The sequence below is a fragment of the Magnolia sinica genome, chromosome 2 (genome assembly GCF_029962835.1).
Source record: "Magnolia sinica isolate HGM2019 chromosome 2, MsV1, whole genome shotgun sequence".
In the NCBI taxonomy this organism is placed as follows: domain Eukaryota; kingdom Viridiplantae; phylum Streptophyta; class Magnoliopsida; order Magnoliales; family Magnoliaceae; genus Magnolia; species Magnolia sinica.
This window is the reverse complement of record NC_080574.1, coordinates 122,875,607-122,947,095: the sequence shown is the minus strand read 5'-3', so window position 1 is coordinate 122,947,095 and position 71,489 is coordinate 122,875,607. Positions and strand designations below refer to the sequence as shown.

Below are 71,489 nucleotides of genomic sequence, written 5' to 3'. Positions count from 1 at the left end.
ACAATAGAGCTTACAGATGTACTGGACCATATGTTTGAAGGGCTTTGGGTGGTGGGTTCGACAGAAGAAGCTTTCAGGCGGCCGCAAGGGATGGACAAAGACACGATGTCATTTGATGCTCTGATTTAAATAAATCCCTAAACTCCCTCAAGACGTCAGATGAGATTAAAAGGCCAGGAGTGAATCTTGTTGTTTGGTTTTTAAAAACAAACGACTAAAGGAGTGTGGTTTCGGTTGCTGGTTTTCTACGAAAACCCTAATCCCAATGAATGAAAAGAGTGGTTAGGATCTTTCGGATTAGAGGGTTGAGATTTAGGGAGCTAGGCTCACGTGGATTGTTAGCTTGGCAATCTGAAACCGATTTCCATTTTTGGAAATTACCGTGTGTAACTCTAGTTTTGTAACGCCCTGGTTTCCAAAACCCGAGTATAGACTCGTCTCCCAAAAACCTGAGTGTTAATGATCAAATAATTGGCAACATTGCAAAATTAGAGTGCAATAGCATAACCAAGCATAAATAATATTATGTAACCAAATGACAAGATCCTGGCCCACCCAGTTGGGGGACTTAATTACAAAATTCATAAGTTCAAAACGTGCCAAGATAAAACTAGGAAAAAAACACCGCAACTACTGATTGAATCTATAGTATGTCATTGCCTCCTGATGCGACTCTTCTTCGTAGTGTCTCTCCTCTGATCCTTCTGCCACAGCCTCAGGGTCCACATTGTAGTCGCCCTCGTCTAAACCTGTATACTCTATACGGTTGAACATTTGACGGATGAATGGCCAACTCAGTGTGAACTCTCCTTAAGATTACACACCGCCGCCTTAGACAAGTATAGTTTAAAAGCATAACATGGCATACAGAACAATACAAAGATGTAGTCTTAATTAATACATGGATGTATGAGTGCACATCAACTGGGATGCTCATCTAGTTATCTTTTGGGTGAAACCCATGCATATGGCCGGTCACCAGCGAAAGTACATAGTATATGCGTAGTGTCAAACTCACCGAAAGTGATCTGATAGTTGATGGTCTGGGAGCTAGAAAAACGATACCATGACTAAGGGCATATGTTATAGTATCCATAATTAGCCACCTGTCATTGCCCGAATGCTATGAATGCATGATTAGCCCAACCGTTATTAATCCATTTACAACCAGCCGGTTTACTGAAGCTCAAGGTCACTACGGGGGGTTTGTCACCTAGCATAAGCCGATGGCTCGGGCACAGTGTCCTATGACCACCATCGCCAGGCCATAAGTCTACCACCTTAGGATGCTTTAATAAAACCCATCAACAAGTGGTCAATCAATTTTGATACAGGGAAGGTTTATCACCACATGGTTGGTGGGTATGAGCTGTCGAAGCCGCAAGGGTAAATACCAAATCTTGGGTTAAGGGTAAATCGGTGTGAAAAATGATGTACGTTATAAATGCTAAGTTGGGATGGTGGGCCACATTAAATCTAGTCGGTACCCATGGATGGTAAATCCCATTAAATAATTCACCACTAAAATAACCTCCAAGTTGAGGGTCTATTCTTAACAAAACCAGTCTTGTTACACCCTCAGTGTGGACTCTCACATATAGGTGAAAATTTTCCTATTTATGTAGAGATTTTGATTCTATGAGTGTCTTGCAAGCAAATCCATGATATGTGGAGGTGTGTGGGTATAACATAGCATGTATGTGTTGTTTAATAAATTTGAACTATCACGAAGGACTATGAAATCAAGGCATAATCTAACAGTTAAAGCAAAATTCAAAATGTTCATTCAACTATCATCACATGTGAACATAATTTACAAGTGCCAATTAAAATGAAGTTTAGCATGTATAACTTAATATGATCATAGTTTGCAAATTCTCAATCACGGTCAATGTAAGCCAACTAACGTGATTCAACATTTTAGTGTAAGTAGTCATAGTCATACGCCATTAATCATAATTGAAAACCATCTTGAACTAACTTGGAGGTTGGAAGCTTAAGCGGCAAGATCATCGCCATATAGATCAATTGTCTTCATGTAGGTTGAGGACCTTGTAACTCTTGCTTATTTTCCCTGGGTAAGCTAGCTTGGAGGTATAATGGTCCAGCCCTAGTAAAATGGATTAGTTCCCTTAGAGATTGACCGACACAATCTATATCTTTTTTTTTCTTTTCGTAGCCCTAGGGACTCTTATATCTAGGAGAATGCGGATCCTACGTTTACACCAGATAGCAACCCCATAGCTGTTACAATCAACTAGACTGTGTGATTGTATGATGCATTTACTGGCTGAGATGGACCAATCATCATCACAACAAGGGAGGGACTGAAAGGTCTCGGTTTTGGCAACCAGAGGATCCGAATTCATCAGAAAGTGGCCTGACCAAAACAGGGTGTCAACCACTAAGTCGACTCAGTTGGTCGAAACTCGGTTGGAGGTGATTACGTGAGGGGTGGCCCACATGCTACGATTTGATCTGGAATGCTCACATGGCTGACTAATCAGCTGAGTATGTTCCTAGAACAAATAGCACTCAATTTTTGTGACCCGAAGTGAGTCAACTCAGCAACCTAGACTCAGTGAAAGAATCACCCGTGATCGTGTGTGGCTGACCAAGACAGTTGAGGTGGTTCAACAACCATGAATCAGTCCCAGTAGCGAGTATTGTTTGCCACGCCACAGGAAGACTGACCCAATGCTTCCTTCTCCTTCGACTCTACCTAGACGCATAAAGACTGACCCAATGATTCCTTCTCCTTCAACTCTTTCAAGACGCATAGGAAACTAGCATCGCCCTGCTGGAATTTGGACTGGACCGAGTTGAGGCTCGACTCAGTGGTCCGGAAGGCTGACCCAACCCAAGTAACAGTTGTGAACGAGTCAACCCAGACGGTTGCTCTCCCAGCGAATCGGGCGACGTAGTGGCCTCGAGTTAACTGTATCTGCTCGATATAACAGTGCTCTCTCTCTCTTTCCCTTTCTGATTTCCCTCTCCCTTCCTCCTCGTCCTAAATCTGCTTCTAGCCTGCACTGACCCAACTCGGTCCAAATCGAATGGGTCGAGCTGGTGGAGTGCAGCACCAAGTCTGCAAAATACTACTCCCTCCTTCCCTAGTCTCTCTTCTCTCCCTGTCACTTTCTCTCTCTCCTATAGTGGTGACGCTGGTCTACACTGAGCCAACTCGACTTGAGTTAGATGGGTCGACTTGGTGCAGTGTAGCATCGAGCTTGTCGTTCCTACACTTTCTCTCTCTTTAGCTGGTGTGAATCTGGAGGCGTACGCCATGCTTTTATAGCCAAGAGGGGCGCTTGCACGGTTCATCCAACGTTCAGGATAGGTGGCTGTATTCTTGCATTTTCCCTTGGTTTCTGTACGCATGGGGTCCATCCATCACAAGGGATGGATTTCCACAGCCGTGGCCCACTGGAAAAGCACTTTTGATCAGCCAGTGAGGCCCATGCCATCCCAGTGGGTTTTCGGTTTAATGAGGAAGATGATGTCATCGTTAATGACTGATTTTTCTCTGTGGGATATTAGGATGATCTAGTCCGTCTAAGTGGTTCGGATGGGACCCTTAGTCACTATAGGGGCCACTAATCCGACCATTCATCAATGCTTCTACATTTATCACGAGATTCTCCGACTATCGTTATCTTCTCATGAGACGAGAAGTTCCTGGCTTCTGAGCAGTTGCTGCCCTAAGGGGGATGGCTGGAATTAGTCTACGTGGCTCAGGGAGAGGCTCAGATCGTGCCAGCGGTACTTTCCCAAACTGGGAATGTCTCCCACGCCTTTCTTTGCTACAGGCAGGTGCCTGCCCATTCTTGGCAGTGAAGGGAAGGCGTGGATTAAGGCTTGGAAGGACGGCTGGGATGGAGGGAGAGAGGTTGACGCAGATCGCCCACGTGGAAGTCTCTAAAATATCCTGTTTTTTGAAAAATGTTACTGCCTATCCCTGACTATCCACGGCTCGTGCACATGCACGTTTACATGGGATGGTTTAGACGACGTGGATCCAGTCGTCCAGGGCCTCCTCACCCAAAGACGGTTTAGATTTCTCGGACGGTGGTCCAAGGTGGGCCATGACTCGTCCAAAATGAACGTCGTCTGTCCAAATGTGCTGCAACGGGAAAATGTGGAAGAAAATCCACTTTTTCCTCCATCCGTTGGGTCAGCCTATTTTTAACTGACTGGGCAGTCTGGTGTGTTACATTTACTCCACCTATGGTGCACGTGCACGCTAGTGTGGGTCCCATCACAATGGAATCCTGCAATCCACACCATTCATTCCCCTAGGTGGTCCCATTTCAAGACGATCCAATACTCGGGTGGTTCATCAATCATGATCGAAGCGCCCTCTTATGGATTTTTACTGTTCTGAGGGTCAGATCCCCATGTGCTCCGGTATCAATGGCCCAAAGGGTCCCAGAGTAATGGGTATGTCTAGGCCTAACCAATTTGCCTGTTAAGCATACCTAAAACTATGTTTTCCGTGAGCCCTTACTATATATGTATGCCTAAACACCTAACCATTTGTTGACTTATTTATAGGGTCCACCTCTGATTAGATCCATTGGTGTGGTTTGTCTGTACAACTCCAAGTATGTCTGCTCTTTGATTAGTTAGTAGTTAGTAGTTGGATCCCATAACTCAATGGTTGTGATGGGGAGACTGATTGTTAGGTTAATCCTTGGGGCTAGTGAACGCTTTGTCTAGTTTCCTAGAAGGTCTTCGTGACATGTCCATGTGTCAATGAGCCATCTCAATGAACAGTTGGAGTTCATTCTCATGATATGGGTTCAGGTTAGAATCGTCTATTAATTAACAATTTTATCAACAAAGGTTTTTAATGGTAACACTCGCATACCAGAGGTGCGGGGTGTTACAGTCTACCCCCCCTTTAAAAAATTCATCCTCAAAATTACCTGGGTCATGTCGTTGAATAGACGAGGGTATTTCTCCTTCACTTATGCCTCCCTTTCCCAGGTCGCTTCTTCTTCTCTGTGATGGGACCAGAGGACCTTGACCAGCGGTATCATCATTGTGTGTAGGATTTTCTCTTTGCAATCCAAGATGTGGATAGGTTCCTTGGTGTAGGAAGTATCATCTGTAAGTTCAACCTGCTCCCAGTTAACGATGTGCAACTCATCTGGCGTGTACTTCGTCAACATGGATACATGGAAACATGGTAACCCAAAATGCTAAGTACTGCGGATGCAATGTAATATGCGGTGTGAATGAAATGACCAAGTTGGAGTGAAGTCGGGATGATAGTTGTAATGACCCGGGAATTTTGTGCTAATCTTTCCTTAGTAGTTGTTTTTGGGGTAATTAGCGCTATACTCGATTGCTTGTGAAATTTGCATCAATCACTTTAAATTGGATCCGCATGACTCAAAACTTGTAGATTAGTTAGCGCTATGTTACTCGAAATGGGATTCATCGCTATATCCAGTTGTTCTGGGAATTTTTAGAATCTTCGGATCGGACCTGGACCGCGCGTCGAAAGTCCGATAGCGATGATCTTAGTCATTGCGGTCACCATGTTGGGTTTGACCATCACCTCGAAAATCAAGTCCATGTGATGTTCTGGGTCGATTTGATTGAGTCCGGAGTGAAGAGTGTGAGAACGGTTGGAAAGTAAATGTGATTTTATGAAATTTGAGTCTCGCTTTTGCGACGATTTTAAACAATCTGACCGTTGGATTCTGACCCAATTTCACCCTCTGATCAAGGAAGGTGGCCCAGGCATGTCCTTGTGCTTGTGGACCTGATCGAGATTCTATGACCGTTGAATTGTGTGTGGTTCGCCACGGTTGATCTGAAGATCTGGTTGGTACGAAAACTCAGCTTGACCTAGATCCATGGTCAGTGAGCTTAAGTCCGACCTTTCGTGGCATTCGGCCCACCAGAAGTGCTTCGTTGGATCGCGAGAGGCAGGTTTTGGTTATACCCTAAGTATACCTTGGCCCTGGGATTATTTTCATCAATGTTAGACCTATTTATAGTCCTTGAAACCCTAGCTCTCTTTTCCATACGAATTTTCTCTAACCCTAGCTAAGAAAGAGAGAGGAAAAGAGAGAGAAAGTGAGAGAGAAGTTGGTGAATCATCCTAGATTCTTTCTTGTTCTTCTTCATCCTTGAACCTTCACTTTGAATCATTATTCTGACGATTCTGAGTTCATCTTTAGGTAAGTTAACCTAACCCTAATCTGTGTTAGAGCTTAGAATAGTCTTGGTGTTGTTGTATCTCATTTCTATTCTTGCTTTAGGGTATTCTATCGCCGTTGACGAAGACAACTCGTATGAAATCAGTTCGGTGTTCTTTTCTGGCTTAAGGTGCGGACTTTAAGTGTATAGGTTATGGTTTTCAAGGCTTTCAATGCCAGTGAATGATTTATTCTTGTTATGGATGAGATTTCACATGTTGTGTTTACTTTGCATTCCCGATATGCATGTGTTATATTGAGACTTGTGTATTCTATGTGTATGTATAAAGTACCGTATACATATAAAATATACACTTGTGTTTGCCATGATTATTTGTCCTGTATGTATGACAACTCCTTGGTAAAAGGAATTGTCCAAATGTGTGTATTTCAACATACGTCATATATGTTGTAATATGTATTCTAAGTGTTTGTAGAAATGTCTGAATGATCTAAAGTGTGATGTTTCCACCTAGTATGGGCGTTGAGGAGCGATTCTCAACTCTCCCACTAGCGTGTATGATTTCCTTCTTGCTAGTTACATTCCTTGTTGTTTAAGTTCAAGCATCACTTATGCTTACATTTATGTTAAGTTGATATTCTTCAAATGCTTGAGTACCACATGATTGAAGTTGTTGTTCCTTTACTGTTCTACATTCAATACAAATATCTATCGTAGTGTAATGTGTTTGGGACTATGCATTAGTCCAGGAAATCGGTAATCGGCCTTAAGATCGTGGCTGAGGTTGCTTTCGCCACGTAGGATGTATTAGACAAACCCGAGCCGTATTAGAGTTGGCGGCAGTGGTTTGGCCACGCGGAGTGTTTGCGCACTCTATGTCGTTCAACCCAACGTGCGCTCATGCTAGTCGAGTCGTCAAGTAACCCGATTGTCCGATGTATGTTCATCATGTATGGACACTACTGCTTGAATCTAGGGTACCAAACTTACCGTTGAAATCCTATTAACCATGGTACCTTGATCTACTAAGACTCATGAGCAGGACACGGTGGTATGGGACACCGTGGTCGAGCTGTCGGCCTACGCTGGGGTGACGAGCCTCCCCGTAGTGACCAGTGAGCAACCAAACTCGTGAGCCGATTATGGTGGTATGGGACACTATATTCGTGCTGTCGGCCTACATTGATTGGTGACGAGCCCTTTGTAGTGACCTCGAGCATGCCTGGATACCGCATTGAGGTGACGAGCCTTGGTGTAGTAACGAAGGTATGATAGGCGTGCATTGATTGGTGACGAGCCCTTTGCTACGACCTCAAACCATATGATCGTATGAGATGACTAGGACTGATGACCTTAGAATGGATCACTGTTTGGATGGTGATATGAGGAAAGTATTTTAGCTTCCCAATCCTGCTGTATGAAAAGGACTAATAACAACTTGGTAATCATATTCATGCACCGCATTTGCATGTGCTTTGTAGACGTGACGCACTTTGAGGTGGTGTCATGCGTAACGTAAGATGAAGACGCTGAGGGTGTACGCGTAAGGGCACGCATCATTCTGCATACATCCTTGCATTAACAAGAGTACTTAGGACTTGTTTACTTATTCTGCTTTATCATTACTACTTGATTGAACTGATAACATGTTAACAAGTGCCTTATTGTTCCACTGAATTGATCACTCACTCTCACGTTCTGGGGCGGTGTTAAACACCCACCAGACTCTGTCTTAGGTTCTGATGTTGTAGATGTTGATGCGACTTCTGAGGCAGAGCGGGAAATGGATGATGATGAGGCTGCTTTCTCTTATATGCAGTTTTTCTGACGGGTTCTAGTGAGCCTTGTTCGAATGCGTGGATTCTGGGATTATTTTGGGAATTAAATGATGCAATCTATTACTTGTAATTTTGATAAGTAACACTTTCATTACGACCTAGTATGTATATGTACTTTAGGGATTTGCACTTGTACACATATATTTCTATAAGTCTTCCGCTTGCTTTCTTCACGTATCCCTGAATTATATTTTCTATTTGGCTTAATCTATTCCATGTTTTATGCACTAATACGGACAACATACATCCATCATTAAATATGTTGCATAAGTGATGTTTTGGAACTTGGGAGCCGAGTTATGCTCGACCCCGAATTTCGGGGCGTTAAAACCACGCCTTTCATAGGCGAAACCTTCAGAATACATGGTCGCCTATTGTAAACTCCAAGTCGTGACGACGATTATCTACATAGCTCTTCTGCTTGCTCTGAGCAGCGTGTAGTCATTTTCGAATAACATCAATCACCTGAGTGGTAACTTGCACGAGTCCAGGCCCTATTAGGCTCCTTTCCCCTACTTCCACCCAACATTGAGGAGCTCGACAGGGGCGACCATAAAGAGCTTTGTAAGGAGCCATGCCTATGCTGCACTGGAAACTATTGTTGTAGGTGAACTCTATAAGAGCCAAATGATCATCCTAGTTTCCCTTGAGGTCAAGAACACATGCCCTCAGCATATCTTCCAGGATCCTATTCACCCTTTGTTGAGGGTCAAATATTGCATATCAGACCTATTTATTGCATAGATTTACACGCATGATACTGCTTAATGGCCTGATTAATCGTGTTTATAATGCAGAGTGTATGTACGAACCTGGACCAAAATGGGTGCTTAAAGCATGGACTTAACGCTCTTATGACACCAAAGCGTGGGACGGACTCCAGAGACCCAAGATCAACAGAATTACACATCAGGGACCCAAGAAAATCAAGGAATTGAAGCTCAAGTGGCCTGAAAAGTGTCCAGAATGCAAGATCATAGGGTTCCCACCATCTGATCAGTTCGAAACTTCATACGTGGCCTGAGGACCATAAATAAACCGTACACGTAAAATTTCAGCTCCTGGATCACTGTGGAAGTGGCCCAACGGACAGATCAGCCCCTTTAATCATTATGTGGGCCCCGCCTGATATCTGGATATACTCCAATTTTGGTCTCAACGCCTTAAACTACGTGTCAAAACAGATGGATGGAGCAGATTTCTTACAAACATCACCATGGGACCCGCACATGCAGTGCACGTGCAAGGTGCACAAGTGCACCGGACGAACATAAAAAAAATAAGGAAGTCGGTCAGCAGGCGCTGACCGACTCAAACTCAAATTTTTTTAATTACGCAACAGCGTAACACTGCCGACCGTCGGTTCTGCTTGTGGGCCCCACACATCATGTATAGCATCAATCGGGACCGTCCATTGTGTGCGTAGGTGGGGTATTTACCTCACCAAGGCGGCCTTTTGAGACCATGTAAAATGTTACAGAATCCTAACCGTTAAAGACATGATGAACGGCGGAGTAGAAGATATTGTGGGCCATATGGAATTTGGTCCAAAAGTAGTGCTTCCCACCTAATTTTTCGAGTAGAACGCAGTGGACGGCTCGGATTTTCCCAAAAGACAGTGAAGTGGGGCCCACCATCGTCACAGCGTCAATGACGCTACCCTGTTTTCGCAACCGGAAGCCGTCTGGTTTTTGCGGCGGATTGTACGCCCTTGGGCGCGGTCGGACAGCTGATCTGAACCGTTCATCATGTAGGACTGCACGAAAACTCCCAGAGGACGTTGTCCTTTTGAAAAAAAATAAAGAAGAAGAAGCGCGGAGACGTGGTATTTCGGATTGCGTGAGGTTCCTCGCAGCAGAGGGCAGGGCGTTTTTTGGCTGCGGAAGGACTGTTTCCGCAGCCTAATCCTTTCAGGACTCCGCAGCAGCTCTGGAGAGAGCTTTTCATCTTTAAAAAGGAAGGTGCGGGAGAGAGATGGGCATTCAATTTGGAAGGCTGGACGTGAGCAACAGGAGCTTGGACGAGGAGTGGAGTTTGGCATTCTTTTTCTGTTTATTTCTTTTTCTTTTTGTTTTATTTTACTTTGTTTTCTAGCCGCATCATGCCTGTGTGTGGCTAGTCCTCTTAGCTAGGGCTAAGAGGCGAAGCTTGTGGCGAGATGGGAGATACTATATTTCTGCTTTTCATTTAAATTCATGAACTGAAGTTGATTTGTATTAATGGAATTTTTTTTAGTCTTTAATGGTCTATTGTGACTGAAATTACAATGGGTCTGCAACGGCTTTGAATATCCCTTTTTCTTCCCCTTTTTATGTTTATGAAGCCAGGAAGCCCTGTTGTTCATCATTGTTCCATGGGCATGGTAGGATGACGGTACCCTTCCTGATCTTCATACATTGTTGATTAGTTGGTAATTAGTTTAATCCTGTTGTTTGCTTTGTCTCCTGGGCATGGTTAGATGATGGAATCCATTCTAATTCATATACTTTTCATCTCTTAAAAATCAGATCAAGTAAGTTCAGTTTGAATTCCATAATCCTTGCCGCAGGCATAAGATCTCCCTGATCTCTACAAGTGGATCCTCTGAATCCCTAGTTTCCTTCCTCTGAATTCCTTAAAGTTTTAGATAATTATTCCACAATTATTTCCTAAATTCTATTTGGTTTAGATCACATCTTAGTCTAGTTCTAGTTCTACTTGGTTTTAGATAACGTACAGTTACCAGTCCCTGTGGATTCGACCTCGGTCTTACCGAGTTTATTACTACATCACAACCCTATACTTGGGGAGTGAACAAGTTTTTGGCGCCATTGCTGGGGACTGACGGTTACGATTCTTTGAAATTAATTAGTTTTAGAATTAGTTTGAGATTAGGATTTTATTAACTTTAGTTTAGATTTTTATTTCTATTTGATTTTTAGAACTAACTTGTTTCCTGTTTTGTAGGATCCTGACATAAATTTCTAAATTGGTAATTCTTTCCTAAAATTCTCTACTTTTTCTGTTTTTAGAATTAGGGTTTAAATTTTAGAAATTTTCTAATTCTAATATCCTCTCATTTGTAGGAAATAGAAACTAGGTTATTTCTTAATTAATTTTCTACTTTTATTTTTAGTAACTTTCTAATTTTAGAATTTAATTTGTTTCCTAAATTATTTTCAGAATTTTTGTTTAGAAACTAACCTTCCTATTTTGTAGGCTTTTAAAATAGAAATTTCTAATTCGGTAAGCTCTTTCTCTACTTCCTATTTTTCAGTTCTCTTTTAGTAATTTACTTTCTAGTTTAGGACTTTCCTAATTCATTTTAGAAGTTTCCACTTTCTTTTAGAAATTAGTTTACTTCTACCTTTATTTTAAAGGATTGATCCTCTTCTTTGAGAATCTAACTTATTTTATTTTATTTTTTATTTTTTTGGTGTCCTTAACTTAGGACTCCAATTTGGTAATTTCTTTCCAACTCTCCCTTTCTTTCTAGATTTTCTTTTCCTTTCTTAGGATTAGGCTTTAAATTTAATTGAGGGTTGTGAGTGTTTTCATGCCCAAGTGGGCCCGTGACGACACTCGACGTCTCTTGATCAAGGAGGATTGGTTGAGGGTTGACTATCCATCACGGGACTAGACACCGCTCGAAATCCCCCGAGTTAATTGAAGTTACAAGACCAACCTCCTCTACTTCCACCGGGTGGAAGATACCCAAGATGAAAATGAGGTGCATCAGGCACCCCCGCCTCGTACTTTACGAGATTATCTACAACCGGCGGGAGTGAGTATGCCCTCATGCATGATTTTTCCTGAAAACACAGGACAAATGGACATCAAGCCAGGAGTTATCCAACTCCTTCCCAAATTCCATGGACTTGAATCAGAGAGTCCATATTTACATTTGAAAGAGTTCGATGAGATTATAGCTACATTATGTTTTCCTAATGTATCTGAGGATACAATTAGCTGAAACTCTTTCCTTTTTCCTTAAAAGAGAAAGCTAAAACGTGGTTACATTCACTGCGTCCTAGATCCATTGGCACATGGAACGACATGCAGAGGGAATTCATAAAAAAATTCTTCCCACATCATAAAACGATTACCCTCAGAAAAGCAATCATGAACTTTGCCTAAAAGGAAGATGAAACATTCTTCCAATGTTGGGAAAGATTCAAAGATTTGGTTAGTTCATGCCTACAACACGGATTTAAAACGTGGTGCATTACAATTTTTTTCTATGATGGACTGACATCTTCCATGCGCCAAATGGTTGAGACAATGTGTAATGGAGATTTCATTAATAAAGATGTTGACGAGGTATGGGATTATCTCGATAGTCTTGCTGAAAAAACACAATCATGGGACTATTACCCAATGGCGAACACCACATCTAGGCCGACTCAATTAAAGGAGAAAGGTAGATTATATCTCTTGAAAGAAGAGGATGATCTCAAGTATAAAGTGACACGCTCATAAGGAAAGTTGAGGCCATGGAAGGAAAGAAGGATAAGGTCAATGAAATTGTTTGCGGCATCTGTGATTGCAACATTCACACAACTGAAAACTGTCCTACAATACCTGCCTTTCGAGGAGTGTTGAATGAACAAGCCAATGCCGTAAATAATTATCAAAGACCTTTTACTGGACCTAACTCCAATACATACAACCCTGGCTGGAAAAATCATCCAAACTTTAGTTGGAGGAATGGACAGACGGCTACTCCTCCAGGTTTCTTCAATCAAAATCCAAATCAAGTAAAACCTCAAGAGGAACCGGTTCAAAATCCCATACAAGAGCTGGCTCAGGCAATGCGGGGAATCACAGATTTTATGCAAAAGATAGATTCTCGTATGACGGTTATAGAAAAGGGGATGCTTCCTGCACAACCTCTCCCCAATCCTAAACCGCAGTACGAGATTAATGATCCCAGCTCTTCAAATCAGATGGGGCATGCTAAATCCATCACCACTCTTAGGAGTGGGAAGATCATTGATAAAACTCTTCCGGTTAGGCCCGAAAAGCCTCAAGAACCAGAAGAGGACAACAATGATGGATCCAGTGATGCCCCACAAAAATTAGAACCGGAACTTCTAGAGAAGCCAGTTGCTCCATTCCCCCAACGGTTGGTTTCACCAAAACCTCTCTCTAACTCTCAGGATATCCTAGAGGTGTTGAACAGGTGAAAGTCAACATTCCTCTACTTGATGTCGTTAAACAGATACCTTCATATGCCAAATTTCTGAAAGACTTATGCACGACCAAAAGACGAAAAATTATTCAAAAGAAAATCTTCTTAACTGAGAAAGTGACTACCATCCTGAAGCAAGACGTGCCACAGAAATTCAAGGATCCCGGTAGCCCAACCATATCATGTGTAATCGGGAATTGATCACGCACTTCTTGACTTAGGAGTGAGCGTCAATCGATTCCCTATTCGGTATACAAACAGTTAGGTTTGGGTGAATTAAAACCCACCCTAACCACACTACAACTTGCTGATCGCTCTGTTCGTGTACCAAGAGGGATAATTGAGGATGTGTTAGTCCAGGTCGATAGATTTTACTACCCTGTAGATTTTATCATCCTGGACACCGAACCCATCAATAACATGAGCACTCAGATTCCCGTCATTCTTGGTCGCCCATTCCTTGCCACGTCAAATGCAATTATCAATTGCAGGAATGGTGTCATGACTATGTCTTTTGGAAATTTGACATTGGAGTCAAACATTTTTTTCAATAACGGCAGCAACTCAGAGGATGATGACGATTTCCATGACATTAACATGATTGACTCTTTCGTGGAAGATACGACACCACTGACCTTATCCTCTGAGCATCTGGAGACGTGCCTAGCCCACTCCCATGATTTTGATGATGACATGATTAGGGAGACGTGTGCCTTGCTTGATACTGCACCGGTACTTGAAGTTAACCGGTGGAGGCCACAATTTGAAGAATTGCCACAAACCGATGTAGTGCCTCTACCGTCTAACCTCAAGCCGCCGAAGCTTGACCTAAAACCTTTGCCCTCTGATTTGAAATATGCATATTTGGGTCAAGATGAGACATACCCGGTGGTGATCTCTGCCCACCTGGAGAAAGAACAGGAGAGTATGCTTATATCTACTCTCATTGAGCATAAAGGAGCCCTGGGATGGACGATAGCGGACCTCAAAGGAATCGATCCCTCGATTTGTACTCACCACATATATCTTGAGGATAATGCAAAAACCGCTCGGCAACCACAACGTAGACTAAATCCAAACATGAAGGAAGTGGTTAAGGCCGAGGTTCTTAAACTTTTGGACGTGGGTATCATATACCCTATATCTGATAGTCAATGGGTGAGTCCAACTCAAGTGGTCCCTAAGAAGTCCGGAATCACCATCGTAGCCAATGCTAATAATGAACTCGTGCCAACTAGAGTCACTACTGGTTGGAGAATGTGCATTGACTACAGGAAGTTGAATACCGTCACGAGGAAAGACCACTTTCCTTTACCATTCATTGATCGGATCCTATAAAGGTTAGCTGGTCATTCCTAATACGAGGCCCGTTAGTGCGGCCCATTGATGCAAGGCCTATTGTGACATGTATTGGGTCCATGACGCGTGACCCATTTGATGCGTATAAGACCCATGGGTAGGGCCCACATATTATGTATTTGAAGCCCATGAGCAGGGCCAACCTGAGGTTTATATATGGGCCCCATTAATGTGGCCCACTTGTATTTGAGGCTCACGGGTTGCAGCCGATGGGTCGTGGCCCATTGTGATATATACTCGGCCCATACGTCGTGGCCCATTGAGATATGTTTCCGACACATTTAGTGAGGCCATTGTAAAATATTCCTACTCATGTGATGAGGCCCATCGAGATGTATTTCTGGCTCATTGATGCGGCCCAATGATGTGACCCACCGTGATGTGCATATTAGGCTAATGGTGCGGCCCAATGTATCAACCCATGGTGATGCGTAGGCCCACGTGCTGCGTGTGTAAGGCCCACCTGTGATGACTATTTGAGGCCACCTGTCGGATATTTGGGCCCACCTTATGTTTGACTCTACATGGGCCACTACTTAGGAGCAATGTTGGTTAAATGTCCACTTTGATGGGCGATGATGGTTGAATGTTCATATTGTGACCTTCCCATAGGCCATGTTCGACCAATCAACGAGGCTGATTATTGATCGATTCTGATTGACGTGACTGATTTGCCGATTCTGATTATCGACTACCGATTATGATTGTTGTGGTCGATTGGCCGATTATCGATCAAGGCCAATCATCGTGGCCGATTGTGGATTCCGATTGTGATGTATATTCTGCCCGTAGGTTGAGGCCCACTATGATGTATAAAGGCCCATGGACGTGGCCCATTGTGATGTATATGTAGCCCATGTGATGCGTATTAGCCCCATGTGACGCGACCCATTATGATTGTACGAAGCCCATTGTGGTGTGTTTGAGGGCTAGGCTATGGAGCCATTGTGATGTATGTTAGGCCTATGTGAAAGGCCCATCGTGATATGTATTAAGCTCTTGAGTAAGGCCCATGGTGTTCTATATTAGGCCCTTATGTGAGGCCAAGGGTCCACTATATGATAGGCTTTACGTGGGCCATTCCTTGGTGGTAATGTTGGTTAAATGTCTACATTGTCGAGGCCGATTGTCAGTGCCGGTTATGATACCGATTATGAGTATGTGACAGCATAGCATTACGATACATGCCCATACGCATCATCTGCATGTTTGTTATGAGATGTGGTTGATCATTGCATATGTCATTGGACATGTTGTTATGAGACTCCCGATAAGCGGAGGTTATCTTACTTGAGCACGCAGATGCACAGGATTGATGCATGACTGGATTGTATGACTCATGCATCTCGCATTATGATTCTGTACACCCTAGCGACACCAGGGCCGTAGCCTCCACAGGGCTTATCGTGGATGGCCAAATGGGACACCGAAAATATTTTGTTTTAGCATACGGGCGTCATAGATGTCCCCGGGTGAAAATCCCTAAATCTCCGTGGCCGGAGACGCCCAACGTCCAGACCGAGTGGATACATGAGTGCCCGAGTGCCGAATACCAGGAGGCTGCGTCTCCCACTGTGTCGTGGTCGATTGGGAGGGGGTGTAGCCTTACCCGCCCGAGGGTAGCGGGCAATACTAGGCTGAGTTTGACCAGCTCGTGAATGGGTCCGCTATCGACATGCCGGATATTGGCGACTATTGGCCAGCAAATAGTGAGGTTTCTTACCCTCACTTGGACTGCGTGGCTAGAGCGGCAGTGCCATTTGGAGTGTACTAAACCCCGGTGATGATCCCAAAGATGAACCATACTGATATGTGGACTTAGTGAGTAGGAGTTACATACTCATTCATTCATTCATCATTCACTATCCACTCGGGCTGCGTAACTATTTGTTACGTGTACCTTTACAATGGCCAGGATTTCGGTTGGGGCTCGCGACTAACCTGAGATCAGGAGTTTACCACATTGGGTCTGACCATCCAAATTAGGTATGGGACTAGTTTGGATAGAAGTCCATTGTGATGGACCCCATAGCCTGTGATACTACGTACTACCATACCGACTTCACACTCCAGCATGGTCATTCCATTTGCACTGCATGTTGCATTACATCCGCAGCATATGGTATGGTTGACGCTATTCATTTTACTTATCAGGAATGTATATTGCATTGCATCCTCTGCATCTGATATTTGGCTCTCTACGACTCTTCATTTGCATACTGATTTGTATTGTGTATTTTAATATTGTATGATTTATGCACTTATCAATATTTCCGCTTACTCTGTTATCGTGTGATTTATGACTTTGTCAGTATTTCTGCTTACTCTGATAATTCATAATCTTGTCAGTATTTCTGTTTATTCTGATTATGTACGATTTATGGATTACTAGTATTTTCAGTATTGTATGATGATGGCATTGTATTGAATACTTGGCACTTACCTTATGCACATATTTTCACCACCCTCTAAGCTTTCTATAAGCTTATGCACAATAGATGCGTGCAGGTGTTATTAGGTTGCAGCAGCGTTGAGCTTGGAGCGTGCAGTTGTATTCTGAAGCTTTGATTTCGATATATGTATTTTCCCTTTCAGCATTCTACTCAAATGATTATATTAGTGGATATGTGATGATGATGTTGCCTTTGTGAATTGGGTAATCTTGTGGTTATGCTTATTATGAGTTAAATGTACGGGAAAAAAATTCTCCTTGTAAGATCCCAGGATCGGAATCTGGCGTATGGACGCTAGGAGCCGAGAATGGGGAACCGTGAAATCTGATATGTTCATCCTCTATGAAGCTCTCCTTTGAGATCTTGGGCTGTCGATCAGGATGACTCAAAGTCTAGATGGGCCATACTTCGGGATTTGTGTATCTAGTTGACAATTTCGTGCAATCTGGTGGTCCAACGGTTTCAAATCTGATCCACATCGACCATTTAATCCATTGGTCCATGTAAGGCCATGAGTCTAAGAATGAGGCTGTTCTAATTAACATTCAGGTGGGCCCTACAACTTGGCGTTTCATGTTCAATAAGTGGTTTATGGGACCCATAGAGGCATTTCAATAAATCCAATCCACCCATTCATTTAGCAAGGTTAGTTAGGTCAGGGAATTAGATGTGTGGCCGATCAAAAGGTTCAGATGGGCCATACTTTTAGGCCTTGGTGTTTGATTGTGAATTCTCGTCAATCAAATGGCCATATTGAATTTGAATCTGACCATCAATGGTTATTAGGGCTTCCGGTCTAATCTAAATGGATTCTTAAAGGTTATCATCGTAATCAGGTGGTCAAATTGCATGATTAGGTGATAATTTGATATATAAGGTGTGATGGACACGATGAACGGTGGATCTCGTGATCCGAGGTTCTAAATCTAAGATGGTTGGTTAGATTTGTCTATCAATGAAATTGAAATCCTAATAATAGGTTTTTCTAATGATGCAATGATCCACCGTGAATAGAAATAGGAAGATAATTCCCTAGTTCTCATTAATACTGGAATGGTTTCTAATCATTACTAGAACCTAAACACACCAATTGATCTACTAATAGGAATGGGGACTGAAACCTATACATAATCTGAAATTAAGTAGAACTAGAACTAGACTAAGATGAATTCTAAATCGAATGAATTTGAGGGAATAATGGTGAATTATTAAACTAAAACTTAAAGAATTCAGAGATAGGCAACTAGGGTGCCAAGGATCCACTTGTAGCAATTGGGAAGTTACCTAGCAATGATTCAATGACACAACTGGAATTAGAGTCATATCTTATCTAGTTGGTAAGAAGAGATTTGTCAAATCTCTGAACTTCTCATGGGTCTAATCATCAATAGATAAGAATAGCGAAGATTTGGAAGTGATTCCGTCACCTAACCATGCCCAGGAGACGATAGAAAACAACAGCAATTTACCAATCTCACAACCAATCATAAGAGAATTGTGAAGGTTAGGAAGGATTCTGTCACCCTACCATGCCCATGAGACAATGGTGAACAACATGTCTTACTAATTTCACAATCTCGATAATGGAAAGAACATACTTAAAGCTATCGCAGATCCATTGTAATTTAAGTCACAACAAACCATTAAAAACTAAAAGCATACCTTAATAATCAAACTAGAATCCATAAGGTTCAACAAGACATGAATCAAAACAAAGCAACCATCCTAATCACGCTACAAGCTTCACCTCTTACCCTAGCTAAGAGGTTTAGCTGTCATAGATATGCTAAAAACTCTTAAAAGCATTAAGGAAGAAAATTAAATGAGAAAAGGAAGAAAAACTCCTTGAAGATCGCCGCCTCCACGCTATCTCTCTCCCTCTCCTCTACTAACATGTCCATCCCTCTCCCTCTCTAGGATAGATCCCCAACATTTCCTTATCTCTCTCCTCTCTCTTTCTTATATAGTTGCTGGAGGTTGGTTGGGAGTGCGTAAGAGGTTACGCACTCCCTTTCGTAGTGGGAGAAAGCTCCTACTTACGCTGGATACTTGGTGGGGCCATGCTTGGTGTAACTTGACAAATCCAGTGTCCGTTCATTGGATTGTGCACGGAAAATTGGTCGGACATGACCGTTTTCCTCTGTTTTGGTGTGGCCCACCGGACTTTTGGGTCTGTTTCATTCTCTGTCAGACGGTTGAGATCATCCCAGCGGTTTTGCTCTCGGACTTTTGACACCTAGGCTTGGATGAGAGGGCCCTTGGACTCCTAATGGACGCTTCGATTGTACCTTTGATGCGTGATGGTCGCCCATAAAAATCATGCCGCAGTAATGTGAAACAAAGCCTACGCAGCAGACTGTGATGTCCGGTGGCCCACTAATTGATGTCAAGTGGAAAATCCATGCCGTCCATTCAAGTTGCAAACTCATTTTAGGGAAGTGGTGTACAAAAACATATAAATCTAGCCAGTGATTTTTGTGAGACAGCTTTCAATGGCTAGGATTTTCTCATAGATTGCATGGTGTCAAAAGATCACCTAGGTGAGGTTAATACCCCTCCTCTTGTACACAATGGACGGTCCAGATTGATGTTTTGATGAGGGTGGGCCCCATCGCAAAACCGGTGACGCTAGTGTGTCCGCTAGAAGTCCTTATATGAGAAGGAGTAAAAGAGACGGGTCAAGACCCGTTGACCATCTCTGGCGGTTCAGGTACGCTAGTGCACATGTACACACATATCCCCATGTGGGGTCCATCGTGATGTTCTTGAGAAATCTGCTCCATCCATCCTCTCTGACACTTCATTCAAGGGTTGAGACCAAAATTTAAGTATATCCAGATATCAGGTGTGCCCCAAATCAGGATTTTTGTGGCCGATCTGTTCATTGGGCTACTTCCACAAGGATCTAATGGATGTAATTTGATGTGTATGGTTAATTTAGTGTCCTCAGCCCATATATCAAGTCTCAAGCTGAACGGATGGTGGGAACCCTGTGATCTTGCATTTTGGATGATTTCCATGCCTCTTCATCATTGATCACGCGATTTTCTTGGATCTATAGCATGTAAATCCTTCGATCTTGGTCCCCTGGGCTCCTTCCCTTGCCTTGGTTACTTCAGAGCGTTAAGTTCATGCTTCTAGCACCCTTTTGTAGTTCAAGCATCTAAATACACCTTGCATCATAAACATGATTAAAGCAGGGCGTTAAACAGTATCATGTTCGTAAAATCAGGTAATAACTAGGGTTTGATATGCAATATTTGACCCTCAAAACAACCCCTAACCCACATCTTGCTAGTCCCGAGCAAAGTATGTGAAAAATACGTTTGAGAATTACAGGATGATTACTCTGAACCCAACTGATTTTTGAAAAATTATCTAGATCCTAGAATTCTAAGATGAATGAATGTTAGACATTACTTTCTCATGGACTCAAGTGCATGGTAAATTCTATAGTCAAGTTCAAAGTATTAATCCATCAATTAGAAAAATTCTAAACATTAAGTTCCATTGGTGTATAGTGTAATCCCGACTTACCATCAATAAGAGATCCAATATTGTCAATTTCCATGATAACATTGATGATTCAAAAAACATTCAGGACAACCAAAACCTAAACTAGAACTTGCCTTACAGTTCTTCTTTTCATTCTTCCATCTTTTGATTTTTCCATCGAGGGGGAGGGGAATCGAATCTGCACATGTAGGGACCAAACCTACGGTGAAGATCGTACACCCAACCCTTTTCTGATCACAACTGTTTTTTAGCCGAGTATTCTTTTTTTCTTTCATTTTTTCAAAAACTTCTTTTTCTTTTTCTATATTCTTCTTATTGAACATGATGGACAAATTCCCCAGGTTGGTTCCTTCCATGCTTAATGATCACCAAGTTACAATTCAATATTGAACTAAAACCTTAATGTGCAAGCGAGATGTGTCTTGTGAAATTGTAACTCAATCAATGTTTAAAACTTCTAATCATGGATTAACAATTCAAACTTAATTGTGAAATATAATATATAACTGAATCCAAAAGTCATAAATTCCAACATCACGTATCTTGAAATTCTAAGTCAAAGATGGCCATTAAAATCACTTCGAATTTACAAGAATTTTCAAAAAAAATTTTAAATTTTTCACAAATTTCGCTCAAGACCAAGAAAACATTGATTAGGTAACCTAATCTCCCACCCCCAACCTAAAATCTACATTGTCCTCAATGTAAAAGATATGAGCATGCAATGCATATGGGGCAACGAAGGTAAAGGAAAAGTGATGGGAAGATAGTACCTAAATGAAGGAATCGAGAGGCTTTTCCATAGAAATTGCAACATGAGAGCAGCTCAGCATAAGAGTGAAAATAACAAAATTAAACTATCTTAAAATAATTTAGGAAGTAAACTAGCCTAATGGCATAAAACTGTCTATCCTAGAATAGCATAAAGTAAACTACCCTAATCCTATGAAAGCGACAAACGTACTTATATCTCCATAAGGTTCCTCTTCCAGCCAATATCTTAATAAGTTTCTCAGTAAGTTTCTCAACAGGATCATCCAAAAGCCCTTTTTGTAATAGCTTGGATGCCCTGGAGCATGACTTTGTAGAGAAATTTATGTACCTCATAAGAAATTTTTCGTTGAATTGCTTAAGGTATCCAGAGTATATACGATTCACCTGTGACAGAAGAAGTTTCAATATTAGTATCCCATGGTGAATCGGAGACTACAAGTAGATAAAGTTTAAAAAACTTCTGAGGAAGTGATGTAGTCCCAACACATTCCAAAGTGTCAGACTTTGGTTCCATTGTTAGCTTCTCCTCCTTTAATGGTAGACGTTTAGGATTTGGGGAAGAAGGGGCTTTAGAATAAGGGTTCTCTCGATTAGTAATGACTACCAAGATGTTGTCTTGTAAGGCAGTCACTATGTCTCTTATTATGTGATCGTTTGAATCTACAAAGTATGCCAAGCAATCATCTAAAGCGTTGGAAAATTCATCTGAGAGTGATTCATTCTTCACATTGAAGTTTGTGATGTGCTGCGTAAGGAATTCATCGTCCTTAAAAGTAAATGGAGGTACACTCTCTTGCTCCAGCCCTACATAGATTGAAGGTCAGTAGACAAAGCATTGATGTGCGAACTCTGTTCATGGATACTACTCAGAAGAGGCATTGAATCGTCAAAAATCGACAGTTCAGATGGTGGCCTCAACTGGGTGGTTTCAAATTCCAGAGTCTTATCAAGCAACTCGTCTATCTCCTGAATCATATCATTACACAATTCAGGGGAATCATCCAAACATTTCTCATAAGAGATAGCACGGTCGGTTGTAAGGAGCTCATCCACTTTTAAATCAGATATCTCAGGTGAGTGGAGTAGCTCATTATGACCGCTCCCTTCGTGTACTTCTTAATCATTGACCTAGACCAAACTTGAGATTAATTCCAGGGGAACTGGGGTTGCACATTCATGATCGTCATCCCAATACTCATCATATTCTAGTTCAGTGCAGTGCACATTTGGGATGAGATCACTTTCCTCATATTCTATTTTCAGATTGGGTTGAGGTTCACATAAACCAACCTCTTCCTCATCATTGAAATCTAGTGTATCCTGTGAGTGAAGTGTGTCATCATCATTATATTTGAAAGACACTCACGTCTCTTCACTATTCTTTTGAACAATCATCGAGATCGACTCATTTGAAAATTGAACCGTATGGTCATTAATGAAATCCAACTCCTTATTCCAAATTCTAGAGTTCTCCACAATCGCATCATGTGAACTCCCCTATTGAATATTTTTTATAAGTTCTTGTATTCTTTGGAGTGTATTTTGTTGGATGAGCTCTAGAGTTTGGAAGGAATTTTGAATTGAATTCTCTTGAATTGTTTCTGGTTGGATCTCAATGGTAGGGTATCTAAGAGAATAATCATTATAACATGTTATTAGTTCATATTCCCAATTTTGATGTTTCCACTGGTTATAGTCATACAGATTATATGTGGGAGAATATGACGGTTGATAATAATCCTCATTCCCATAATTATGATCGCGTACGGACTTATTAACCGATGGAGCATAACGTTCTAGTCGGTGCTCAATGTCGGTTCTCGATGGAAAAAAATCTTGAGGTACAAGTTGAATTCCACAACCCTCAGGCATTCCCCAATATCTCTTATCCATCTCAGCATATACACGTACCCACGCTTCCATTGTGAACCCTAATTCTGATTCTAATCCTAGAAGAAAATAAAAGCAAAGTCCTACAACAATATAGAAAGTGAGGGGAGAAGTTAGAAAGATGTTACCAAATTAGAAGTTCCTATGTTAAGATCCTGTAAAAGAAAACAAAAGAAGTTAGTTTCTAGAAAATAGGACCTAATTTAAAGAATAGAGAAAGTAAAGAAATTAAGATGAAGTTTCCACTTTAGAAGATCTATCAAAATCCTACAAATCAGGAAAGCAGGTTAGTTTCTACAAATAGAACAGAGAAAATCCTAACCTAAAATTAGTAAAAATCTTAAACTAATTCTAAAACCAATTAATTTAAAAAAATCACAACCATCAGTCCCCGGCAACGGCGCCAAAAACTTGTTCACTCCCCAAGTATAGGGTTGTGGTGTAGTAATAGAATCAGTAAGACCGAGGTCGAATCCACAGAGACTGAAACCCGTACGTAATCTAAAAATAACTCGAACTAGAACTAGGATAAGATGAAATCTAAATTAGGTAAAATGAAGGGAATAATTGTGAATAGATTAATTAAAAGCTAATAAAAATAAAGGTAGGAACTAGGGTGCCAAGGATCCACTTATAGCAATTGGGAAGTTACCTAGCAATGATTCAAGCACACAATTGGAATCAGAGTCCTATTCTATCGAGTTGGTAAGAAGAGATTTGTCAGATTTCTGAACTTCTCATGAGTCTAATCATCAATAGATAGGAATGATGAAGATTTGGAAGTGATTCCGTCACCTAACCATTCCTAGGAGACTATAGCAAATAACAACAATTTACCAATCTCACAAACAATCACAAGAGAATTGTGAAAGTTAGGAAGGAATCCATCACTCAACCATGCTCAGGAGACAATGGTGAACAACAAGGCCTCCTAAGTTCATAATCTCAATAATGAAAAGAGAATATCTAAAGCTATCGCAGATCTATTGTAATTTGAGTCACAATAAACCATTAAAACTAAAACATTCCTTCATAATCAAATTAGAATCAAGAGAGTTCAATAAACATGAATCAGAGCAAAGCAACCATCCTAATCACGCTACAAGCTTCACCTCTTAGCCCTAGCTAAGAGGTTTAGCCTGTCATAGACGTGCTAAAATCTCATAAAAAGGAAAAGAAAAAAGGAACCAAAGGAAGAAAAACTCTTAAAGATCGCCGCCTCCACACTATCTCTCTCCCTTTCCTCTTCTCTTTGCTCTTTCTCCCACGTGCACGACCTCCACGCGCCCTGGATGGTGGTTCCTTAGCTCTCTCGTGTCTCTTTCTGATATAGTTGCTGGAGGTCGGCTGGGAGTGCGTAAGAGGTTACGCACTCCCTTTCGCAATGAAATAAAAAACAAACAATTACACTGACATGCTTGGTGGGGCCATGCTTGGTGTAACTTGACAAATCTAATCCGTTCATTGGGTTTAAAATTTTTTCAAAACTGCTTTTTCCTCTATTTTGGTGCGGCCCACCAGACTTTTCTTTGCCATTCATTCTCTGTTAGATGGTTGAGATCATCCCAGAGGTTTTGCTCTCGGACTTTTGACACATAAGCTTGGATGAGAGGGCCCTTGGGTTCTTAATGAACGGCCCAGATCGGACCATTGATGCATGATGGTGGCCCACAACATTCCTCCGCAAGCTTTGTTGCGAAACAGAGCCTACGCAGCTGCACCGTGATGTTTGGTGGCCCACCGATTGATGTCGTGGAAAATCCATACCGTCCCATTGAATTCTCCTCGAAAATCGTTGAGAATGGACAATTCTAAGAGAAATCAATGTGGCCCACATGATCTTCTACTCGCCGTCCATCCTGCGTTCAATGGCTAGGATTTTGACATAGATTGCATGGTGTCAAAAGATCACCTAGATGAGGTTAATACCCCCCTGCCTACACGATGGATGGTCTAGATTGATGATTTGGATGAGGGTGGGCCCCACCGCATGAAACCAGTGTCTGATTGCGAAACAGAGCCGCCGCAAGTCGCTGTCGTGTTTGGTCCAACCACCCATTTGTTTATCAAGGTTAGTTAGGGCGGGTGATCAGATGTCTGGCCGATCAAAAGGTTCAGATGGGCCATACTTTTAGGCCTTGGTGTTTGATTGTGGATTCTCGTCGATCAAATGGCCAGATTGAATTCAAATATGACCATCAGTGGTTGTTAAGGCTTTCAGTCTAATCAAATGGATTTTTAAGGGTTATCCTCATAATCAGATGGTCGAATTGCATGATTAGGTGATAATTTGATAAATAAGTTGTGATGAACACGATGAACAGTGGATCTCCTGACCCGAGGTTCTAAATCTAAGATGGTCGGTTAGATTTTTCTATTAATGAAATTGAAATCCTAATAATAGGTTTTTCTAACGATGTGGTGGTCCATCTTTACAAATACTGGATGGGTGGTTTATTACGTGGATGGGAACTGCTTTCAACTATTGGATTTAGACTGAAAGCACGTGAATGTTCACTTAAGCTGGTTTGTATTCATCTAAAGTTAGGTCACATGGTGACACTCGAGTACTTAAAAAAGTATGTGCTGTTACACCGGCGTACCTCGAATATATCAAAGTAGTCATTTCACTGCTTCCCAGTGTTGCTTTCCGAGATTACACATATATCTGCTAACAAGACCAACCGCATGTAAAATATCTGATCTTGTATAAACATGGCATACATCAAGCTGGTCACTATGTTTGAATAAGCCACATAAGACATCTCCTGCTTTTTTCATCTATTTTAGGAAATTGTTCAGAAGAAAGCTTAAAATGAGTCATGTGAGGAACGCTAACCGGCTTTACTCTATCCATCATATACTTTACCAATGCCTTCTCTAGGTACTCCTTCTGAAATAACTAAAGCCTACTCATTTTTATGTATCTATGTATATCAATGCCAAGAACCTTTCTTGCAGTCCCTATATCTTTCATCTCGAATGTTCCTGATCCTGAGTCTTCAGTAAGTCGATCTCAGACATGTTATGACTGGCGATTAACATGTCATCAACATACAATACCATGATGATGAATTTGTCATTACTCAATGTCTTGTAATAGACACAATCATCGTATTCACTCCTGGTAAACTTTTGACTCAACATGAAAGAATCAAACTTTTTATACCACTACTTAGGTGACTGTTTCAGGCCATACAACGACTCTTTAACCTGCAAACCTGTTTTATACCCCTTTTATTTCGAAGCCTTCTGGTTGTTTCATATAGATTTACTCCTCCAATTTCCCATATAAGAAAGTAGTCTTCACATCCATTTGTTCTAGCTCGAGTTCATATTAGGCAACCAACGCTAACATGAATTTGATAGATACTTCACAACCGGCATGAATATCTCAATGAATTCGATGCCTTCTCTCTAGGTGTATCCCTTCTCTACCAATCTTGCCTTATACCTATCATGTTTCATATAGAAGATCCACTTGCACCCAATTGCTTTTCGACTGACAGGAAGCTCCACCAGCTCCCACGTCTCATTTTTGTACAAGGAGTCCATCTCATCATCTTTTCACTTTTCAGCATTCATCTCATCAACAGCCTCCTGAAGAGTAGACGAATCCCCCTCATTCATAATAAAGGCATATACGATATTAGAGTCATCTAGGTATCTCTCTAATAACCTGCAATCTCGCGGCAGATTCATTCTCACGGGTGGCTATTTCACCTCCTCCTGTACCTCTATCTGAATATATGTGTTAGCCTGAATGTCATCTATGTCTACCTAAACATCTACGACCAATCTTTCTAGTTCCACTTGCTCATCCTTACGGAACAAGGAACGTTCGTTGAATTTGACGTCACGGCTAATGATGATTTTCCATGTGACTAAGTCATACAGCCTGTACCCCTTCACACCACCACCATAACTAACAAAGATATATTTCTTGGTTCTTTGGTCTAGCTTATCTCTCTTAACCGATAGTATATGAGAGTAAGCTTCACAACCAAACACACGTAATCCCAAGTAGTCTACCTACTGATCACTTCATACTTCTTCCGAAAATTTACAATCAATTGTCATATAAGGATACCGATTCACCAAGTAACAAGCCGTATTAATGGCCCCAGTCCACAATTCCTTACCCAACTCAGCATTACTAATCATGCATCGGGCCCTCTCCAAGAGAGTCTGATTCATCCGTTCAGCCACACCATTCTGCTCTGATGTGTGGCACATTGTGTTGTGCATCACGATCCCTTCATCTTTATAATATTGATTAAATTCACCTAAAGTAAATTCTCCACTCTTATCTGTCCTTAGAACCTTCAGCTTTCACCTTTATTGTATTTCCATCATCGCCTTCCATAGCTTGAAGTTGGTGAAAACGTCAAATTTATTTTTCATAAAATAAACCCACACTTTTCTGGAGTAGTCGGCTATGAATGTGATGAACCATAACGACCCTCCGGTGAAAACCATGAGTCTCAGCCCCTTTACATCAGAAAACACATAATCAAGAACACCCTTACATACATGTTTCAATATTTAAGTGATAACCTTGAATGTTTACCATATATGCAATTCCCGTATATACTTAAATAAAAAAACTTTAAAAACTGGAATAAAACAACGGTTAGAAAGTACATTCATGCCCCACTCACTCATGTACACTACGCCAAAACTGCGAAAAAAGGACGGTCCAAACGATAGAGCCAACTGGTCCCTTGCTAGAGAACATACATAAAGCAGCGGTAGTCACACTTCATTCAGGGAGAAAAATAGCCAGCCCCTTGCGAAAGTAAGTCTAACACCCCGAGCTTTTCAATACTCGAGTATTGAAAGTTCTCAAGTGTTACCTTAAAATTTAACACAATATGTAAATGTGTACGATACCAATCTAGCTATCCTAACCTTACATCTATTCCCCACCGCGAATCTGAACCCCGAGTAGTCTCCACCCAAAAATCGAGTCATCCGACCGTTGATCATGTGGTTTGATACATGTACATTCCCCTAACTAAATCAGTGAGTAACCCTTCATCCATAATGATTTAAATGTAAGTTCTTTTGTGAGAATTGTTCATAAATATGCATAAAACCATGTAGAACCATTAGATTTCACAAAACTCTCATATCAGCAATAATTACGGAAATGTTAATAACCTAGACCCCTAAATTCTAAATCACATGGTTCCCACGATCCATTTGTTGTGAAATTTTATATCATGCCAATATATCATAAATAAGCCATACAGGTCAATTTTCAACCCTTGAATCGGCAATATCAATGGTTAAAACAAATATTCACCTGAGGTGACCCACTTGAGCTTTAGACCTGCTTGATCTCTGACTAGGGGGCCCATTTGGACCGTAATATGGGCTGACAAAACGAATGGATGGAGTAGATTTCTTAAAAACATCATTTTGGGCCCCGCAATCAAGCCGAGTGTGCACGGTACACGTGCATGCACACCCACTGTTCACCACATCAAAAAAACGGGGTCAAATTAGGTTTAACATGAGAATCCTTTCAAAAAAAGGATTTCTCCCTATTTTTGCTACCCGTCTGTTTGAACGGATGAGGTCTGCTGGGACGTGTTGTGGCCCACCACCTATGATCGGATGGCCAATCCAAACCGTCCATCTTGAAGCTAGGTCAAAACCAACCAGACCCTAGGTCGTTACACACACCAAAAAGCTCCCATACGCACACTAATCTAGCCACAATTGGACTGCTCCCGATTTCTCTACAGAAGAAACCATCATGTGCGTGACATGAGACCAAATAAAATCATGCCATCCATATGAGTCCATGCACACGTGCATGTGCACAAACACGAGCCCAAGCAGTGGTGCGCATGATGGGTTCTGAAAATGGAAGCTTTCTATTGTTGACATGATGTGAGCCACTATCACAATTACAGTGGAAGATCTGGACCGCCCATCACGCACGGGACCCACTCCAACCAAGGCTTAGCAAATTGAACATGATACACGCCAAGATCCGTTCCGCACTTCTTCCTTTTCCTTTTGCGAATAGCGCCAGCAAGAAACCCAATACGACCCGGACTCTGCTGCATAGGAAACTCGGAGAATGATACCTGGACACTGATACGGACTGTCCATAACAAAGAGGAGGGAATTTCGATCCCCTTCATGTCGATTAAGGGCGTGTTTGAGGGGTTGGCCACTCCCTCTCTTTTCGCTACGTAAGCAGAAGCCTCGTAAGTTTTTTCTTCCGCACTCCCGGTTACACAATAAGGGTTGCGTAACCCAACCGCAAGGAGGCCTGAAATCCCTCGTGCCTCATTCAACTAGGAGGAGAAAGAAAGAAGGGAAGAAGCGATAGAGAGAGAGAGGAATCCGACGAGAGAAAAGAGAGAGTGAGTTTGAGAGTCGCTGCCTTGTGGCTGCCAAGCCTGAGTTCGAGTTAGACACAGTCCAGGTATTGCTAGACGTTCCAGCCTAAGGAGGAAGAAAAAGAAGGAAGAAACGAGAAGGAAAGAAGGAGAGAGAAGAAATAAGAGAGAGAGAGAGAGAGAATGTGTGTGTGTGTGTGGGTGCAGGCACCGGGTCGACTCAGCTCAACCGAGACTGAGTCAAGTCAGGTTTTGGCATCCATCACTGGACCTTTTTCAACAAGAAAAAGAAAGAGAAAGAAAAGAAAAGAAAAGAAAAGAAAGAAAGAAAGAAAGAAAAAGGAAGAAATGCCGAATTTCTATCGGACAACAGCAGCTACACAGGTCAAGCCGATCACTTCAATCAGTACAAAATTCCCTCTCCTCCTCCTTCACCCGTACTCTCATAATCTCCTTTCTTTCAATCTCCTTTTATCGAAAGTGGTGGAGGACCCCCATCATAGTAAGACCGAGTTGACTCGGTGGAAGAACGCACCGAGTCTTGAAACTTGGGTTATACATAATTCAACCTAAACAAACCCTAGTCAAATTCAAAATAGGTGAAAGATTTGTTCCAAAGCTCTCTAAACACTAAACCTTAAAAAGGAAACATTCAGGCAACCAAGGTGAGGGTTTTATCTCTTAAGCTTATTTTAATTTAAGTTATTATGAATTATCTTTCCTTTTACATGTTCTCATGATTTTCTCTCTACAATTGTTTAATTTATCATCAATGATTACTGGCCCTTTTAGGATTATGGAATGAGGTTAATTACAAGTGATCTTTATGAATTTATGTTGGGCAATGGATACAAGCCTTGCCCTTGCCTTTATCAATTTGTTGAGTAAGCCCTTGCTACTCTTCTCTTTGTTAAGTTAGTTATTGCCACCTTTCTCTCCAATCTTCTCTTTATTGAGTTGGCCCTTGCCACTCTCCTCTTTGTTGAGTTAGCCATTGTTACTCTCCTCTTTATTTTATTAGCCTTGTACTATCTATTTTTATAGCTTGGGCATGTGTCTTGATATTCCAAAACTCCCATGATTCAGTTTACATTCTCTTTTATGCAAGTGATGTGTTAAAGGTTTCACAACTAGTGATTCAATTATTATATCATGGACGTAATGGGCTCTGGGTAGAGACTCTCTTGGTCGATGTGTAATTCCATGGGTTTTGGGTAGTAGTGCACAAATCGATGTAAGTGATTCGCAATACGTGTTATATCACTTCCGGGATTAGATGTTGTAAATAGTCACTCCATAAACAAATCGTGTCATGTAAGTCATCTAACTCATGTGTTGTGCCGCCTTGAGGTGTTCATGTAAATCCACGGTAGTGTCGAACATACCGATGAATCTCTGTAGTGTGAGAATGCGGGGCGCTCCAGGTTTTCTATAAATTTTATATATTTCACATTGTTGATGATTGCTACATATGATGAGCCGCACCCACTTTGCTAGGCACACATCTAATATAGGTTATTTGCACATACTGATACCTCTTGTAGTGGTAGAGTACGTGACGAATTAGAACCTTTACATTGCTTTTATGAATCTCTTTAATTTTTGTTAATCTTTAAAGATAACCATCACTATGAGTAGGGCATTGACTCTCTCCAACCGTACAGATGATGCAAGTGAGGTACAAATTAAAGACCTAGAGGGTCATCTCCTTATGGAAGACTATACTGAAAGAATACGAAGATAGTTTTAAGACTTAGTTTTATATTTTCGCTGCAAACTCGATAAATATAATAAGCTTCCATTGAGAAGGCATTTAATTATTTGCTGAATTCTGTTACTCTGATGAAATAATCAATACATTTTATTTTATTCTTGTAAATGGTTACCTTTATGAATATAACTGGATGTGATCTAAATGAAGGAAAAAATATGGTACAATTTTTAAAGCATTTAATTCATTCAATTGTTAACACTTAATTTCTCAGGCATAAGTACTAACTTTAGCCATGAAAATTCGGGATGTTATAAAGGACACAATCAAAACTGGTGAACTTACACCCGAATGTCTCCAGTGCTTAAAGAGATATCAAGCTTTTCCTCATGTCAGGAACGTGTTTCACCTCAATCAAGGTATGCTCCATGCCATTAAACATCTTGATGCATATAGTTCCAACACCTACCATATTATAGGCATTGTCATTGCTCATAAATACCTGGCCACCATCGCACTCTCTGTAACTGGTGAACCAATTTCGATGAGGAGTTATATGATATGATGCTTCAGTATCCAAAATCCACTCATCCTTATGATTATCATACAAGTATCTGATCATAGATACTGACAAGACGTCACCTCCACTCATACCTTCATCAGAATCAGCAGTGATGGCTTCCCTAAAAGAAGCTTTTGGGTTCTACTTGCCTTATGATTTGTACAATCCTTCTTCATGTGCCCAGACATCCCACAGTTATAATACTTTAACTTTACCTTGCCCATGCCCTTGGATTTAGATCTTGATCGAGACGATTCACTATCTCGCTCAGAATTTCACCCCCTCGTAACCAATTCATCAGTGAAGGTACCCATGTTACCATTTTTCTTTCTCATCCTCTTTCCTTAAAGGGTTGAGATAACAGTATCGATGTTGAGGGATGATTTACCGATGCATAATGTGTCTTTGAATGACTCTTATGAGGCCATGAGAGAATTCAACAAAATACATGCCTGATCTTCATCCTTAATCGTTTCCTTCACATCCAGCAATTTACAGATCATCTTTTTAAATTTGACTTGGAAGCTAATAAAGTTACATTGAAGAAATCTTGCTATTTGCATATTAGTGCAGGATAAGGTTGATAGGTTTTAAATCATTATAAAATTTTAAAAAGTCCTATTCACCCCCCTCTAGGACATCTTAGCATATTCCCACTTTGACTAAAGCGATCATTATCGCAATTTCACTTGTTTCATTCATCATCCGTCATAATTTCAGTTCTATTTTCAATGAGTGCATCATCCAATCCGTGTTAAGCTACAAGGTCGATCATCTTAACCTTCCATAATTTAAAATTATTTTTCTCAGAGTACTTCTCAACATCGAATTAGGATTAGATGCCATTGATACTCTACTTTTGGATTCAACGTGCGCACTAACATTTTGCTTTGATACCACTTGTTGGGGGACCACGGAAGCACATGGAGATAAATCAAGCAAAGTATTCCAATCGCACAATCAAACACAATCACAAAGACTCCGAATTTAACATGAAAAAGTCCTTACGGGAAAAAATCACGACACTAAGAGACAAATATCACTATGAAAGCAGAAATCACAAGAGATAAAGAGAATGCCCGATTCAAACAAGCATCGAATCTCCCCTTCCAAGCCCTTGAAAACCTTATGAACGAATTAGAAAGCCTTGAGATGTGTACCCTAATCCCAATTACACCCATATTTATAACCTCTGAGAGAATTACAATCAGAACATGAAAGAAATCCCGTAGAAATCCTGCACTTACGCAATCTGCGTAACTCTGTTTAGTGGGCTTTTGTACAAGATTAGTGGGCCCTCTTATCACATCCATTCATTTTTTTCATGGCCCAAAGGCTGAAACAATGGGTGTTCTCACCACATGATTTCCCCCATCTTCATACCAACTAAGAAATCCATAATTACCTAAATAATCACTCTTCACTATAACTGCTGCCATGTCGATCTGGACACTCACAGTAAATCCCTGCTTACTGTATTTACTATCGAATTTCAGTTCTGGTGGGTCCACCACAACTCTCATACCGGTTGGCGCTTTAACGACTGCACGATATACGGATGGAGAATCTGCGACGTTGGTCAGGACCCGTGAGAACACCACACTGGATGAGTTGGTGTTGTTTAGGATCACCATGAACGATGGGTAATTGAGATCGAGGGTGGCCTTAGTGCAAGTGTAATTCAATCCACGGGTGATGATCTTAATCCGGTCGGTCGTGTAGTTTAGCCCGCAGAGGAAATTAATGTAATCTTGGCGCTCGAGATCATACACTAGACCGGGGTCCATTGCCTTGTTCGGATTGATGTGTCCTGCACCATAATCAAAAGGTGTGGCGGCTGTTCCGTTGGTCATATCTAGGATCGGGCCGTGCGTGTTATCAGTTATGTATGCAGTGGTCATTAGTGCAGACCGGATGGCAGCTGGGCTCCAATCGAGGTGGGCTGCACGTAGCAATGCAGCCACACCAACAACGTGGGGAGAAGACATGGACGTCCCAGAAGCCAGCGCATATTCTGAGACCAAGTAATCATCGCGGATCGGTTGAAACCCCCGGTTGGGGACCCATGCGGCCAGGATATTGACTCCTGGGGCCACTATGTCAGGCTTCAAAATCCATGGGCTCGGAATATTGGGCCCACGTGAGGAGAAACGGGCCACCTGAGGTGCTGGCTTGGATCCTAACACCGTCATCTGGAACTTAATATCCACTGTTGGAGGCTGGGCTGTGTTCATGATATACCTCTTCATGATCTCTCCATTCTTGACGCTGATCGCAACGAACGGCATGAAGAAGTCATCAGGATTCAGGAACTTGGCTGAATCAGTGGCAAAGATCGCCCCTTCAGCGCCGGTCCTATTCACTTCCAATATCTGAGATTGTATCTTCCCGAACGAGCAAAAGACGATCTTGCCAGCTACGTCTTTGGGATCAAGACTGTAGTAATCACAGATTTCCTTACTAGCATTGCCATTTCCATAGTAAAGTGGAACACCAGAGATGTAGATGCTCTCAGGATAGAATGAATTCCCTTGTACGGTTGTGATGCCATCGCCAAGAGTGATCGAAGCTGCATAGTCTCTATCAATGGTCCCTGCAGCCACCGTCGTGATCCAAGGGGCACCGTTTTCAATAGTGTAAGCTTGCGGCCCACTATTTCCAGCCGAACATGACACAAAGATCCCTCTCTCCATCGCTGCAAAGGCTCCCAGCGCAATCACATCTTCGTCGTACGGCAATAACACTGGTAATCCCAATGACAATGACATCAGATCCACACCGTCTGCAATTGCCTGGTCCATGCCGGCGAGGATATCAGTTGTCCCTGACTCCAATGTGTCTGTGGAGAATAGGACCTTGTATATAGCAAGCCGGGCCATGGGTGCAACCCCAACAGCCGTGCCCTTAGCGTAGCCGAAGTAGTCTGCATTACGCGTCCGGCTTCCTGCAGCCGTGGATGCTGTGTGCGTCCCATGCCCATCGTAGTCCCTTGGCGAATCATAGTCATCGATCTTCGATATGTTGAGGCCCCCTTCCTTGAGGCCTTTGCTGAAAGAGCGTGCCCCAATGAGTTTCCGGTTGCAGTTGGAAGAATTGAACTCGGTACCAGTCTCACATGCTCCCTTCCATCTCTCAGGTACTGGCGGCATTCCCTCATCACTGAACATCTCGCTCTCCGGCCAGATACCACTGTCGATGATGCCGATGATCACATCGTCGCCAAAGTTGGCTGTGGGCCACAAGCCCGCATGCCTATTCAGGCCTAGAAACTGAGGGGTGTGTGTGGTATGGAGCTGGGCATGTGTCTCCGGGTACGTGGCAAGGTGACCTGGCATTTTCTCCAGCTCATTGAGCTGGGCCTGCGACAGCACGGCACTGAAGCCGTTCAACACGTGGTTGTACGTGTACAGGTGTACCGCAGCAATGCTGTCGGGTGCGGAGAGGGATGAAATCGTCGACGTGTACCAACTATCATGGGTGGCGAAGGGAGCTGGAATGGCCGATTTGTCCATGTGGATGATGTAGGGCCGACGTTCATCGGCCAACGATGACGTGGCCACATGAATGAGAAAGAAGAGGAAGGAGAGGAGCATGGAAGGGGTGATGATGTGGTGGGCCATGGATACTGACATGGATCCTGTGTTTGGGGAGAGGTTTAGGATTTGGGTCGTGTATATATAGATAACAGATTTGCCCAGGTAATGAGTTAAAATAATGTAAGCTATCAATACCGATTGAGAAGAATTTTAAACAAGAGAAATCCGTTTGTTTGGTTATCTAGACCGTTGGTCTGTTGTTTGTTAGCTAATCTAGACCGTTGGTCTGTTGTTTCCTAAGAGGTACGGATACAAAGAGAGATACCAGATTGACCCACAAAAAATAGGTTCCTCAACGTTGGTCCTTGGGATCTACCAACGAGGGAGAATTCTGGGGCGTGGTCAATCCAATATGATGTGGGTCCCACTTACCAGACTTGAAAATTCTATGGTGCAAGCCTGCAATCGCTTGAGAGAGAGAATCAGGAAAGTGTCTGTACGTGCTTGGCGTATCTATAATTTCTTTGTAAAGAAAACGTGATGGTGTTTGTACATGCATGGCTTGAGAGATACGTCCAAGAACAGAAGAGTTGGAGAGAGGTCACGTTCCGTACTTGAATGGTCAGTGAATCTTGACCATCCGTCCGGTGGGTCTCACTGGGGACAGCTATATATCGAACACCCTGCTAATCTGGCGATCATAGCTGTCCAATATCTGTCTTTAAAAAACCAGAAGAATCAATGGTCCACATTGGACGGGGAAGTCTATTACATGGATACCTAGGCCATTGTGTGCAATATATGAAACTTTTGTAGCGTGAGTCGGCTTCTTTAGGACCCACCTAATGAATGTATGGTCTGGATTCTCCAACCGTACGGTCACACGGCCTCTCGTCGCAATGTACGTACGAAACGTTAATCTTTGATTAACCGGAAATTCTTCCGGCCTTGTGATGGAAGCGGATTGGCTGGTGTACCACACATCAGCTATATAGCTGGTGTTGGCACGTATCGTGCGAAGACGAGCGCTGACGCCCCTCGAGCTCGAGTTGTACGAACGGTTCAAAGGAGATCAAAGTTGCACGGGCTCCACGATGATGTATTTATTATATCCACACCGTTCATCCATTGTTCGAGTTCATTTTAGAATACTATTCAAAAAATGAATCATATCCAAAGATCAAGTGGACCACACCACAAATAACAGAGGAGATAATGATTTTCACTGTTAAAATTTTCGTAGGACCCACCATAACGTTTATTTTCCATCGAATCCGTTCATAAGGTCAAAAACGACCTGGATAAAGAGGAAAAACAATTTCATATTGATCCAAAACTTTTTTGAACCCCAAAAGGGTTTCAATGGTAGACGTTCAATTCCCCACTTCTTTTTCCAGTGTGGTCCACTTGATAACTATATCTATCTTATTTTTAGTATGAATCCTTAAGACGAGCTCATAAAATGGATAAACCGTTTGGATATAACACATACTTCATGATGGAACCCACAGAACTTGCTGACGTCAATACACCAGCTATATAGCTGATGTGTGGTACACCAACCAATCCGACTTCACAAAAGGCCGGCGAGAATGCCACGACCCACAAGTGGAAGCAACTGATGCATTGGTTATTTAGTTGACTCCTTGCTGCCTTGCTGTCTCTGCTTAAACACTCATTAATAAAACTAACAGTGGGCTGGAATGGGCTCATCCAAAGCCCAACAGGCTTTGCCAGAAGGAAACCTTACTCGGGTGGATCAGGCATATGGGCCATGCATGGGCTCAAATTTTAAGGCCCAGTGGGTGAACAAGCCTGATTGGGGCATATGAGACTTTTCTATTGGGACCATATCAAACCCAGACTCCTATCTATTTTGCGTACATCTCATAGCCGGAGCCATTGGATCTAAGGCCATGTTTCAGTAATCCAAATCGTCCATATCTCATATTGGAATATTTCAATACTTTATTTATTTATCAGCTTTCCTTTGAACAGAGAATATCTTTTTAGCCGTTTTCTGGTCAATTGCTAGTGCCTTTGCGCATCATAGAAACAGTTCGTGCAGCTCAGCCTTCCTTTGAACAAAAGAGTAAGGGGTTAGTCGCCCCCTGCTCCCCGAACGATGTACTGTATCTATTCTACGAGATTTTACAATTTTTATGGTGATTTAGCACAATTTCAACATATACATCTAGTTATGCTTCGCACAAGCCAAAGTGAAAGAATCCTAGTCTTACTTCTTAGAGTCAAATGGCTTCGAGTAGACAACAATAAACTAATTGTAGTGTATTATTATTATTATTATTATTATTATAAATGTAGTAAAGGAAATGCAATCCTAGCCTTACAACGTCTGATTAGAATCCTAGGTAAGAAAATATAAATAAGAAAAAGAGATGCAGATTAAAGGAGAATAATAGTGTGAGTTGAGGTTACTGATGTGTTGGGGAATGTGTAAAATGAAATGTGTTCTAAGTTCAACAAAAATGTGAAAAGGAAAATTAAAATCAAACACCTATTTTTATGCAAAAGGTATGTTTAAATATTTTCAATTTCAATCCTACTCTTGACTTTGTTAGCTTCTTTTGTAAAGTTTCTTTTCATGATTGAATTTTGGGGTTGGGCAAGGCCTCGGTGCCAGTTAAAGATCTCCAAAGTCCTCGGAGAGGAGGACTCCACCAACACTACTCTTTTCTTCTATCTTCTTGACCCATCTCTCTCCTCTCATATGTCCCTTTGTCCCCCAAAAGGCAGCATTGGAGTTAAATTTATAGATCAAGACCGTCGACTTGTGGTGGGCCAATGGCGTAACAAATATCCCTACTTTGATATTTTGGCATTCATGATGCTAAGACAAGATGCTTGTTAGGTAGCTACAAAGCATGCCAGGTGATCGTTGGTGTGTGGCAGGCTAACGGTCTACTTATCCTCTTTATCCATTTTCCATCATGCATAGGGTATCCTGAACCTTTGGATGGTTGGGCTCTTCCCTCAATTCTACCCTACATAGTCTAGGATCATTGTTCGCTTGTCATCCCAATGATGTAGTAATAACTCAGTGAGACCGAGGTCGAACCCACAGAGACTTACTTTGTATGAATTCTAAAATATACTACAACAAAAACTAGAATCTACTAACTAAAATCTGGATTCAAAGAGATCAATAGTGAATAATTATCAATGATAATGAAAACTAGAGCGCCAAGGATCCACTTGTAGCCATCTTAATGCCACTTGATTCAATTGATAACACGACTATAATCAAAGTCCTATCTTATCCAGTCAAATGATAAAGTAATTAAAACATCGTAGATATATCAAAAGAGGTTATGAACTTTCATTAGATTAGTTCCCTCATAAGGCATCAATGTAATAATCGCAAGAAATTCAAAGCATCTACCATGCTCGGAGTCAATGGTAGATCAATGAGTTTTATAGATCACACGATTGCAAAACAAGTAAGAACGTATCAAAAGCTTTCACAAGCATTCAAAGTGCATGGAGTCAATAATAAATCAAAATAAACTGAAAATTCTTCTTCATTCAAACCAAAAACCATGAATCATTCAACATAAATATCAAATAACTTGAATCAAAGTATAATAAATATTAAAATAAACTACATGCTTCACCTCTTAGATCTAGCTAAGAGATTACTTAACCATAGATATGATTAACTAGAACTTTAAAAAAAACAAAAAAAACAAAAAAAAACAAAAAAAATTTCAAAAAAAAGCATAAAAACTAATTACAACCAAATGATTGGAGAAGAAAGACTCCACAAAAGCTCCACAGCTCATTTATCTACTCCTTCCCTAATTCGTGCTTAGAAAGACTTGAAATATCCTTTTATATAGGCTTTGATCGCATTGTCTTTGAACCGACCTTGGATTTACGTACTTTTGTTATGCTTCGGTCACACCGAAGTACACCTGAAAAATCCGTACAAAATTTGTCATCCTTAGGTCCCACATAAGCTATCTTAGGTGGGACCGAAATTGGTTTCGATCGGACCGAAGGTCAAGCCGAATTAAGTCTGAATATCACAATTTCTTACTAGATTGTTTTGTACACTTTCGGTTGGACCGAACCGATCTTAGGTGAGACCGAATAGTCTATTGTTTCTCTTGTAAGACTTATGATTTTAACAGTCTTTTCTCCATCTGTGCACTTAGTTTTCTAGGATCTTTAGCATATTAATTCTTTATTAAACACTTCCAAATTTCCAAATCTTCACTTGGTTATTCTTTGAGCATTAAATCTTCTCTTTAATTGTTCTTTTCTCCTTATCTCTCCAAATCACCTCGCAAGAGAAAACATGTGTAATTTGATTAATTAAGCATATTTATGTTCTCAAAACCAATGAATAACAGGGGGGAATATATAATATTTCACACTCAACAATCGTTCGATTAAAACCATTAGATACTTTCAGGTGGTGTTAGGGTTTTGTTTAGTCTTTCCAGTTTGGGTTTTCAATTTGTCATGAGCTAGCTAAATCTAGTTTTATTAGAGAGATATACAGTTAAGGCTTCCATAAGAGATGAACTATCCAGCCAGGCTGTGGGTCTCCTGGATTTTAGATATACTGATCAGGTCTGTTGGTTGCCTTTGTAATGCAACAAGGTCCTGCAGAATGACTGCTTTGAATATTTCAATCATTCTTCAATTGCTCCAAGAAGATTTAATCGAAGCTTGGCTAAAGCTTGAAGAGTAATTTATTATTATTTTGAGTGGAGTGTCTACAAGCCCAAAGGCTAGGCCTGAGCTTAAGATCTTGGCCCAATGTGCTAGTTGAGGCAAACATTAGCCTATGATGAATGCTCGGCAAGATACAATAATCAAGTGGGACACCTTCAAGTAGAAAGAATGGATAGCTTAAAGATACTTGTTAATGATTCTTATTCAACATACATATGTAATTTGAAGATATTCCCTTCAACAACATCACATTTCAACGATTCAAACTATTGATATGATGGGACTGATTAAGGAGTAGATTCAAAATGAAAATTAAAATAAATCTTAGATCGACAAACCTTTGATCATTTGGCTCTTTTCCTTCTCCAATCGGCCTGCCTTACCAGGCTAGCAGACCCTATTGTTGTTGATGTCTCAAATTTTTTCAACAATAGGGTCCCATCGACAATCTGTTCGATGCCATCGAGAGCTATTCGATACCATCAATAGCTGCTCAATGCCATTAGAAAACTTTGGGAATTTCACAATTGGTTGCTGGACACTTTTGGTGTCCTGCTTGATGCCATCGAGGGATATTTAATGCCATCGATGAGCCATCAATGACATCGAAGTGCCATCGAATTGCTGGAACATTTTGGTGTTTCTACTCGATATCATCTAATGTGTTCGATGCCATCGAGAGTCTGTTGATGCCATCAAAGTCCCATCGAAGGTACCATCGAACAATCGTGCAGAGTTACACAGAGTTGCGTAAGTGCGGGATTTGTTTTCTATTTCGATGGTGATCTCATAAAGGCTATATATGTGGATTTAATCAGGAATGAGGTGTATCTCAGAGCTTTCTAATTCGTTCTTAGGGTTTCAAGGGTGTGGCTTGGGTGATTCAAGGCTTGTTCAAATCGGGTAATCTATCTCTCGTAAATTCAATTTTCATAGTGCATATCTGTCGCTTTGTGCCGTGGTTTTTTTCCCAAAAGGGTTTTTCCACAATAAATTCAGAGTGTTAGTGATTAGGCTTGGTTATGCAATTGGAATACTTTGCTTGATTTATCTCTGTGCACCTTTGTGATCCCCTAACAAGTGGTATTAAAGCTAAACGATGGGGCGCAGTTTGAATCTGAAAAGAATAGTACTATCAATGATGTCTAATCATAAGTTCGATGTTAAGAAATATTCTGAGAAAAATAACTTTGAACTTTAGAAGGTCAAGATGACCGGTTTCTTAGTTCAGGAAGGATTAGATGATGCACTCTTTGAGAAGTGACCGAAATCTATGATAGATGAAAGATGAAACAAGATGGATAGGAAAGACAGAACCTCTATCCAACTATACTTAAGGAATGAGGTTTTCTATAATGTCATGAGCGAGAAAACTGCAGCAAGTTTATGAGCGAAATTAGAGGACATCTATGCAAAGAAATCTCTTAAGAATTGCCTATACGTAAAGCTTCAATTGTTCAATCTGAAGATGACAGAGGGGGCTGATGTTGAGGCCCACATTAGTGACTTTAACAAGATGATTGCAAATTGCTGGATGTGGAGGAAATGATGAAAGACGAGAATCAGGTATGCATCTTGTTGAATTCTCTTCCGGCTTTGTATGAATCATTCAAGGACTCATTGTGCACCAGTAGATCATCCATGAGCATCGATAATGTTATCTCAGCCCTTCATGGAAAGGCAATGAGAAAGAAAAGTGGTAACATGGGCATCTCTATTGATGTACTGGTCACGACGGGTGAAATTCTAATTGGGATAATGGATCTTCTCAATCAATATTCAAATCCAAGAGCAAAGGCAAATAAAAGTTAAAGTACTGGAATTATGGGATGCTTAGACTCATAAAGAAGGATTGTACAAATCCTAAGGCTAGAAAAGAGAACTCAGAGGCTTCTTCCAAGGAGGCAAACACTGCAAAGTCTGATTGTCACGCCCAAACTCGAAACAGGGCTCACAAAATTCCCGATCGCCGAATCAGGCGACCCCCGTAGAACCCCATTCTCGGCTCCCGCCCCCATACCAGGTTCCGATCCTGGGATGCTACAAGGAGGGTTTTCAACATCAGTTTGATTCGTAATAAGCATAACCAAAGGCATAACCCACAAACAACAACCAAAAACTCCATCACATTTCCACTATAATCAAAAACTTTCCAAGTACAATGAGCATAAGGGAAATACAATGAATATAGACCAAAACTCCAAAAGAAGATCAGCCACGCGTCCAAGCCTCAGTTGCTACGATCCAACGTCACCTGCACGCAACGGTCGTGCATAAGCTTATAGAAAGCTTAGAGGGTGGTGAAAGTGTATGCTCAAGGTGATAATGTAGTCATGCAGTATCAGAGTAATGCGGAAACTGCTAATGTATGCTAAGAATCCCATTAGCCGTACCAAGGCCATGCGGTGTAAAGAATGATGTCGGCCATACCAAGGCCATGCAATGCGAAATGCAAGTCAAGCATACAAATCCTCATCTAAGTCCACATGTCAATACGGCTCAAATCTGGAATATCACCGGGGTCTAGTACACTCCAAGCCAGATTGCCGCCCCATCGCGCGCAATAAGGTGAGTGGAAAAGACCTCACTATCCGCCTGCCAATATCGGGCTCGGCTCGTCAATAGCGGACCCATTCCTCGAGCTGGTCAAACTCAGCCTAGCATTGCCCCCTACTCTCGGGCGGGTAAGGCCGCACCCCCTTCCAACAGACCACGACACAGTGGAAAGCGCAACCGTCTGGTAATCGGTACCCAGCCCATGCACCCACTCGGTCTAGACGTTGAAGCAACCTCCGGTACCATAAGGGTTTAGGGACTTTCACCCAGGATATCTATCGCACCCCATGTAGAACAAGATTTCCGTATCCAATCCCGCCAACCACGATGCGTCCGTGGAGGCTATGGCCCGATGTCGCTAGGGCGTACACAATATCACACAATGTAAATGCATGAATCACACTATCCAGACATACAGGAATCCTGCGCGTATCGTGCGCTCATGTAGGGCAACACCCTCAGGGAGCCCCTAAACAATCCGCCCAAAGGCATATGCTATGATCACCATTTCTCATATCAAGCATACGTATGATGCATATGATCATGAATCATGAAATTAAACATGCTATATAGGATGGATGATGTACATAACGAAGGTGGGCCTAGACGGCCTACACATAACACGCACGAGCCTAACAATGGGCCTTAGGGAATGTCATAATGCGGACATTTAACCACACTATACTTGCAATGTGGACGTCAAACCACCATTGCTCCCAAGGCATAGCCCTGACGTAAACATCATTACATAAGTCATGCTGGGATCGTACATTGCAATGGACCTTAGGCACGTCCCATTGGACCTTAAATACGTCAAATGGGCCATATCATATGGGCCTTGTATTCATCAAGTGGGCCACATCACTGGGCTGCACCAATGGGCCTTATGTGCATTGCAATGGACTATAAACTGTGGGCTTTAGAACGTATCAAATGGGCCTAATCTTATGGGCCTTATGTGTATCAAATGGGCCTCACCAATTGGGCCCCATGTGCACATCAAATGGGCCTCAACCCATTGGCCCCATTACATCAAATGGGCCTCGACCCATGGGCCCCTAATACATTAAATGGGCCTCGACCCATGGGCCCCTAATACATTAAATGGGCCTCGACCCATGGGTCACACGGACAGAGGTGGGCCTCCCACCATCAATAAATTATATATAATATATTATATATACACACACACACACACATATACATATATATATATATATATATATATACATATATATATATATATAAAACATATAATATTATATTTAATATAACATTATATATATATATATATATAACATATATTGTATATAATACAATATTATATATATATATATATAACATATGATATTATATATATAATATAACATTATATATATACATATAACATATGTTATATGTAATATAATATTATATATATATATATATACACACACCAGCACACACATGCACCCACACACACACGCGCACACACACGCACACAGCACACACGTACAATGTGGAGGTAAAACACATACATCACGGTGGGCTCCATGTGGGGCCCACCGAAATGTTTCTATGCCATCCGACCTGACAAGGCCAAATGGGCCTAAATAGAGGGTGGGAGGAATTTTCACCCCGATCCAAAAGTTGTGGTCCTCACTAAGGTTTCAACTGTGATTGTTTAATCCTCACTCATGTGGCCCACTTAAGTTGTTAATTTTCCTCACGTTTGTCCTCATGTCCTAAAATGAGCCCGAAAAAATTGATGGATGGAGTGGATATAACACAAACATCATGGTGGGCCCATAAAGATTTGGGTCAAGGGAGCCACCTAACCCTGAGTTAGGTCCTAGTACAAGCTAATGATTAGATGCATATAGACAAATGCTTATTTTATTTATTTTTTCCTTTCTATTATTTTATTAATCAAAGAAAGCAGTGGGGTCCATATCCAGAATCCACTCCGTCCAAGAGCCCTCTATGGCTCGAGACAAGCAAACCAAGCCCAATATTGGGCATATTTCAACGTATAAAAAGTTTAGGGAAGGTTTCAATGGCGTGAACCACCTTTTGCTACGGTATGGCCCGCCTGAAAGTCTGATGGATCCCATCTTCCAGGTCAACGGCTAAAAAGAGCTTGGGAAGGGAATGGATGGTGTGGATTTAATACATGCATCAAGGTGGGGTCTACACAAGTGCACCACCTCATTGGCTTGAAACCAAGGTAACCATTTTGCACTTTCCAACAGAAACGTCCAGCGTCAGTGGACGCTGGACTTGAAAATACATTAGAGGTGGGCCCTGCTTAGGTGGGCCACCAAGTGATGTTGATGGATGGCACGAGTACTACACATGTAAGGTGGGCCCCACTTATAAACGGGCCGAATAAAAGACCTACTTCATGGTGGGGTCCAACCTGATGGGCCACACAGCTTCACCATCATGACCACAAAGAAAAAATAGAATAAATAATAGAAAAAAAGTAAATAAAAGAAAAAGGGAGAGAGATAGAGAGTGAGACCGTGTGATGGAGGGACCCCGGCACTATGGGCCCTCCCTTGCACTAAATCATACATCAAGTGGGTCCCATTTTATGTGGCCCATTAAAATTAAATCCAACGGTGGAGATCCCTTCTCCACCAAATTAAACGGTCTAGATGACCCTAAACATACAAGAAAATAAACATCATGATGGGGTCCATGGAGAATGGCCCCATCATGGAATGATCATGATGATCCAAGTGGGCCATCGGCCACATCTTAGGGTCCAAAGTGAGATCCAAACCATTGGTCGGTTGGCCTCACTTGGCCCATCTTAAAAGCATCAAAATCTACCCTATAAAACACCCACCACTTGATCTTCTTGCTCCCTTGGCTTCCTTAGTTCCTTGAGCTCCTCTTTGATGGTGGAAGATGAGAAATGGATGGTTGAGATGAGAGATCAAGGGGTAGGAGATGGGCCACACTTGAAACTTGGGAGAAAATGGGAGAGGGTCTCATACGTATGGTGCTCTCTCTTGGATTTGGATTTTTTGAAAAAAATGAATAAGAGAGATAGTTGTAAAGGGAGAGAGAGAGAGAGAATGATGGGTGATGGAGTGATGGGGGATGGTTTGGGTTGAAAATTGTAAAAAGGTGTATGGTTGTTGTTGAAATTTGGAAAAGAGGAGTGGTGAGGTGGAAAGAATGGTGGACTTTTGAAAAAGGTGGAGATGGGTTGATGTACTTGAGGTATGGGATGCTTTAATGGTTGATTGATGGGACTAATAGTAGAGATTCCCTCGAAATCCGCAACGCGCGGTGTTTCTTCGGAATAAACGCTGATCGGCATCTTCTTACCTAGGTATCGGTTCGGTGCGCAAGTCACGGCATTGGAACCGCGGCGACGACGCGGTCGCTATGATATAACTTTCAGACCAAGCCGACGTCGGTGTGCGGGACCTGGCTTAGGATCGTGCGCAAACACCGAATACAGTGCGAAGGTTGCCGGAGTTTGACCGGAAGGACCGCGGAAGCTAACGGAACAGTATGGATTAGGACACGGGTCTTACAAAGGTCCCCATTGTGGATGGATCATAGCTTGAAATCACACTGACCAGACGATCTGAGTAATCAGGATCGACTTGTCAAGTCTCTTTTGAGGTTCTGAGTAATCAGGATCCACTTGATTGGAATTGGCAGGATTTACAATAAGGACATCCCTTGTGTTTATCGGCAATAACATTGCTTATAAGGTGGTTGGTATTGAATCAGTGCGCATCAAGATGTTTGATGGGATTGATCATATCCTGACGGAAGTGAGACACATTTCAGATATAAGGAAAAATCTAATATTTTTGGGGTCTCTCATGGCAATAGGGTGCAAATTCACTGGTTTTAATCATGTCCTAAAGTTCTAAAGGGAGCACTCATTGTTATGAAAGCACATCAGAGTAGTAACCTTTATAAGTTGATTGGAAATATCGTATTGGGTGGAGCTGCAACATCACTATGAAATACATTGAAAGTCAACATCATTTAAGTACAATTTATAATATCATTAAAGTTTTGGTTTTTTTGTTGATTTCTTCTTTCGGGTCGCTTAGCCAACAAGTAGGAAGCATCAAAGTTTCTTTTATATTCCAGACAGTTATATGCAATGGAATGAGCCTCCTTCACGAATCACGGTGATGTGTTAGTAGTCTGATGGTTTGTCACATTCATTAACGGCTACTCAATGAAATTTTGGGTTTATTTCATGAAAAATAAATTCGATGTTTTCACCAATTTCAAGTAATGAAAAGTGATTATGGAAAAGCAATTAGGGCGAAAGGTGAAGGTACTAAGAACAGATAACTGTGGAGAATTTTTAATCAATACTGTAAGGATGAAGTGATTGTAAGGTAGAACACAGCGCGCCACACACCAGAGAAAAATAATGTGACTGAGCGGATGAATTAAACTCTCTTGTAGAGGGCCCGATGCATGATTAGTAATGTTGGGTTGGGCAAGGAATTGTATACTGAGGTCATTAATATGACTTGTTAATTAGTAAATCGGTCTCCTTCTATGGCCATTGATTACAAAATTTCAGTTGAAGTATGGAATGGTCAGCAGTTAAACTACTCAGGACTGCGTGTGTTTAGTTGTGAAGCTTACTCTCATATACAATTAGTTAAGAGAGATAAGCTAGACTAAAGAGCTAAAAAATACATCTTTGTTAGTTATGATAATAGTGTGAAGGGGTACAGGTTATATGGCTGGGTCACACGAAAAATCATTATTACTTGTGACTAAGGGTGTACATCGAGTCGAACTGAGTCAAGCTGGCCTCAGCTCGATGTTGAGGGTCAAATATTGCATATTAGACCCCAATTATTACTTACTTTTACGAGCATGATACCGTTTAACGCCCTATTTTAATCATGTTTATGTTGCAAGGTAAATTTACGAGTGTGGACTGAAAATGATGCTAAAGGCAAGGATTTAACGCTCACGAATCACCAAGGCAAGATCGATGAATTTACATGCCAGAGATCCGAGGAAATCATGCCACTCACGTTAAACAAGCCTGAAAGTTAGCCAGAAAGCAAGATCACAGGGTTCCCACCATCCATTCAGCTTGAAACTTGATATCTAGCCTGAGAACCTTAAATTAACCGTACACACCAAAAATCAACCATTGGATCTTTGTGAAAATTTCACAACGGACAGATCAGCCCACAAATCGTTAATCTGGGGCCCACCTAATCTTTGGATATGCTTCAATTTTGGTCTCAACCCCTTGAATTAGAAGTGAAACAAGATGGACGGTGTGGATTTCGCATATACATCAAGCTGGGACCTCCTTTACATAAGTGGAGTGCGTAGAGACTGTGCACTTGCTGTGCACCAAAACAATGCAGGTCGGTCAGCGCCTGCTGACCCGACGCGGTTTCACAAAAACGGAAATTTCCGTTTCTTGCTTTGGTCGGGAAGATGTGCGGCCCACTTTCATCTTCTAGAAGGATGATTCGAGCCATTCAATGTGCTTGGGAGGCAAAACCGACCATACCCCAGGTGTTTTCTGGGACCCATATGCATGTGCACACACGCAGATGCAATTGTAAATGTATAACGAACGGTGGCTTTATAGATTTCATGGGCCACACTGAATCCAACCCAAAACCAGCAAATTCCAACTGGTTTTTCGTTGTGCATTCAGTGGATGGATTGGAATTTCTTGAATACACTGATCATGGGCCTACCAACTTTCACAGTGCAAGGTTGCACAAGCTCTGTTTTGCAACACAGTTGCGGTCGATCCAAGTGGGCCACCATCGTTGATCGAATGGCCAATCCAGACCATCCATCTTGAAGAATGTCCAAAACCATCTAGAGGGGCATTGTTTTAACAGCTTTTGATGGATGCTAGGAGGACCACAAACGTGCACATGATCAAAGGTGCAACGGACTAGCTACTTAACTAGCTATGTAACTCCGTTTGTGCGGAAGTTTTCCACCGCCTTTTCTCCTTACGCCCGCACCGACTCTCTTCCAACCTCCCATCCACTGCCCTTCACAGCTATAAAGAGAGAAGAGAGAAGAGAGAAGGAGCATCTAATCTTTGGATGGTAATGAGAGAGGCAGAAAGCGAGAGAGAGAGAGGGAGAGAGAGAGGGAGGGAGAGGGGGAGAGAGAGAGAGAGAGAGAGTTTCAGTTTGCTGTTTTTATTTATTTTCCTATTTTCTTTCTTACGATTGTTGAGAATTAGCTCAATCATGGTAGGCTAAACCTCTTAACTAGGGCTAAGAGGTGAAGCTTGTAGCGTCATAGGGTGATTTTACGGCTTGGATTCATGTTTATGAACTGATATTGATTATAGTTTGATTAATAGGAATTCTTTCAGCTTTTAATGGTTTGTTGTGACTGAAATTACAATAGATCTGCGATGGCTTTATGTATTCTTGTTCCATTATTTTGATTGTGAAGTTAGGAAGCCCTGTTGTTCACCATTGGCCCTTGGACATGGTCGGATGATGGAATCCCTCTTAACATTCATACATCTTTCTAATTGGTTAAGGATTAGTTTAATTCTATTGTTTACTTTGTCTCATGGGCATGGTTTTGTGATGGAATTAATTCTAATTCACATATCTTTCATCTCTTTGAAAACTAAATCGAAGTAAGTTCAGATTGAGCTTTAGTGATGTATCTTCCAACTGGATGAAGATGGGACTCGAAGTCCAGTTGAGTTCATGAATCAAGCATAGATCTCCTTGATCTCTACAAGTGGATCCTCTGAATCCCTAGTTTCCCACCTTTGACTTCTACAAGTTTTAAAGTAATATTTCACCATTATTCCCTCACATTCACTTAATTTAGATTTCATTTTATTCTAGTTCTAGTTCTGGTTATTTCAGATTACGTACAAGGTTCAGTCCTTATGGATTCGACCTCGATCTTACCGAGTTTATTATTACATCACAACCCTATACTGGGGGTGTGAACAAGTTTTTGGCGTCGTTGCCGGGGATTGACGATTACGTTTTTCTGAGATTAACTTGATTTGGGATTAGTTTAAGATTTGGATTTTTCTAATTTTAAGTTAGAATTTTTTCTGTTTTATTTCTAGAAACTAACCTATTTTCCTGTTTTGTAGGATCCTGACATAAACTTCTAATTTGGTAATCTCTTTCTAATTTCTCTACTTTTTCTATTTTTAGAATCAGGGTTTTAGTTTTAGAAATTTTCTAATTTTAGGCTTTCTTTTTTTAGAAATTTTTTATTTTCTAATTTTAGAAATTTTGATTCTTCCTTTAAGTAACTTTTTATTTGTTCTTTTTAGAAATTTTTCCCTTTTTAGAAGCTAACATTACTTTCTAATTTAGGATTCTTTTAATTTTAGAAACTAACTTGTTTTGGTTTGTTTTGCAGGTTTTTAACTTAGAGACTCCAATTTAGTAACTTCTTTCCAACCTCCTCTTTCTTTCTAGATTTTTATTTCCTTTCTTTCTTCTAGATCTAGGTTTAAAATCTGAATTGTTTCATGCCCAAGCGGGCTTGTGACAACACTTGACGTTTCTTGACTGAAGGAGGATTTGTTGAGGGGTTAACTATCCATAGCAGGACTAGACACCGCTCAAAATCCCCTAAGTTAATTGAAGTGATGGTTGAAAACCATCCTCTTCTACCCCAACCCAGGGTTGAGGAAGTCCATGATGAGAATGAGGTGCATCAAGCACCCATGCCTCATACTTTACAAGATTATTTACAACCGGCGGGGGTGAGTATACCCTCATGCATGGTTTTTCCTGAGAATACTGGACACATGGATATTAAGCCAGGGGTGATCGAACTCTTTCCTAAATTCCATGGGCTTGAGGCAAAGAATCCATATCTACATCTGAAAGAGTTTGATGAGATCATAGCCACATTATATTTTCTAAACGTGTCTGAGGACATAGTCAGGCTAAAACTCTTTCCATTTTCTTTGAAAGAGAAAGCTAAGACGTGGTTGCATTCACTACGTCCTAGATCTATTGGCACATGGAATGAGATGCAAAGGGAGTTCATAAAGAAATTCTTTCCACATCATAAAACGAACACCTTTAGAAAATTAGTCATGAACTTTGCCCAAAAGGAGGATGAAACATTCTTCTAATGTTTGAAATGGTTCAAGGATCTTGTCAGTTCATGCCCATAACATGGTTTTGAAACGTGGTGCATTACACACTTTTTCTATGATAGACTGACATCTTCCATGCGCCAATTGGTTGAGACATGTGTAATGGAGAATTCATAAATAAAAATGTTGATGATGTGTGGGACTACTTGGATAGCTGAAAATGCACAATCATGGGACATATACCCAAAATCGAGCACCACCTCTAGGCCTACTCAATCAAAAGAGAGGGGTGGAATATACCTTCTGAAAGAGGAGGATGATATCAATGCTAAAGTAGTTAATCTCGTAAGGAAATTTGATGCCATGGAACTAAAGAAGGATAAGGTTAAGGAAACTGTTTATGGTATCTGTGCTTGCAATGTGCACACAACTGAAAGTTGTCCAACAATACCTACCTTTCAAGAGGTGTTGAATGAGCAATCCAGTGTCATAAACAATTATCAAAGACCTTTTAATTGATCTACCTCTAATACATACAATCCTAGTTGGAGAAATCATCCAAACTTCAGTTGGAGGAATGGACAAACGGCTACTCCTCAAGGTTTCTTCAATCAAACTTCAAATCAAGAGAAACCTCAAGAAGATCCAGTTCAAAAACATATTCGAGAACAAGAGCTGTTTAATCAAAATTCGGCACAACCGTTTCATGATGTCCACACAATATTAGGAACGCTTACATCGTCTATTCAAAGGATAGAGTCACAATTAACAAGTGGAGGAAAGGGGATGCTTCCTACTCAACCTCTTCCCAATCCCAAACCGCAATATGAAATAAGTGACCCTAACTATTCAAATCAGATGGAACAAGCTAAATCCATCACCACTCTTAGGAGTGGGAAGATCATTGACAAAACCATTCTGGTTAGGGCTAAAAAGCCTAAGGACCCGGAAGTGGACAAAGAAGATGGATCTAGCCATGTCCCACCAGAGGTAGAACCAAAACCTCAAGGGAAGCCGGTTGCTCCATTTTTTCAACGGTTGGTTACACCAAAACCTCTTCTCTAACTCTTAGGATATTCTAGAGGTGTTGAAACAAGTGAAGGTCAACATTCCTCTACTTGATATCATAAAACAAATACCTTCATATGCCAAATTTCTAAAGGACTTGTGCACAACCAAAAGACAGCAGAATATTCGAAAGAAAATCTTCTTAACTGAGAAAGTGAGTGCCATCCTAAAGCAAGATGTGCCGCAGAAATTCAAAGATCCTGATAGCCCAACCATATCATGTGTAATCGAAAACTATTGAAAAGGTCAAGTTATATGTCCTAGAGGGGGTGAATAGGACTATGCCAAATTTAAAATAATTATAACAGAATTTAATAATAAGATAGTCAAATAAAGGAAATCAATTCACAATGCTGAAATGAAAAACTACCTCAATAAACAAGTATTGAGAGGTTGATACAAATGTTGTTCTAAGGACAACCTTATACTATAAAAACCAAGGGTTTATGGCAGGACAACCTTATTTCTAGAACGTTCTTTATATCAAAAACTCAAACTGAAAAGGCATGAATAAATAACAAGAAATTGAAATAAATTGCAAGAATTTAAATCTAAATTATTACAATATTCCTCACTGTGCTTGAAATGTAAATATTACAACATTCACATCTACACATACATTCCACAAATTTGAATGATAAAAGATAGGAAAAATAAATCACACATCCACAAAACACAATGAGTTATAGTGGTTTGCCTGTGTATTCACCAACTGTTATAAAACAGCCACACAGCTTGCTACTCCACTCCTAATATCCTCACACAGGGGATATCAGCATTCACTATCAAAATAGGTTTCACAAGTTCACCTAAAACCTTCATAATTGTGTCTTTCAATGGGCTTACACAATTCAAAAATCCCTCTTTTTGAGTTTTCTGGCTCTCCTCAGATAACCAACACAATGAGATTTTTCTGGCGAATCCCAAAAGAAACCAAAAAGAATGTAAATTACAATAATGTAAAATACTTGGATTTCTCCTTTTGTTTGAAGCAGCCCGGAAGAACCAATCGGAGTAGAAGTTCGAATATAGAAGTTCAATGTCCAATACTCACTTTAAAATGGTTCTAAGTTCTAATTGATTTTAAATTAAACCAAATTGGGAATAACTCTATTTGATTTTGATTCCAAGAAGAAGGAATACAACAATTCCTCTTTTCAATTCAGATTGGAATGTAGAAATAAGATCAAATTAATAAAGCTAACAAAAGAGAATATTAAATAAGCACAATGTAGCTTAAAAATGAACACAAACTTATCTCAGAGTGATGCCTTGATTTTACTTGAATTGGATTCTCAAACTCTGAAATTCTTCATCTATTTATAATTGCAGAAATCGTGTCTATGACTGGTCCTGAGTACTCCACGACTGGTCGTAGATGAAACAGATTTTTGAAATTTTAAGTGTGATCAGATCAAACCGTTCCATGATTGGTTGAAGGTAGTCCACGACCGGTCGTATGCCTCCCACGACTGGTCATGAACACCCTAAGACCGGTCATGAGACACCAAAAATGGTTATTGTAGTTTGAGTCGTATCTCCACGATTGGTCCAGAACGAGTCAACATTGTTCCTACGATCGGTCGAGCAGTCTTCCAGGACCGGTTGTAGCTCAACCAAAAATTCTGAAAAATTGCAACAACTTAATTAGGACTAGTCCTGAAATTTCTTGGACTGAGCCATTGTTAGGACTAGTCGAACAGGTTCAAGACTAGTCTTAGAGCAGACTAATTACATGTAAATAGATTCAATTTGAATTATGTATCCGAATGACCTACCCTAAGGTCAATCATACCTTGGAAGTGAGGTATGAACATTAAGACTTCAGTTCTTCAGATGATAGTTAACCTTTGAAGATTGTAAAGCTTGAGATCTCTATACTTGATGTAGCATTGAACTTGAGATCTTCTAGAGCTTGAATTACAATTCATCTTGAATTGTATACATTGAGTCTTTGAACAAGATCGCTTCTTTTGATGTAGCTTATACTAGCATGGATTGAAGTAGTTCTTCGTTCTTGACTTGAAGCAAAGTGATGCAGTGTCTTGAACATATAACACAACATGCCACACAAGACAGGTTGTGTTTTTAGCACCACAAAATTTAATAGCCAAAGGAGGATACAAACCATAGCACTTACAATCTCCCCCTTTGTCAAATTTATGACAAAACATACTTCACTAAAAATAAGAGAAGCACAACATGCTCAATAATGAATTATGCACCAGTTATATAAGAAAACCAGTTACAGCCTGGTTAAAGAATCATGCACCAGTTGTCATTAATTAGCACAAACAATTCAGCACCCCTTATTTACTCCCCCTGAGTAGCACATATATAAATATAAATATAAATATATATATCCACAAAACTAATGCTACCCCATATCCATTCCAAACAGTCCAAACTAAATCTTCTCCCTCTTTTTGTCACAATATGACAAAGGAAGCACATAAATGGAATAGAATAAAAAATAGAAGAGTAATAAAGAGATAAACTTACTCAAGATATAATCAAGTTAAAAGTCCACAAACCATTAACTAGTTTAAACTAATATTAACAAACCAAATAAAGTTCACAACCAACACAAGGTAAAATAGTATTAAAGTTAATACAGACTAAAGGATAAAACACTCAATCAGATCCAGATGAAGGAGCAGGAATAGTAGGATCAAGTTGATGAAAGCCCTTGTTTAAGCGCCTAAGACACTTGCGGATATATTTAAACCGTAGATCGTGGGCAACATTCATATTTTCATCCTTCTCCTCAAGAGCACGAAGATGAGCATCAAAATTAGATGGCACGTAATCCGAATCATTAGTAAAATCAGATTCAAGCTCATCAAAGATATCATCCATATTAACATCATCAGGAGAAAGATCATCAGCCTCATCTGCATTTCCAGCTTCAACTCCACCAACACCAACATCCACATGGCCAGGAGCCAATTCAATTTCATCTTGTTTATATTAGAATTGTTAAAAATAAGATAATGGATAGGAGCCTTTCCAACAAGCATAGCAACTTGCATGCTAATGGCTAATATAGTCATAAGATAAGCAAACGGAATATCACTATGACCTGGATGAAGACGAAACTGAATGATGAAATGACATATCAAAGAAGGCAGACAAACTTTAGTACCAAAGATAATATAATGCAAAATCTGAACCATAAACCAGTTAGTTCAGTATTGTTACCTGAACGAGGATACAGGTTTGAAATAAAAAATCTATGAAGAACCCTGTATTTGGGTAACAAATACTTTGAGAGGAACGCATTCCCTTTATGTGTCCATTACACATCCATATTGCACAAAACTCTAGTGAGCATGCATTTTTCCAATTCTGAGGGTTTTTCAGTTAAAGTATGAATAGGAATACCCTCATCATTGATAGGTATGTCCGTAAGGCCAGATATCAGATGGCGGTCTACATCAAATGTACCATCTCTAGCATTAATTTTAAATGTTAAATTTTCAGATGAAAATTCAGAGATGCATGCAAACATGGGCTGAGCAATAGATTGGTATGCAGGCTCACCCCAATGTAAGATGTTAGCCCATCCTACAGCTTGGAGGAGTGGAAGGATACTAAAAGGAGCAATGTGCTCAAGATTAATAGGACGTTCAACAATGACATTGTGCATGCACAAATCCCGCACATGTGAGGGATTATCTTCGGGTGATTGAAGATGGCACCGAGAGATGGGAGTTAATCTAGAAAATGATGGACCATGGGATGTTTTCTTTTTCCCTCTAGCATCCATTTGCATGAAGAAACTCAAAGAATCAAGAAGATGCAAAAAGGATAGAGTGGGGTTTACAAAAATCAGATTTGAGAGTAGAAAACCCCAAAATCTTTAAGAGAACTTGAAATCAACCACTCCAAGGAAGAAAATGGAGTGAATATAGCATAAATCTATAAGGAAAACTAAAATGATGCACTTACCTTGAAGAATGAAGCAGTTGGGTATGACTAGTCGTGCCACACCCTTTGGAGAAGAAGGAAGAAATGAAGAAGAAAATATTTTTTTTCCAAATAAAAGAGATCATTGTGCTCCACGACCGGTCGAGCACGTCCTTGACTAGTCATGTACCAATATAAATATACATTTTTCATAAAAATTTAAAATTTAAACTAATAAATTATCAAATATATTTACATTATGATACACATATGCATGAATATTCAATTTATATTACACATACCAAGATCACATTTTAATTTATTAAACCTTCTTTTGTCGAGCGGTTTAGTGAAAATGTCAGCAAGTTGAGTCTCAGTAGGAATGTATTCTAAAGAAATCAGCTTTTCTTCCACTAATTCACGAATGTAATGATACCTAATGTCGATGTGCTTGGTACATGAATGCGAGAATGGATTTTTAGAAATATTTATTACACTGGAATTATCACAATATAATATCATTGATTCCTGTACAATTCCGTAATCGCTTAGCATACGTTTCATCCAAACAAGCTGAGTACATGTATTTCCAGCTGCGATGTATTAAGCCTCAGTAGTTGAGAGCGATATAGAACTTTGCTTGTTGCTAAACCAAGAAACCAAACAATTTCCAATATAAAAACAACCACCACTGGTTGATTTTCTATCATCGATATTCCCAGCCCAATTAGCATCAGAGTACCCAGCTAATTGAACACTAGTATCATACGGATACCAGAGATCCAAATTAACAGTACTTGCGACATATCGAATAATTTGCTTAACAGTAGTTAGATGTGACTCTTTAGGATCAGATTGATATCTAGCGCAAATACCAACACTAAAAGCAATATCAGGTCTACTGGCAGTTAGATAAAGTAAACTACCAATCATACTGCGATATAATTTAGGATCCACACATTTACCTGTAGAGTCCTTTGAGAGTCTTAAAGTTGTACTCATAGGAGTATCAAAATTCTTACCATTCTTAAATCTGAACTTTTTGATTAAGTTCAGAGCATATTTGGTTTGAGAAATGAAAATGCCATCAGGTTGTTGTTTTACTTGCAACCTTAGGAAATAGTTTAATTCCCCAACCATGCTCATTTCGAACTTAGATTTCATTAAATTTGCAAACTCAATAGTCATGTTAGTACAGGCAAATCCATAAATAATATCATCAACATAGATCTGAACCATTAAGATATCATCGTTATGTTTTTTTAACAAAAAGAGTCTTATCTACACTTTCCATTTGAAACTTATGACTTAGTAAAAACTTAGTCAATTTTTCGTACTATGCCTTGTGAGCTTGTTTTAAACCGTAGAGAGCCTTTTTAAGGCAACACACATGATTAGTGTTCTTAGGATCTTCAAAACCCATTGGTTGTTAAAGATACACTTCTTCATGTAGATCACCATTTAAGAAGGCATTCTTCACATCAATTTGATAAATTTTAAATTTTCTATAGCAAGCAATAGATATGAATAGTCTGATTGGTTCAAGACGAGCTACTGGGGCAAAGGTTTCATCATAATCAATACCCTCAATTTGAGTGTACCCTTATACAACTAGTCTAGCCTTATTTCGAATTATATTACCAAGTTCATCAGACTTATTTTTAAAAATTTATTTAGTTCCTATAATTGTTTATCTTTGGGTCTAAGAACAAGATACCAAACATCATTTCTCACAAATTAGTTAAGTTCTTCTTGCATAGCTACTATGCAGTTCTCATCGATAAGTGCTTCTTTTACGTTAACCTGGTTCTATCTAGGATGTAAATTACACATATCTTCTAGTTGTCTACAAGTGCACACACCAATGAGAGGGTTTCCAAGAATTTGAGTAGTTAGATGATCTTTAACAATCCTCTGTTCAGATTAGTTTAATTTGATGAAGTATCTGGTTTATCGATTAAAACAACTTCATCATTATCTGAACTTGAGACAGTGTATTCAAGTGATCGTCTATGACCACATTAATAGATTCTTGAATCACACCGGTCCTCTATAAGCTCGAATATTTAAAGAATATCCTAAAAGATCCCTTCATCACTTTTAGTGTCAAACTTTCCTAGATTTTTACGGTCACGTAAAATATAGCACTGCTACAAAAACTCAAAAGTATTTGACAGAGGCTTCTTATCAAACCATATTTTATAAGCGGTTTTGTTATTTGACTTACTCGTATAAACCCGATTAATTATATAATAAGCAGTATTTACTTCTGCCCAAAGGTTTTTAGGGAGCTTCATACTATTTAACATTATATTTTTCATTTCTTGAAGCACTCTATTTTTCCTCTCCACAATTTCATTTTGTTATGGTGTTTTGGGCACAAAGAATTCATGTGATATTCCCGATCGCTATAGAATTTTTCAAAACTGCTATTCTCGAACTCAAATCTATGATCACCACGGATCTTACAAACTTGAGAACTTTTTTCAGTTTGGATTCGTTTGAGAATCTTTTTACTTCATCAAGGGTTTCGATTTATCCCTTAAAAAGGCTACCCAAGTGAATCGGTAAAATCATCCACGATTACTAGTATATATTTTTGTCACCTCGACTCTCCGTTCCTGGTAGGTCTTATAAGGTCCATATGGAGAAGCTTGAGTAGTCTTGATGTGGTATTGGAGTTCACCTTTTTGTGAGAGCTCTTAGTTTACTTGCCATCGGCATTCACCACATATTTTGTCTACTTTTTGTAATTTAGGTAGACCTCTTATTAGTTCTCTCTTGCTCAATTTATATAAATTACGGTAGTGTACATGTCCAAGGCGTTTATGCCATAATTCATTTCATTGGTATGGACTATGTAGCACGATTGATTAAATGAGCTACCATCGCTTACAATACAACAATTTTAGAAGTCCTGCAACCAGTTAATATTACTGAACCCTTTTTGTTTAAAATTTCACAAACTTGATTAGAAAATTTTACACTTGTGATTGCTATTGCATATTTGAGATATACTTAACAGGTTGTGTTTTAGTCCCTCAACATATAAAACATTCTTAAATAAGGGAAGGTTATAGAGTTGAACCGTATCTTGGCCAATAATCTTGTAGTTGCTACCATCACCAAATGTGATTGATCCATTAGTTATCATTAAGATCGGTGAATAAAGCCTTGTCGCCTGTCATATGCCTGGAGCACCCACTATCAAGGCACCACTTTAAATGGCTTGTAGCTTTGAAAGTAGCATGGCCAACCAAGCAAGTAACCTTAGGAACCCATTTCATAACTGTTTTGGGTTTAGGAGCATAGTTGGTCTTCTTGTATTTGTAATTGATGTACAAGTGACCCATTGAGTTAGATTTTAAGAGCTCTTTAAGCAAATCAACTATTTTTTCAGCTAAAGGGTTTTGGTTTTGAGTTTTATAGTTGATATAGTTGCTTTTAGGTTTTTGAAAAGTTTTAGCCTTTTTAGAAAAACTTTGATAAGTACTTTTCCCTTTTGAGTTAGAGGTTTCTCCTCTTACAAACTTAGGAGGGGTATTCTTCTGTTTAGAAGGTATATTCTTGTCATAGCCAACCCGGATCTGTCGCCACATTTTCTAGATCCGGATAGAAGTTTTTCAAACTTTGGATCTCCTTAGGCATACCTCCATGTATCCTTTAAACTCAAAAGTGAAGAGTTTTCAAGGTTAAGTTTATCATTTTTAGATTTAAGTTTTTCAACCAGGGAGGTTTTAAATTTTAAATCACATTTAGACTTTTCAAAATAATCTGAAATATGGGATTTTTCTAAAACAAGAGACTCAAAATTTTCTTTAAGCTTTGAAAATTTTTCTTTTTAAAGTTTGACAGCAATTTTACAGCTTTCCTTGTATAAGGCATTGTAAGCATCTTGAAGATCATCTTCATTTTCACAATCACTATTCAGATTTCTGAAAATGTGAACTTGGCTAGAGTCATAAGGGCTTTAACTTCATTACCCGACTCGGTTTCAGAATCTTCAGATTCAGAAGAAGCTTTAGAATCGGAAGATTCATCCCAAGTAGCCAACATACTCTTCTTTTTAGGTTTGTCCTTTTTAGGACACTTGTTTGCTAAATGCCCATATTCTTGGCAGTTGTAACATTGACTATCTTTCAAAGATTTCCAAGTTTTAGATTTAGATCTCTTCTTATCATTTGATTTTTGAAAATCAACCCTCTTTTACTTTTGAAAATCTTGTAAAACTTTTTTGCTAAAAGAGCCATATCGTCTTCAGAATTTTCTAAATTAAAATTTTCTTGAGAAATACATTTAGAAGATTAAGGGCAATAGATTTACCTTTAGGAGCTTTAAAATTTAACTCATAGGTTTATAAAGATCCAACTAGTTCTTCTATCCTTATATTGTCCATATCACGAAGTTACTGAATCGCGGTCACTTTTGAGTTGAACCGTTCAGGTAGTGAGCGTAGTATCTTTGCACATACTTTACTTTGTGGGATTTTATTGCCAAGACCCCACATAGAGTTCACAATGTCATTTAATCTAGTATAAAAGTCCATAAATATTTCATTTTCTTCCATATGAATTTCCTCAAATTTAGTTGTGAGGAGTTGGCTTTAGATTTCTTGACAATTGTTATACCCTCGTGTGTTATTTTTAAAATATCTCAAGCTTGCTTTGCAGTATTACAGGATATAATTCTTTTGAATTCATCCGGTGATAATGCGTAAGTGATTACATTTAGTGCTTTTACATTGGCACTACTCTCATTTTTCTGAAGAGTGGTCCATGAGAAATACGGTGAAATTTTTATTAATTTTGAACCATCAACACCAATTACTTCCATGGTAGGAGGGGTCTATTCAGTCACTGTGGCTTGCCACACACTCTCATCCATTAATTTGAGGGAAGCTTCTTTTCTTCCTTTACTTCTCTTTTTCTCTCCTCGCCCTCTGCTGGAGTTCCAGCAACATTTAGACCCAACCCAAGCCCCAAATGAGTCGACAACTCGATTTGAGTCAGCGAGTAGTGACGTATGAGGACTTTTGAAAAGGCCAAGCTATATGTCCTAGAGGGGGATGAATAGGACTATGCCAAATTTAAAATAATTACAGCAGAATTTAATAACAAGATAGCCAAATAAAGGAAATCAATTCACAATACTGAAATGAAAAGCAACCTCAATAAACAAGTATTGAGAGGTTGATACAAATGTTGTTCTAAGGACAACCTTACACCATAAAAACTAAGGGTTTATGGCAGGATACCTTACTTCTAGAATGTTCTTTGTATCAAAAACTCAAACTGAAAAGGAATGAATAAATAGCAAGGAATTGAAATAAATTGCAAGAATTTAAATCTAAATTATTACAACATTCCCCACTGTGCTTGAAATGTAAATATTACAACATTCATATCCACACATACATCCCACAAACTTGAATGATAAAAGATAGGAAAAATAAATCACACATCCACAAAACACAAAGAGTTATAGTGGTTCGCCTGTGTGCTCACCAACTGTTAAACAACAGCCACACAACTTGCTACTCCACTCCTAATATCCTCACACAGGGGATATCAACGTTCACTATGAAAATAGGTTTCTCAGGTTCACCTAAAACCTTTACAATTGTGTCTTTCAAATGGACTTACACAATTCAAAAACCCCACTTTCTGAGTTTTCTAGCTCTCCTCAGATAAAGAACACAATGAGATTTTTCTGGCTCAATCTCAAAAGAAACCAATACAATAAAAGATCTACACAAATGTAAAATACGTGGATTTCTCCTTTTGTTTGAAGCAGCTCGAAAGAACCAATCAGAGTAGAAGTTCAAAGGTAGAAGTTCAATGTCCAATACTCACTTTAAAATGGTTCTAAGTTCTAATTGATTTTAAATTAAACCAAATTGGGAATAACTCTATTTGATTTTGATTCTAAGAAGAAGGAATACAATAATTTCTCTTTTCAATTCAAATTAGAATGTAGAAACAAAATCAAATTAATAAAGCTAACAAAAGAAAATGTTAAATAAGCACAATGTAGCTTAAAAATGAATACAAACTTATCTCAGAGTAATGCCTTGATTTTACTTGAATTGGATTATCAAACTCTGAAATTTGTCATCTATTTATAGTTGCAGAAATCGTGTCTATGACTGGTCCTGTCTAGTCCACGACTGGTCGTAGATGAAACGGATTTTTAAAATTTTAAGTGCGATTAGATCAGACCGTTCCACGACTGGTCGAACGTAGTCCACGACCGGTCGTGTGCCTCCCACGAATGGTCGTGAACACCATAAGACCGGTCGTGAGACACCAAAAATGGTTGCTGTAGTTTGAGTTGTATCTCCACGACTGGTCCAGGTTGGAGTCGACACTATTCCTACGACCAGTCGAACAGTCTCCATGACTGGTCGTAGCTCGACCAAAAAATTCTGAAAAATTGCAACAACTTGGGACTGGTCCTGAAATTTCTTGGACTGGTCGAGCCAGTGCTAGGACTAGTCTTAGAACATATCAATTACATGTAAATAGATTCAATTTGAATTATGTATCCAGAATGACCTACCCTAAGGTCAATTTAAGGTCAATCAGAAGTGAGGTATGAGCATTGAGACTTCAGTTCTTCAGATGATAGTTGACCTTTGAAGATTGTAAAGCTTGAGATCTTTGTACTTGATGTAGCATTGAACTTGAGATCTTCTACAACTTGAATTACACTTCATCTTGAATTGTATACATTGAGTCTTTGAACAAGATCGCTTCTTTTGATGTAGCTTATACTAGCATGGATTGAAGTAATTCTTCGTTCTTGACTTGAAGCAAAGTGATGCAGTGTCTTGAATATATAATACAACATGCTACACAAGACAGATTGTGTTTTTGGCACCACAAAAATTTGACAACCAAAGGAGGATACAAACCATAGCACTTACAATCTCCCCCTTTGTCAAATTTTTGACAAAACACAAGCGTTAATCTGATTCCCTACTCGGTATACAAACAGTTAGGTTTGGGTGAATTAAAACCCACCCTAACTATACTACAACTTGCTGATCGCTCTGTTCGTATACCAAGAAGGATAATTAAGGATGTGTTGGTCTAGGTTGATAGATTTTACTATCCTATAGATTTTATCATCCTAGATACCGAACTCATCAATAATATGAGCACTTAGATTCCGTCATTCTTGGTTGCCCATTCCTTGCCACTTCAAACATAATTATCAATTGCGGAATAGTGTCATGACTATGTCTTTCGAGAATATGACATTGGAGTCAAACACATTTTTCAATACAGTGGATGATTAGAGGACGATGACAATTTCCACAATATTAACATGATTGAGACTTTCGTGGAAGATAGGACACCTTTGACTTTATCCTCTAACCCTCTAGAGATGTGCCTGGCCCACTCCCATGATTTTAATGATGATATGATTCGGGAGACAAACGAGTTGCTCGATGCGACATCGGTACTTGAAGTTAATCGGTGCAGGCCACAATTTGAAGAATTGCCACAAACCGATGTAGTGCCTCTACCGTCTAACCTTAAGCCACCGAAGCTTGACCTAAAACCTTTTCCCTTTAATTTAAAATACGCATATTTAGGTCAAGATGAGACTTACCCGGTGGTGATCTCTGCCCATTTGGAGAAAGAACAGGACAGTATGCTCATATCTACTCTCATTGAGCATAAAGGAGCCCTTGGATAGACGATAGTGGACCTCAAGGGAATCAACCCCTCGATTTGTACTCACCGCATTTATCTTAAGGATAATGCTAAGACCGCTCGGCAATCACAACGTAGACTAAATCCAAACATGAGGGAAGTGGTTAATGTTCTTAAACTATTGGATGTGGGTATCATATACCCTATATCCGATAGTCAATGGGTGAGTCCAACTCGTGTGGTTCCTAAGAAGTCCGAAATCACCATCGTAGACAATGCCAATAATGAACTCGAACCAACTAGAGTTACTACCGGTTGGAGAATGTGCATGGACTACGGAAGTTGAATATTGTCACAAGGAAGGACCACTTTTCTTTGCCCTTCATTGATCGGATCTTAAAAAGGTTAGCTAATCATTCCTATTCTGTTTCCTTGACGGGTATTCGCTACAAACAGATAGAGATAGCCCCGAAGACCATGAAAAGACTACATTTACATGTCCCTACGGTACCTTTGCTTACCGAAGGATGTCATTCAGACTTTGTAATGCCCTTGCCACCTTTCGATGTATGATGAGTATCTTTTTGACATGGTGGGGCAATATCTAGAGGTTTTCATGGATGATTTCTTTGTCTTCGGTTCATCTTTCAATGAGTGCTTAGAAAGTCTTAAGGGCCTATTTGATTTTCCGACTCAAGTGGTAAATACCAAGGAAAAGAGTTATAATTATTTCCTATGTATTTACAAGGCACCCGATTTGACTACTTACTTTTTGACACGAATCGAAAACATTGCAAAATAAATATGGGTCCCACCGTGATGCATTTCGCTTATCAATACCGTTCATCTATTATGCCTTTTGAATTTATAATATAACCAAAAAAATGAGGTATATCCAAAACTCAAGTAGACCAAACCATACGAAAATAGGAATCAAATACTTACCGTTAAAAACTTTGTGAGGCCACCTGTTTCTTTTGATGTAAGCCACCCGAGTGTTGGATCATCCTATTTTTTGGCTCATGCCTCAAAATATTGTGGTAAAACATATGAACGGAATTGATATATCATATACATTACCTTGAGGTTCAAAAATTTTAAATAGCTATTTGAATCGGTTCCCAATGCAGAAGTTTCCATGGATTTTCAAACGGATGAAATGGTAATAATTATCCATATCCTACGTATTACCCAAGCTCTTGGAAATCAAACATGCCCTAAGGGCCTATTTGGGAAGATGTGAAGAAAAGAACTTGGTACTTAATTGGGAGAAGTGTTATTTCATGATTAATAAGGAAATTGTCCTTAGACATATAATCTCGTCCAAAGGAATAGAGGTGGATAAGGCAAAAATCAATCTCATCTCTAACCTACCTCTACCCAAGAACATATGGGACGTACGATCCTTCTTAGGACATGCCGGGTTTTACAGAAGATTCATAAAGGACTTTAGTCTCATCTCTCGTCCTCTATGTAATCTACTTCAAAAGGATGCACCATACGAGTGGACTGAGCCACGTCAGGAAGCTTTCACTAAGCTTAAAGGCATGTTGACCAGTGCATCTATCATACAACCACCCGACTGGAGCATTCCTTTTGAACTTATGTGCGATGCGTTTGATTATGCACTTGGGGTGGTTCTAAGCCAGAGAAAAGATAAGAAATCCTACGTTATTCATTACGCGAGTAAGACTCTAAATCCTGCCCAAGTAAACTACTCGACTACGGAAAAAGAACTCTTAGCCGTGGTATTTACTTTGGACAAATTTAGGTCTTACTTAATCGGATCCAAGATCATCATTTACACAGATTATGCAGCGCTTAAGTATCTTCTTGCTAAGAATGATGTTAAGCCCCGCCTGATAAGATGGATCCTCCTACTCCGGGAATTTGACCTAGAAATAAAAGATAAAAAGGGAGTAGAAAACGTAGTGGTGACCATCTTTCTCGCCTTGATCTTTCTCGATTCCCTTGAGACGACACATATCAATGACATGTTCCCGATGAACAATTGTTCAGGGTCTCCCATTCACCTTAGTTCTGATATTACTAATTATCTTATCATAGGTTTCACACTGACAATTGGACTGCGTAAGATAAGAAGAAATTTTTCACCGAGTTGCGCAACTTTTTCTAGGACGAACCATATTTGTTTAAATATTGCCAGACCAAATCGAGGAGATGTGTGCGAGACGATGAGCATCGAGTGTCATCTCCTTTTGTCACTCACAGCCCTGTAGTGGTCACTTTTCTCGCTAAAAAGACCACGGCCAAGATTCTACAATGTGGTTTTACTGGCCCATTATGTTTAGGGACACTCATGAGTTTTGTAAAGCTTGTGAGCGTTATCAGAATTAAGAGAGTTGTCCCATCGAAATATGATGCCCTTAAATCTCATTTTTATCATAGATGCATTTGATTGCTGGGGCATCGATTTCATGGGGCCATTCCCCCAATCTTTTGAGAATTTATATATTTTGCTTGCTGTAGACTATGTCACTAAATGGGTTGAAGCGATTCCATGTCGAACTAATGACCATCGCATGATCATTAAATTCCTGAAAGAAAACATCCTTTCCCGATTTGGAATGCCTTGAGCTATCATTAGTGATGGGGGTTCACACTTTTGTAATAGACCATTCGAGAGTTTAATGAAAAATATGGTATCTCTCATAAGGCGAGCACCCCATACCATCCACAGACAAGTGGGCAAGCTGAGATTTTTAATAGGGAGATCAAATATATTTTGGAGAAAATGGTTAACCCTGACCATAAGGATTGGTCAATCCGATTGACCGATGCCTTATGGGCTTACCGTACTGCCTTTAAAACCCCTATTGGAATGTCTCCCTTTAGACTTGTTTATGGGAAGGCTTGCGACTTTCTTGTAGAGTTAGAACATAGAGCCTACTGGGCGATCAAAAATCTGAATTTCAATTTGGACAACGCTGGCTTGCTACGCAAACTTCAGTTGAATGAACTCGAAGAAATCTGAAATGATGCATACGAGAACTTAAGAATTTACAAGGACAGGATGAAGGCGTTTCATGAGCAATCTAGTTTGTGAAAATCATTTACACCTAGTCGGAAAATCCTTTTGTATAATTCTTAATTACATCTCTTTTCGGGTAAGCTTCAATCTCGTTGGACCAGCCCTTTTACCATTATTATTGTTTATCCTCATAGGGTTGTCGAGATTCGGAATCCAGACAATGGCAATAAGTTTAAAGTGAATGGACATCGACTAAATCCATTTGTTGAGAAATTTGATGCAGAGGACATGTTCATGCCTCTGACTGATCCTATTTACCAGAATTTATCTCCTAATCTGATGAAGGTATAGGTAGGTTTATTGCTTTCATAGGACTAGAGTAGTTTGTTTTATGTTGTTTTAGGTAGTTTGTTTTATGCTATTAGGATAATTTGCTTTCTACATTGTTTTAGGGTAGTTTGTTTTTTTGGTTTCACTCCTGTGCTGACTCGCTCTCACGCTGATATCTTTGGAAAGCCTCTTGATTCTTTCATCTAGGTACTATCTTTCCATCACTCCTCTTTTATCTTCATTATCCCATGTGCATTACATGTCTATTTTTTTACATTAAGGACAATGTAGATTTTAGGTTGGGAGTGGGCGATTAGGTCACCAATCAGTATTTTCTTGGTCTTGACCAAAATTTGTGAAATTTTTTAAAAACTTTTCTGGAAATTCTTGTGAATTTGAAGTGATTTTGACGATCATCATTGATTTAGAATTATAAGATACAGAGTGTTGGGGATTTATGTCTCTTGGATTTAGCTGTCTGATAGATTCCACAGTTGAGTTCGAATTATCAATCTATGATTAGAAGTTTTAAACATTGATTAAATCATGATTTCACATATCACATCTCGCTTATACATTGAGGTTTCAAGTTTGATATTGAAGGATTAATTTGGTAATCACTAAGCATAAAAGGAACCAACCTAGGGAGTTTGTCCATCATACTTATAAAGAAGAACTAAAAGGGTTAGGCGAATGTTCACCATAGGTTTGCTCCCTATAGGTGAGGATTCGATTCCCCAAGGTTGACCTTCAGAAATTATTTGACGAATGGTCTTCACCATAGGTTTGCTCCTTATTGGTGAGGATTTGATTCCCCTCCTTGGCGTTATTTATAATGAAAATTTAAAAGCTGGAAGAAAGGAGTAGGATGATCAATGAGGAAGGTTTCAGTTTAGGTTTTGGTTGTCATGAATTCTCTTATCGGTTCCCAATGATATCATGAAATAGAGAAGTGAATCTTAACGTTGATAAGCCGAGATTACATTATACACCGATGAATCTTAATGTTTAGAATTTTTTCTAATTGATGGATTAATACTTTGAACTTGATTATGAAGTCTATCGTACACTTGAGTATAGGAGAAAGTAATGCCCAACATTCATGAATCTTAGACTTCTAATATCTGGTTTGTTTTCAAAAATCACTCGAGTTTTTAGAAATTGTCCTGTAATTCTCAATTTATTTTTCACATACTTTGCTCGGGACAAACAAAATGTTGGTTGAGAGTTGTGTTGAGACCCCAGTTATTATCGAATTTTATGAACATGATACCATTTAATGCCTTATTTTAATCATGTTTTTGATGCAAGGTGTATTTTAGGAGCCTAGATTGGAAAAGGGTACTAAGGGACCGAGATTGAAGAATTTACATGCCCGAGATTTGAGAAAAACTAGTATTTCACGATAAAAAGGCCTGAAATTCGTCCAGAATGGAAGATCACAGGGTTCCCACCATCCATTCGGCTCGAAACTTGATATCTAACCTGAGGACCTTAAATTAACTGTACACGTCGAAAATCATCCATTGGATCTTTATGGAAATGGCCCAACGGATAGATCAGCCCACAAATCGTCAATCTAGGGCCCACCTGATCTTTCTATATGCTTCAATTTTGGTCTCAACCCCTTAAATTAGAAGGGAAACAAGATGGACAGTGTGGATTTTTCATATACATCAAGGTGGGACCTGCTTTACATAAGTGGAGTGCACAGAGACTGTGCACTCGCCGTGCACCAACACAATGCAGGTCAGTCAGTGCCCGCTGACTCGACGCGGTTTCAAAAAAATGAAAAATTCTGTTTCTTGCTTTGGCCGGGAAGATGTGTGGTCCACTTTCATCGTCTGGAAGGATAATCCCAGCCATTCAATGTTCTTGGGAGGCAAAAATGACCGTACCCTAGGTGGACCCATGCATGTGCACACACGTAGATGCAATTGCAAACGTAGAACGGACGGTGGCTTTACAGATTTCGTGGGCCACACCGAATCCAACCCAAAACCAGCCAATTCCAATTGGTTTTTCGTTGTGCATTCAGTGGACAGATTGGATTTTCTTGAATACACTAATCATGGGCCCACCGACTTTCACAGCGCAAGGCTGCGCAAGCTCTATTTCTCAACAGAGCTGTGGTCGATTCAGGTGGGCCACCATCATTGATCCGATGGTCAATCCAGACCATCCATCTTGAAGAACGTCCAAAATGCTCCAGAGGGGCGTTGTTTTAACGTCTTTTGATGGATGCTAGGAGGACCACGAACGTACACATGATCAAAGGTGCAATAGATTGGTTACGTAACTCTGTTTGTGAGGTTTTTCACTACCTTTTCTCCTTACACCTACACCGACTCTCTTCCAGCCTCCCATCTACCGCCCTTCACAGCTATAAAGAGAGACGAGAGAAGAGAGAAGGAGCATTTAATCTTTGGATGGCAGTAAGAGAGGCAGAAAGAGAGAGAGTTTCAATTTGCTGTTTTTATTTATTTTCCTGTTTTCTTTCTTGTGATTGTTGAGAATTAGCCCAATCATGGTAGGCTAAACCTCTTAGCTAGGGCTAAGAGGTGAAGCTTATAGCGTGATGGGTTGATTTTTTAGCTTGGATTCATGTTTATGAACTGATATTGATTATAGTTTGATTAATATGAATGCTTTCAGTTTTTAATGATTTGTTGTGACTTAAATTACAATAGATCTGCGATGGCTTTAAGTATTTCCTTTTCCTTTTATGATTATAAAGACAGGAAGCCCTGTTGTTCACCATTGCCCCTTGGACATGGTCGAATGATGGAATCCCTCCTAACATTCATACATCTTCCTGATTGGTTGAGCATTAATTTAATTTTGTTGTTTACTTTGTCTCATGGGCATGGTTTTGTGATGGAATCAACTCTAATTCTCATACCTTTCATCTCTTTAAAAACTAGATTAAAAGAAGTTCATATTGTGCTTTAGTGATATATCTTCCAATTGGATGAAGACGGGACTCGAAGTCCAGTTGAGTTTAGGAATCAAGCTTAGACATCCCTGATCTCTATAAGTGGATCCTCTGAATCTCTAGTTTCCTACCTCTGAATTCTATATATTTTAGTTTCCTATTTCACCATTATACTCTCATATTCACTCGATTTAGATTTCATCTTATTCTAGTTATAGTTCTGGTTATTTTAGTTCTAGTTCTGGCTATTTTCAGATTACGTACAAGGTCTAGTTATTACTACATCACAACCCTATACTTGGGGTGTGAACACTCGACTCGGCTCAGCCACTAGCTAACCTCAGCTCGAACTTGGCTCGACGCGGTCCTCGAGCCTAACTGGCCAACTCAACTAGGTTTAGTTGACAGCTCGGGCCAGCTCTGGCCAAGTTCGAGCCAAGACCGAGCCGAGTTCGCCATTAAGGCATTTCCACAAACACCTGGACTACACTAAGCTCTCTCATACAAAGTTTAAAGGATTTTCGCATAACCAAACAAGGGATGATGTAAATGAAAACATACCTAACAAAACCAAGGAGTTGGGGAACAGAACTTTACTCTGCGTAGCCTCCTTGCTTCCCTTTCAAACTCGACCAGGGTGAGGATGTCGACTTCCTTGACAAGTCCCTTCACGTTCCGCGTGATGAGTCGATTCTGGTCATCCAAGAACTTGACCCTGACATGAGTCACCTGTCCTCTTGAACCAGTGCGGCTCATTACATTCACCACCACTGCTAGTTTCACTTACATATCCATTATGCACAATTTAGAGAGAAGAAGCGATTATAGCAGCTATTTAGCTCAAGTTCTTCAGCACAAACACCAAAGAGTTTCATGTACATACCTTCCTTGTTGTCAGCCACACTTCATTGAGTCATTTTATCAAACACTTGGTGAACATCAATGGCAAAGTAATCGAGTCACCGAACTGGTTCGATTCGAGCTGGATTCAATTTGAGTCGAGTCGAGCTGGGGCCTGCTCGAACTCGACTCGAATTCATTTTTGAGCTCAAAAAATCAACTCGACTCGGCTTGAACTCAACTTCGAATCAAGTCGAATTGAGCTTTTTCGAGTCGAGTCAAGCGAGCTAACCGAGCTAGCTCGGTTCATGTACACCCCTAGTTGTGATATCAAATTCAACGAAGGATCCTTATTCCGTAAGGATGAGCATCAAGAACTGGAAATTTTGGTTGTGGACGTTTAAGTAGATACATATGACATCCATGCTAAGATAGGGACGCAAACAGAGGTATAGAAGTAGGTGGATTAACCACCTGTGAGAAGGAAACTACCGTGGGATCACAGGTTACTAGCGAGATACAGAGATGACTCAAATATCGCATATGCCCTCATTACTGATTAGGAGGATCCATCTACTCTTCAAAAGACACTTGATGAGCTAGATGTCGAAAAGTGAAAAGTTGCGATGAAAGATGAGATGGACTACTTGTTTAAGAACGAGACATGAGAGCTGGTGAAGCTTCCCATTGACCGAAAAGTGATCGAGTGCAAGTGGATCTTTAAGAAGAAACATGATAGGTACAAGACAAGATTGGTAGTGAAGGGATATGCTCAAAGGGAATGAGTTGACTTCACTGAACTATTCGCACCGTTTGTGAAGAAAGTATCTATCAGATTCGTGTTTGGTACTAGTTTCCCAATACGATCTCGAGCTAGAATAGATGGATGTAAAGACTGCATTCATGCATGCAGAATTGGAAGAGAAGATATACATGAAACAACTAGAAAGTTTCAAAATAAAATGGGTAGAGAACAAAGTTTGCAGGTTAATGAGGTCGTTGTACGACCTGAAACAGTCGCATAGGAAATGGTACAAAAAGTTTGATTCTTTCATGACGAGTCAGAGATTTACCAGGAGTGAAA

At 40.1% G+C, this 71,489-nt stretch overlaps 1 protein-coding gene, 1 non-coding gene and 1 pseudogene across 2 annotated transcripts; all 3 read right to left on the bottom strand.

The window, feature by feature from the left end:
- Positions 1-12,095: 12,095 nt before the first annotated feature.
- On the bottom strand, positions 12,096-12,202 carry LOC131238284 (small nucleolar RNA R71). Its single transcript, XR_009167689.1, has one exon. It is a non-coding gene; the product is annotated as a small nucleolar RNA R71 (small nucleolar RNA).
- A 20,875-nt stretch (positions 12,203-33,077) lies between these two features.
- On the bottom strand, positions 33,078-35,448 carry LOC131237527 (subtilisin-like protease SBT3). Its single transcript, XM_058235351.1, has one exon. The coding sequence runs from the start codon at positions 35,436-35,438 to the stop codon at positions 33,129-33,131; it is 2,310 nt and encodes a 769-aa protein (XP_058091334.1). The 5' UTR covers positions 35,439-35,448; the 3' UTR covers positions 33,078-33,128.
- Positions 35,449-70,064: 34,616 nt separating this feature from the next.
- Positions 70,065-70,360, bottom strand: LOC131230348 (small ribosomal subunit protein eS28-like; annotated as a pseudogene).
- Positions 70,361-71,489: the final 1,129 nt, after the last annotated feature.

Excerpts from the sequence above, each read along its gene's own strand:
- LOC131237527 (XM_058235351.1), bottom strand. The coding sequence starts at position 35,438 with ATGTCAGTATCCATGGCCCACCACATCATCACCCCTTCCATGCTCCTC.